Below are 60503 nucleotides of genomic sequence, written 5' to 3'. Positions count from 1 at the left end.
AGGCGGCTCTAATTCAGTGTTTCTGCAAATTAGGTTATAACTGCACAGTGTTATGTAATGTGAGGTGTGTCTCCGGTGGCTCTGTTCAAAAGCTTCTATGTTGATTGTCTCTCCTGTTTGTTTCTTTGTTAGCACGAAAATGGACAGTCGCCGAGCAAGGACCGCGATCCCAAGCCATCGTCCAACCCGCCTCGCAAGTTTGTCAGGTTAATGATCACAATATATGTCTCTTGCTCTTTTCATATATGAGTCATCGGGAAGGATCAAATACAGATCAAACATTTCTTTAAGATAAGATTAAGGATATCGATTCCACACAGGGAAATTAAAGTGCAGCAGAGAGAACAAGCAGTGAGTTGAGCAGTGAAATAGCAACCAAAAGCAAGTCATCTGATAAAAGTAATAAACCATATGAAGACAGCCATATGTGCTTACTGACCAAAGTCTTCAAGAGTCACATTTATTTAGATATTCAGTAAATATAACCAGATGGAAACTCACATAGACCGACTTCTGTCTAATCAAGATCATCTGGCAAGATAGCTAAGCAAGATTATTGTCTTAGAAGATCGTAGACAGCAAACATTTCAAAAGGAGACTTGAATAGGGTGTGGTAAAGGCTTAATACTCTGCAGCTTTACTGTGAGTTGGAGAACTGGTTGCTTTCTCATGCACATCTTCAACTGACCTTTCAGTTCACTCGTGTTTCTGGTGTTGCAGTTCCGTCTCCATCTCACTCGACAAAAGCCCCTCCACCAGCGGGTGCACAAGTCCCATAAGCCCTCACTCTCCGACGACCCCCTACTCACCTCGAGAACACTGGCCATCGCCTTGCCAGAGCCCCTCTCCTAGGGGAGCTCAAAGCCCTGCTCAGAATGGACTCACACAGGAGGTATTTTAACAAACACACACAGACACACACACAGACACACACACACACACACACAGTCAGATATAATTTACAACATAACTATCTACCGGTATGCTTCATGTTTTGCTTGTCTCATGGAGTTAATTGGCTGCAGTTCTGATGCCACTGCTCATCAATCCAATAAAGCAGCAGCAGCATCCTCTAGTGTTTAAAGAGTAAAAGTTACAGTCTTTGTGCCAATAAAACCAAACTATCATTGGCGCCTTTCTTAAGTAAACAGTCTTGAAGAATACAAGAGATGCTCACTGTAGCTCATCTTCATCTGAATGGGAAGAGTTCAATCTGATCCTATGTAGCAGTAAATGTTCTATTGCTTTACCTTTAGACCAGCGTGAATGGCTCTTCCTCCAACGACAACTTTGAACAGACGGCCAAACCAGCTTTCGTCAGACAGAGCTCCAGGACTATATCTTTCAGGGTAAATGCACGCACGCACGCACACACACACACACACACACACACACACACACACACACACACACACACACACACACACACCCACACACACACAGCTAAAATGCTAACATTAATCTTTGCCTATTTGACTGTAATAAAAGGTTTAATCTCGCATCAGCTGTTAGACTATCAGTTCAGGGGAATTTGGTTGTGCCACTCAGGCTTCGGGCTTATGCTAATAGCTGAAGCAATATTTACCAGCTTTTATTGCTGACTGGTTGCTTTGTTAACACCCTAACTCATCACAAGAGACAGGATATGTGTGCTGGTCATTAGCTGCTGATATTTGGACGACTGTAAAGTCTGCTAACGCGCATTCACATATGCTTGGTTTTCCACAGATGATGAGGAAGAAAGAAGAGGAGAGTGCGCCGCTGCAGAGGAGGTAAGGCAACATCCTTGTCTTTATTTTAAGTTCATGTCTTTGTATCTGTCTACCTCAGTTTGGTTGCTGACTGCTGTATTCTGTTGTAGTGCGAGTGTGAGGGTGGCCTCCAAGAAGTTTGAATCCAACACAGTAAGATTCTTAGCTATCTTATCCAATTTCTTAGTAAGATTTACAGTCATCATTCTGCACTTTGGACGGAAAGTATTCTTTCCATATTTGCTGAGTAAAAAGATTAGGAATGTTGACTTGGATCATGGATCATTGTGCATCAAAATATAATAAAATGTATGATATTTGTGTTAGAGTTGTACATAGATGATTTACAGTTAGTATAATGAGTGTGTGTAATGTTAATTATCCAGGACCAAAATGAAGATGAAGACAAAGCATCACCCCTCCAGAGAAAGTGAGTTTGTTCAACCAAATGATTTTCTTTTACTTTTTCTAAAAGTTTGAATTATAGTTATTTTAGTCAGGTAAGTCAGACAAGTGTACAAAGACCTTGCATATGTGCATTCTGTTTTGTCCAGCTCTAGGCACAGGATTTCATCCAGGTCCATCCAGGAGAAGATGGAGAAACTGGCTCAGGCTGCACAGGTCAGACTCTCTGCAACAAAACAGAATAACTCAACTTAAGTCACCGTACAAATAAAAAAAAATATCAACGCTGATGTTTTTTTTTCTACTCTGTTTCCTATATGTGCGTAGAAGTCCGAAATAATGCGATCTCCAGACGTGACCCAGAGGACCCTGTTTCTGCTGGACGAGGTGTCCAGGAAGAGAGGCCTCTTTGAGAAGGAGAAGCAGGGGGCGAGCCCCACCAGCCCGGGAGTTTCTAGACAGGTACATTCATTACTCACAATCACCTATCAGATCTGCATGGGCCATCAATGCATGGACTGATATTATTAGCATGTATGGGCTCTGATTATTTCACATCTATGTCGGAAATTCACAGGAATTTAGGAGCTTCACATCAGGAATGTCAGACCGGATCAACCGCTGGGTCAACAAGACCAACAATACTGGGTCTTCACTTCCTACTGTGAGGCTATTTGCATTGTTACATGTCTGCTAAAACTGCATCATGTAAGAAGTTAAACAAGTGTAGCATCTGGCAACTAGAGGGCAGTAGTACTCTTTCATCTATACTGTATGTGCCTCAAGAGCAGGATATATTTGTTTTCTTCCTGCTGCTTACCTTTGATTAGGATGCCCTTACCAAACCAATTCACATTATGTTCCTTGTTGTTTTTAAAAAATAGGGTTTGTCCTCTAGTTCTGCCAACTATGATTATTTATGATTTAAATGAATAAGAAACATCAGTATTTTTATTCTGAAAGCAACATTCATTCTGTTCTCCTTTAGTGGGGGATGTTTAACTTGTGGTGATTAGAGACTTTAGTTCAGAGTTCAACCTGATAACTGGTTGACTTAACTTCAGAAGTTTAGTCCAAGTTCAAAACCATTTCTATGACAAACCTGGGTTGCTTTTAGTTTTAACAGCAACGTATCCATGGCTACGGGGACACCATATTTATTTATTTATTTAGTTATATCGGAGCAAATAAAGATCTTTTCGGTTATCATATAGTGAAATGTATCTGACACGTACCAGTATTCATATAAAGTAAGTATATATATATATATATATATATATATATATATATATATATATATAGAGAGAGAGAGAGAGAGAGAGAGAGAGAGAGAGAGAGAGAGATATATCTCTTTCTCTTCTTTTGTCTGTTGTATTGGGGGTACAAAATGTCTCGTAAAAATAAGTGTGATAATTTGTCAATTCTATTTGCAGGACTTGAGACATGTGGACATCATTAGTAAGAGGAGCCTGTTTGAGACAAGAGAGGAGAACAGTGTCCCAAAACCCAGCCCTGGAAAACTCTGCAAGTGAAGGTTGTCTATTCATAATGGCTAACAAGTAAGATTACTGTCCCACACGACTTTAACATGACTTTAAATTTGAATAGGAAATAAAAATGTATTGAATTGAAAAACTTTATTAATCCCGATAGGGAAACTGGTTTGCCACCAAACATACAGCAATCGAACACAATACACAACTAACAGGCAAATAAATAAATAAATAATTCTGCATTAGGAGACTAATAGACCCTGATAAAGAGACACAATTTTAAGAAAAATTCAATTTATTACATTATTTATGTATTTCTTCAGCAATAATTTCTTGCCTTTCTGTGTCCTTATTTGTAGGATTTAGTAGACGGTGAGGAGGACGCCATGACTGACTGATTCTTTCTTCAAGCTTTTTATGCTTTTTTGACTTCCGTGCCAAAGCACACAGGAGGAATAGATATGCCAAATAGGGAAAAAAGTGATTTGAGGATACTGCTTTTAAAGTAAGGAGGCTTTAATCATACACTAATGCATTGCTTCAAGTACAATAAAAGTCTTATTTCAAACATTGACATTACATGAACATTAATGTGTTGAGGAAGGGTAAAAAGCAAAGTTGACATGAGAGGAGAAGAACTGTGATAGAAAACAGGGAGGAAAGTGATATATTTGTTTTAAAGCTTTTCAGCCATTTGCCTTAACTTTGTGTAATTTTTCAAGCACTTTAAACAGGTGTAGGTTTTAAGGCTAATAACATCTATTTTTTACAGAATTGCAGCAGTGGAAGATGTTTTTGTTTTTGTCCAATCAGCTAAAATATACCTTTTGTTCTGTGTCATTGTGGGCAAGATGCCACCTGTCTAAGGAATAAATGTTTTATTACCACATGTCTGTCATAAATGTCTTCTAATTGCTTGCTTACACAACATGGAAATATATGTTGTATACATACTCTGTAACATCACTTATCTCAGCAGAGGGAGGGAGGGGGGGGTGGTGGTAGATAAAAGCTGGATGCCTGTGTTCTGTCAGTGGCAGGTTGCCATACAAGGGTGAGAAAATGTGTATGTGGTGTGTGAGTCATTGTCTGTGAGGAACTCTGTGCTTTATCTTGATCTTTTTGGCACTGCAAACCACACTTGTGCAAATTGCGGCCTTTTTTGGGAATGGTGATAATGGAGGGTACATGCTATCTAAAAAGTTATTAATAAAACAACAAGGGGTCCTGAAGCCTCTCTCCCCCATACACAGTCTGTCCCTTTACCCTCTGAGACCCACCTCACGTTCCTATTAGTGAAAGCAGTGACCTCTCCTCTGCTGCCCATTGAGTCTCTCCATCAGCTGTCTTTCTTCATCACTCTTATTCAGGTAAGTTTCACTGATTATAACCCAGTATTTAGGCTATAAAATGTTGTTATGAAGATGTAATAAAAGTGAAGGGGGAAATTATTTCTAGGTGAATTTACAGATTCTGGTTAACGTTTAGATTCACTGCTGCACACCTGAACCTGACCTCCCTGTCATGTCTGACAACGAGGAAGTGGTGGAGGAATATGAGGAGTAGGTTGAAGCTTTTTTTTCATTTTTACGTATCATACTAAAGCTTATACAGCATTTCTGCTTGATTATAACATACTTGTGTAATTGTAAAAATACACCCTGTTACACAACTATACATTGTAGTTCCTTTACTACATATATTGTAATGTCAGCTTTAGGTTGCTGTAATATCAATGACATATTGCTGCATATTCACGTTTTTCTATCAGAATAATAATGTATGAATGTGTTTTGATTTTCACAGGGAGGTGGAAGGTAAGAACTCCCATTATGACTCACCACATACTGCACAGTGAAAGATGTGAACTACTGTTAAAACTAAAGCCATGTAGGTTTGACACGTTTTCTACATACAGTATTACATGGATTTCAAAAGGAATGTTATGACGTTCTTATAGTTTTCTCCTGTGAATGAAAATGTCAAATTGATTTATGAATCATATGTAAATGTTGAGCCTGTCTGTTCAGCACACAGCTTCCATAACTGTAGCTCTTGTTGTATGTACGAATAAGCAATGTACAGTGCTAAATAATCAACAGGCTTTTTTCCTAATGTTTGAGGCTTATCGTAATGCAGCACAAAGTGTGTTTGTACCGAAAGACTTCCTTGTTGTACCAGTAGGTAGATTTTTTTTGGAAAAATCCATAGGATTTAAAAGTTATTTCTTCAGGGTTCAAGTGTGTGTATATAACATGCAGTACTTTCTCATTGTGTGGTTACATTTGCACATCTCCTCTCTTGTGTATTGTCCTGGCTGCGTGATTCAGAAGAGGAGGCTGCTGAAGGTATGGGACATTGTGTGAACATTTATAAATGAAGCTCTGGGTCAATGAGGAATCATTTGTGGTCATGACTTACCAGAGCAACAGGTGGACTGTTGGATGTTGATGGGCAGGGTGCCTGTGGTTAAAATGACAAAGCTGTGACCAGTGGCGGAAATATTCATATTGTATACTTAAGTAAAAGTACTAACACCACACTGTAAAAAAAAAAAAAAACTCCATTACGTTACAATTAAAAGTCCTGCATTTAATATATGAAGTCAAAAATATGCAAATATAATCAGAAAAATGTACTTAGTAGTGTTAAAAGTACTCATACAGAAAAAATGGCCACTGTGACTGATATATTAATATTTAGATCACTAGATTATTTACATTATGGATTATTTGCTGTTTATGATCTTGATTGATTCTTTGCTTTGTAAAGAAAATCAGAAAATAGTGAGAAATGTCATCACAATTACCCAAAGTGACACCTTCACAATGCTTGTTTTGCGCAACCAATAGTCAAAATGATTAAAAATGTGTTAATAATTAAAATAAGGAAAAATAAGCTGAGAATTCACACATTTGGGGAGTTGGAACTGTTGATTTAAAAAAAAAAAAGACTTATCGATTAATCAAATAATGAGCTCTACTTGTACTGTTGGGTAGTTTATAACAAAGCATCACATTTTATAATCAAATGGTTTTTAAGCAGAAATGTAATTTGTAAAGTAAAAATAACAAATAATTGTAGTGGATCAAAAATAGAAAGTGGCATAAAAACTACTCAAGTTAAGTAAAAGTACTTGAGTTCTTGAGTGAATGCACTTTCCACCGTTGGCTGTGACTGACATTCATGAATGATTACATCAGAATCAGTCATGCTTGATTTGACAATGCTTTGAAAGACTTTCTTTCTTTCTCTCTGTTCGAATGTTGCTGGCTGCTTTGCTGGCTGACTGCCTCTAAATGGCTCTGTGCTTTTGCTCAGCAGGGGAGCAGGGGGTAGAGGAGGAGGAGCAGGAGCAGGTGGAGGAGCAGGAGGAGGCAGAGGAAGGTACTGCGTGTGCTTTGAGCTGAAAGCATCTTTTTTTAAGATACTCCATAGTCAGTAAATGCGAGGCTGTTTTTGTGGACATTGTGCGAGTATCAGGAGTTTTTTTTCTGTGATAACATGACTTCTTAATCAGAAAACATACTACATGTATGAAACATACTACATGTACTATGATGGAGCTCACTATGCACATGCACCGTATCTGGGCATTAACATTAGGATACAAAATTGAACATTAAATAAAATGTTGTATAGCCGAGTATTTTGGGTTCTAATATTACAGAGAAATAATAATACTTGAGCTGAAAATATCCATTTAACATTTGGCAAACAAGGAGACGGGTGCATAAAGGATGAAAAATAACTAAATAAATCCTGAAGCTAAATAAATAATACATTAATAAATAAAATATGTACTTGTTTTTATATTTTTACATTTCTTAACTTATTTCAATAAATACATTTATTCATATAACTATTTTTTTCTGTGTCTGCATTTAAATGAGGTAAATGGTACTAAAATTCATTCTGAAGCAGGATTGGTCAGACAGGCAAACAATCACACCCCTCTGACCTATCCTGTTTTAGAATGAGGTTAGCAACACCAACTCATTAACATACACAGACACAGAAAGACGTAGAAATACAAAAAATAAATACATTTAAATATAGAGAAATTACGAAATTTCTTAATTTCTCTATATTTACATGTATTTATGTTTGTTTATTTTAAAATAATATTTTTAATTATGTAATATTTAATACATAATTAAATAGATACATTACATAATTAATTAATGTCTGTAATAATGCTTATTTGAGTCACAATTAGTACAGACATTAATTCATTATTTAATTTATCTATTTAATTATGTATTTTTGTGTTTATTTCATAATTTCTTTATGGACTTATTCTTATTATTTATTTGTTTCATATTTACATATTCATTTATAAGATAAAATTAACATTTACTGATATCCATAGAGGAGAAATTGTGCAACAGTACAAGGACGGAAATAAATACAGATAAATGTATAAAGTAAAAGTAAAAATGAATGAAAGAGTAAGAGGTGTCTAAAACTAAAAAACAACAGCAGTAAAAATAGAAACTATACAAGAGCACCTAAAGACAAAATTACAAGGCAAATCATATCATAGTGGGGGGTCTGGGTGTCCTCCCCCAGGAGGTAACAGGGTTGTAACCATCAACAACTTAATTTCCTGTATTCGGATACACTTTTATGCACCAATTTACGGTGAAAATACTTTTATTTAGCCTATGTGAAGAAGAAAAACAAAGATGACAATTCAAAATATATATTAAAATTATATATTTGGGATTTGACTCAACTGCTCATGATCTTGCAGAGTATATTGTGTAATCACATCTATCGCACCCAACACACACACACACACACACACGCACACACACAATCTCTTTGCATTTAATTATAGATCTAGCAGCTAATATATCACACCCTGTTGAGATTTCTAACTGATATCACTAATTGATGCTGAACTTCCTTCTCTGCCAGAGGCCGTAAAGGAAGAGGACGAACCTGCTGCAGAGAAGGAGGAAATAGGTGAGGGTTACTGTGTCCGTGGTTTCCCAGCAAGACAACGTCTAAGTGACGTGTTGGGTATGTGTTAACAGCGGAGCAACGGTGATTAATTTATTCTGTCTATAAGCATCAGTCAGAGACATACAGGAAAATAATCTGCTATAAGTCACACTTTACTTTGGTATGTGACAGTCTGCAGGGAATCAATGACGTCTCTACTCTCTCTTGTCACGGATAGCTACCAGGTGAAAGTAATCCCTAGGCCTCCCAACCCTCCCATCCCTAAGGCTCTTTTATTAGTCAGAATTAGATATTATCTTAATCAGCAATTGTTTAGGTGTGTCTTGCTGTGACTGCCAATCATATGATGTGAGAGATGTTGAAAGACATCTTTCTGTCTCATCTATGCTTCCAAATCAGCAAACGCCCTGTGAGGCGCCTGTAATCTGTCACCAGATGTGTCGCAAACTGGGCAGAAGAAAGGGACATTTCAACTAGTTTGTGAATGCAGCATTACACCTTAGGGCTGGGCGGTTTGGCCAAAATCTTCTATTCATATCTCGATAACGATATAAATCACGAATTTGAAAATAAATAAATTTTAAATACTCAATATGAAATAACCATATGGTAAAGCCTAATTTTGTTTACTCGTGTGAATTAAATAATTGATGACTATAAAGTATATTACTCATTTTATGAATACATTTTTCTGAAAAGTTTGAGTAAATGTGCTTGTTATTAAAAACATATTTAAATGAATTAGGTATCACAACATTTTTTCACAATATAGATTCCATTAAAAGATCATACGTTATTATATTGAATTATTGGCCAGCCCTATTTCACCTGCAAGTTCAGTTTATCATCAGAAGAGTAAGATTAGCCATGCTAGATGGCATTGTTAGTCCACCACAGTAGTCCAGGTTGAAATATCAAGTAAATAAACAAGTATCAGATGGAGTGCCACATAGTTCTGTGCAGACATTCACAGTGCTCAGAGAATACCGGTAAATCCTACTGACTTTGGTGATTTCTTGACTTTTCCTCTAGCGCTATCAGTAGGTCAACCTTTTCACTCATCCAGTGAAATATCTCAACTTCAACTAGCAGGAAGAGCACATTTTTGAACAGATTCGTGGTTCCAAGACGATCATTTCTAGGGACTTTGGTGATCCTCTGACCTTTTATTTAACACTACAAAATTTAAATTTGTCTGATACTTTGATTTATGAACAAATACCTGCAAAACTATCCTTACAGCCTCCTACTTTTATGGTATGGCATCTATGTAATTCAGAGGTCACAGATGCCATACCTTCTTTGGTGAGTAAATGCTTATTATTGAGACAACCTCTCTGACCGAATGCTATTCATGATATGTAACACATGCAACACTTTACTTTTGACACACACACACACACACACACACACACACACACACACACACACACACACACACACACACACACACACACACACACACACACAAATGGTACCTGGCTTTCTCAGTGCTCTATTTTGGTCTTTCTTATCTTTATGTACTTCAACATTGTGTCTGTCAACACTCATAAAACACAACTATTTACTGTCCTCTAATGCAGTGGTTCCCAACCTGGGGTCCGGGCACCCCCAGGGGGGGCGGCAAAGATCACAGGGGGGGCGCGAGTCTTTATCTGGTTTAAGGTTGAGGTAAAAAAAATTGTTAAATAAATTATGATAATACACTAGAATATATAATGTATACAAAAGTCAGTATGAAAACTATATATTCTGTTGTATCCTCGTTTTTCCTGCCGCCACGGCATCACTATTTTATGAATAAAACATGGCGGAGAAAGTGTGCTGATAACTGCTCTGTATCAAAAAAGAAAGTAAGGCTCTATCTCGAGAGTTACCTCAACTTCGGTTTCGGGGCTCAGCTTTTCTTAGACATGAGTAGGGGGGCACCAAGGAAAAAAGGTTGGGAACCACTGCTCTAATGCACATACACACTCATTTGACACAGACACTCACAAACTCACACAAGCCTCTCAAGAATCTTATTTTGGTTTCAGATGGAGAAGAGGAGGAGGGAGAAGGTAACACTGTTTATCTAAATTGCATCAATATGAATGTTGGCACATCTTACTCATTGTTTTTCTTTTCTTGGATTAACCCTGACTCAGCCAAACTAAAGTTCACCGTTGTTACAAGCACATACACAGGCTCCATTGTAATTTGATGGCGTTTCCTGGTAGGATTACGAAATGTTTTGGTATGCTCTTGGTGAGAATGTGTGTGGTCTAGACTAGCTCATTGGTGTATATTTCAATTCGTTTTTTGTTTTTTTCTAAACAGAGGAGGAGGCCAAACCGAAATTCAAGTGAGTAACGTTAACACTCCCTGATGTACACACAGTGTAGCACACTGTTTTGCTATGGAAACCAAATACTTCTTGTTGGGCTAATTCTATCTCCTATACGCAAAGCCTTCAAATTAAAAATAATAGTTTGACATTTTGGTAAATACCCATATTTGCTTTCTTGCAGAGCCAGAGAGTTAGATGAGAAGATCAATACCACTCTCTGTACTGTCAGCAGTTGGTTTGGTTAGCTTAGCTTAGCACAAAGACTGGAAGCAGGGGGAAACTGCTAGCCTGGATCTGTGTGATGGTAGTCATTGCCAGACCTATTTCCACGGCAGGAGAATGGTAGCCTGGCTCCGCCCTCCTACGTACGTAGATGCAAGCGAAGCCATTTGGTCCGTTGTGGCAACGCTGCCGAATATACAAATATTAAAGCCCGAGCAAGAACAATCTTTGCTGAGTTTTGTTGGTGGCCATGATGTTGTGGCCCTCCTCCCCACGGGGTTCGGGAAAAGTTTCCAGCTTGCTCCGTTAGTGGTGAAGGAGTTGGCTAAGGCTAACACTAGCGATGCTAATGCTAAATATAAGCCGATAGTTGTCAGTCTCCTGTTGCACATGCGCATGACATAAGTCACGACCAAACCAAAGAATTTCTAATAAGGGAAGAAGTTTCACTCTCTCTCTTTACTTCCAGCTTCTGAACTGGTTGCAGTTCCACCAGAGTTCCATATAGGGGGCGCTCACAGGCCAACGCAGAATGAATGGGACTCTATGGAGCTATACCCCTCAAAATCCACTTTTCTCAGGATATAATTTTTTTGTCTAGTAATTTGAATGTTGCATTCGAAAGGGGAGGCTAAGAAAATATGTGTTTTTGCTTTTTTGTTCTAAAAAGCCTTTTAAAATGTCAATGACGTCATACACATATACGGCCAGAGATACTGATTTACGGCAAGCTCTGAGTCGCATCCTTTTTTCTCTCGAGGCATTGACAACACATCTGACAGGTTAGGCTCTCCCTGTCAATACACGTGCTAGAAAGAGGTTTGCTAATGTTTTAAAGACCACCCGGAAATATTCACTCTGACATTCTGGTTTTGCTTCGGATGCCGTCAAGCAGGATCTCCGATCGTAATCAGTCCTTCACTGACCAATCAGCATTCATTAGCAGAATGCTAGCGTGTTATGGGCAACAACGACTCACCCTGTAAGAAATCAAAAGGACATAAGTACTCGTTCATTCAACTTTCAATCTATAACCTATGTTGAACTTGCAAAAAATACAATCAAATCTGAGGTTTCTCAACGACAATCAGGCGAAAGAGACACATTTAGCCGTCTAGCTCCATAGAGTCCCATTCATTTTGCACTGGACCGCGATCACCACCAGTGGAACTCTGGTGGAACTGCAAACAAATTTGGTACAATGGGGCTGAAAGGGAGTGGAAAGGCTTTCCGTAGACCGGCTTTGATCAAACGTTAGCGATTGGTTATGGCAGATCCAGAGTGGCTCTAAACTTCAACAGAGTACCCGCCTTCAAGGGAGTTAACACTTGTCAATGGAAAGTGGCCAGACTCTCTGTACAAATGAAATGTACGAGAGTCTGGTAGGACCAGGCTAGGAGAATGGTGTAAACCAGGGATGTCAAACTCAATTTCACTAAGGGCCACACTGGAAATGACAATCACAATAAGGGCCGGAAATGTTGAGTTTATTGACATGCTTTTATTTAACAAAAAAGTAAATTAACTTTGTATTGTTGCATGTCTCATATAACTTTCTCCCATACAGTTTGGTCTACATAAAACCCTAAAAAAGTAAGCAAAAAGTTTTTTAGCCATTGTAGAATTTAGCAAGTCATGAAAAACAAACATTACATTTTTAAAAGCAGCTGCCACCTAGCCGACTCACCACAACCTGTTTCAGCCTGAATAAAATCTCTCTGCTTCTGTGGGGAATTCTGAGTCTCAAAGTCTGCAAATCTGTCAAATTCTGCACGGCAGTGTTGCATAATTACAGTATGAAAAACAGTTTCCTCATTTTTTTGGTGTGGTGCATAACTAGGGGCCAAAATTCGCTGTGAACCTAAATTGATATGCGGGCCAGATCAAAATTTGCAAGGGGCCGGTTTGACACGTGATGTAAACGTAACAAAATCCTTCTACAAGCACACCTAGCTTAAGCTCACTAATCAACACTTTATATATTGTTTGTTTAATCTGTACAAAGATACTGCCTCTGGACAAGAAATAATCTGGATCATAAATTCTTGTTTTTACACATTGGCTTTTGTTTAATGTAGCTAGCTATGTATCACAGACACAACTCGTGGCTTTTTGCCAACATGTAGAGAATAAATATAAATTATAATAATAATAAACATAGAAAGAGAAAATCAAAATATGTACTTCAAGTTAAAACATTTGAATATAAAATAGAAATTAGTGGAATATATCAGTTTAACCTGTTTTTAATTAGTTTAACCTCACCCTTGATTTAAACCCCAGCAGTAAAGACTTGAAATATGAATGTAATACTTCTGATTAGCAAATGTGTCTGTCTACATTATAATGGTTAGTTGAAGTTGATTATGTGTTGCATAAAAAAAGTTAAAAAAATAAAAATAAAAAATAAAAATAAAAAAAAATATATATATATATATATTCGGGAAAGAATACAATAAAATATTGACTTTTTTTTTTTTTATTACTTTATAACTCTCTGTGTTGTTCACTCACTGTCCTGTGTTTTTCATCTCCAAATCTCCAGGCCATTTATCATGCCCAACCTCATCCCTCCTAAGATCCCAGATGGAGAGAAGGTGGATTTTGATGTGAGTGACAGACTTACAGTACATACAGTGCATATGTTTCAGCCTAATGATGTAAAACCTAGACCCATGCCAGAAAGTACAAGAAGCACTGAACCCCTGTTTCTGTAGGATATACATCGTAAAAGGATGGAGAAGGACCTGATGGAGCTTCAGACTTTGATCGAGGTTCACTTTGAGAGCAGAAAGAAGGAAGAAGAAGAGCTCATTAATCTCACGGAGAGGATTGTGAGAGCTTTACACTAATGCCAATTAAAGATAAACATATTCACAAACACAAAGTTAAAGATCTGCTTTCAAATCTGTTAAGATGATGATCTGTTTTGCAGGAGAAGCGCCGTTCTGAGCGAGCAGAGCAGCACAGAATCTGCAGTGAGAGAGAGAAAGAGCGACAGAAGCGCCTTGAGGTATAGTCATGCTCATGCTGCTGTAATGTAATGTACTGTATACTTCCGGCATCTACTGTATTGAATGAACCAACTCCTAATATATCACTCTTCTTTGGACCCATGTTTCTTTAGGACGAGAGAGCTCGTAAGGAGGACGAGGAGGCCAAGAGGAGAGCAGAGGATGAAGCTAAGAAGAAGAAAACCCTCACTAGCCTCCACTTTGGAGGTTACATGCAGAAATTGGTGAGCAGGAGGGTTAATAGTGGGCGGTTAAAGTATTTAAAATGTGAAGGATGTAGAACAGAGCTTTTATTTTTACATATTTTACTTTACAGACAGAAAAACGGAGTGGTAAGAGGCAGACTGAGAGAGAGAAGAAGAAGAAGATCCTGAGCGAAAGACGCAAATCTCTGGACATCGAGAACATGAGCCAGGACAGAATCAAGTAGGTGGAGACATATTGTGTAATTTTACCTCAAGATAAAGTAGGGACATTATTTCTGATACACGAGACATTGAAAATAATCTCTCAACATAACATAGAACAGCTATATTGTCCCATGTTACTGTATCTGTATCTCACAGGGAGAAAGCTCAAGAGCTGTGGGAGTGGATGCACGAGCTGGAGGCAGAGAAGTTTGAACTGCAGTACCAGATCACCAGACAGAAATATGAAGTGTGTACAGTACGCCACATATGTTGTTGAAGTAAGGCACAGGACAATAGACCACATTGGAGTAACACGTGCATGTTTTTTTTGTTCCAGATTAATGTTTTGAGGAACCGCGTCAGTGACCATCAGAAAATGTAAGAATGAACTCATGAATCTAATTTTTTTCTCTCTCTGATGCCACACACACTTTTCACACAGATGCACCACGCTCATGGATGTCTGCTCACAGACTATGTTCCAGAACAAAACCTAAAGAACCTCTCTCACAGTGCCTGTCAAGGCCCAAAGACACAATGTTTGTTTACAATAACTTCCGGGTAGAAAACCCATGCGTCCTGTACATACAATTCTACAGCGCTGATCAAACAAGGAACAACTGCTCTCATCTCTTCCTTTTAAAATGCATGTTTGATGCTTTCATATCTCAACACTTCCATTAACATTAGATTGGAGACCTGAGCCCTGTTGGGCCACAGACTAAAGAAAATGACATCACCCAAAGCAGTCTGTTTGGCGGTTGCTGTTCGTAACACTATAAGACGCTAGCAAAGCAACACAGTGTAGAAAACAAGCACAGCACAACTGTCAAATAGGTCATGCCACAATCAGCTGCCATGTTTGGGTGGCAGTAGCAGTAGCTGGAGGGTCACTGGTTCAAGGCCCCATATTGATCAAATTATGGTGGTGGACTGGTAGCTGGAGAGGTGCCAGTTCACCTCCTGGGCAAGGTGCTCTTGAGCAAGGCACCAAACTCCAAACTGCTTTGGGGCTCCTTTCCATGGGCAGCTCCCTCACTCTGACATCTTTCCATTAGTGCATGTATAGGTACTGAGTGTGTGTGATTAATAAAGTATACATTATTATTATTATGTTAACCTGGGAGTGATTTTTGTGTCACAGTGATTCGGTCTATAGACCCCTTTCACCGCAGACATTTTGCCGCGTCAGGTGGAATTCATAACATTAATGATGGCTGCATTCCATTTAGGTGAGCCAGTTCTAGGGCTCTGGTAGTGTGCATGCTCAATAACAAAATAAATTTCCTCAAAAACAATGTATAGACTTCACTTCACATGTGACCCGCTAGAAGTGTGTGGTGGTGTCTCTATCTGCAGAGACCCTGCTCTCTGCCTGTATTTCCTCTTTTCTTTTTCATTCTGGAGAGTGCAAGACATTTGGGAGTGTCAACAAAGACATGTGTGTAACCTCAAGCCAATAACAGCATTATCATTTCCAACCGCTGCTTTACCCCTCGCTTCTCACACCAATGCACAAATCTAACTGACGAACGGACACAGAGAAACAGACAAGATGATGCCAAAGAGGTTAAGCTCTGCACTCACTTATAATCCGACAATGTGGCACATTCCTGCGGAGGTGCGTGTGTGTTTATTGGTGCTTTTGACAAAATTGCTGCAAGACAATGAGAAGATTGTTTTATCCAACTGATTCACTGCTTTGTGTGGCGCTTCCTCTCTTCATTCTCTCTCTCAATCCAATTCAAAGAGGCTTTATTATGCATCATCATAAACATATCATATATTAGCATGGCCATATTGAGACATAGTATTGCTAAAGCACATAGTACAGCAGGGAAAAGTACAGGATGCAAACAATAAAATGTTAACATCAGTGCTAAGCTATAATTTGACCCATAGATCATAGCATGCAACAGTGTTTTCACTTAAACAGCAGTGTTAAGAGAAGACCATCAGGTACTTTGAATACATGTTCATTTGTTGTTAGATGTAGTGGCCCTTTGAATGCTCCCCACTAACTTAAATGGCATTTTGACGCTAGAAGCACCCAACCCCGCCACAGCCCAGTTGTCATTTTGCTCATCTCCACTCACGAGTCCCTCAAGGCTCTGTTACTCACTCAAACTGGGAGAGGTGGCTGTGTGGCTGGGTGTGACAGGTCAGCTGTCAAACCTGTCACAGATGCACTGAAAGAGCACTTGTATGTCTCAGTGTGCTAATTGCCTTGCTATTTTGTCAAAATGGATGGTAGATGATTCTGCAACCTCACAATGTTAAATGCTTTTTGTGGACATGTTGTCTTTTGCATCATGTGACTAGTCCTTGTTTTCAACAGATCCAAGAGGACCAAGAGAGGCCTGAGGAAGTAATTGCTGAGTGAGGAGTGTAACTATCAGCCCTTTCCCAAAGCCACCGCCTCAAACCAATCCATGGCTTTCCTGCCACACCCCAGTCACACCTGTTTCCACGTAACCTACAGTACAAATTATATCCAGTTTAAAAGCGCCATCTTACTCTGTTGTTTTCCTCTTATTACCACCTTTTAAATAAGATCCCCTGTGTTTAGAGTGTAAATAAAAAAATGTCATTTCAATCAATGACTTCTTGCTCTTTCAGACTTTTGAGCATGGGTGCATGTGTTTATCAGCACCCAAAACTCCAGAGAGTAAAATGACATTCAAGACATGAATGCAGAAAGCCTAAAGCAAATAGTCTCTTCCAACTCAGAGACAGGCTACGACATGACTAAGACTGTAATGATGCTCCTTGGGCTAACGCCCAGACCTCCACCCAACACACACATTCACACAAATACACACACAAAGCTGGAAGAGAATCAATTACTTTCATTTTACAGTAATCCAGGTGGGAAAATCCTTCATTTGAAAAAATGTGTTCCTCCTTCAACTGCTTTCCAACTTCTCTTCAAAGTGTATCAAAAAGGTAATTTATATGACAACATACTTGGTTCATGACAAGACACAGAGCTGCAAAACTAAATACAAATGAAATCAGTGATGTGAATCTGATGTGGCACCAAGTATGCGGAAACCGTTACAACTTGTAATGAAACAAGCATACCATTTAGGGATGGTATGATTTATGAGTTTGTGGCCAGATTTGACTAAATGTATCTCAATTAATTAAAAACCTACTTGAAGTGGTCCACGGGTGGAGTTGCTGTCTTTATGATGTTCTCTATCATTTTCCAGAACTACACCACTCAGAAGAGGGCAAAGTTGTAAATCTAGTATATACTGTATCTAATATAATCTAAATCAAATTGCATTCAGAATATTTCAAACTGATATATATGCATGTAAAATAAAATGAGGCACTAAGGATTTCTTTGTTCTTGCAACATGGTTTATCATTCTGCAGCAGACTATGGAGACAGTGACTAATGAGCCAGCAAACGGCATCTGCTGTTTTTTTTTCACTCCTTTGTGTTACCCATCAGGACAGCACCGCGGGCGAAAGTTGAACAGAACAGACGTTAAGAGTTGACAGTAATTTCTTTATGTTTAGTACAGGTCAATTGAAAAGACGTGCCATTTTCACTAAGTAATTTGATAAAAAATTATGAAAAAAAAAAAAAAAAAAAAAAAAAACTTCCTATGATTTATTTTGTCACTGAAGAACAAACTTGCTACTTCAGTCAACAGTGAAAAAGGCTATAGGGAAATCTAAATCATGCAGAACATGAATCGTTTTTAATGTATTGTGAATAATAGAAATTAACAATCATGTATTTTTTTGTGTGAAAACCGTGCAATGTGCACACAACATTCTCACCAAACCTGCTTCAGTCAGACCCTCACACCCGGTTTAGAAAATGGAGCTAAGAGGCTTTTCATTTTGTTTTCATAGTTGTTGCCTTAGTCAGAGACTGGCGTGCTAACACACCACAAAACCCTGCTGGAATAAAAACTTGGAGCTTAATTAGTTCAAGAGATCTACAATAAATTGGAATTGCAGCTGCTGCAGAGAAATTTCCCTCATGATAAATGAATATCTCTAATCTATTTTATGGTGATGATGAAATTATGAGCAGGGAATCCAGTATCTTCCAATACTGCTTTTATTTTATTCATATATATATATATATATATATATATATATATATATATATATATAGCCACATAGTATTGATATTAATTAGCACATTCAATTACTTTAAAGTTGGTTGTTTGTTCAATAAAAGACCACCACTTACAATGTTGTCGTCATATTTGTTATTTATTCTATATACAGACTGAGTGACAGGAAAAGCTTCTAATAAAATGTCACACACAAATTTCTCCAATAATACATTCTAAGCAATACTGACATCAGTCTTCCTGGAGGCAAGTGAACCTTAGCAGGAATATATGTCTTAAGCGTAAAAAAACAAACAAAAAACCACACCAAAAGTCCACTCCACTGCAGTGTATTGTTAAGAGTCATGGGGAATCTCCACATATTTCCAAACATCTCCTCTCTTCGCTTCAGTGATTTGTAATGCTGGGTCTTCAAAAAGCATTGGAATTTGAGCAGGATTTAACCAGTTTTCAGTAGTTTGATTATGAGAGCAGATACTCTTTATTGAGCCCTTACAACTTTTAATACAAATACCTATAAAAGGTTTTAGATGAAGAACCATTTATTTTAAATAAAAACATGTATAATTAATAATATTAAACAAATGTTCAAATTAGACTAAAAAGGGTTTCCAGGGGAATCAATGACTATTTATATAATATAAATATTTATATATTAAACCAATTTTCTATACATTGTTAATACATGAATGGGGAGAGCTGATTTTGCATGTTGTGTACTATATTCCAATACTTCTCTGTCTCCAATTCTTCAGTTTATGCAAGAAAACAAACTATCAAAACAATATACTGTATAGCATACAATTTGTAACATTCAAAAAGCAGGTTTATGACAAAGCAAGAGAAAAAAACAAGGCTTTTAGTACTGCACTTATACTATAGAATATTTTGACTTATTCACTTTCTCGTTCGGTGGTAAGTAACAAATCGACACCGCTCTTGTTTCTGTCCGATTAATATGAAGCTACTGCCAGCAGCTGGTCAGCTTGTTTTAGCACAAAGACTGGAAACAAATAGTCTGGCTCTGTCCAAAGGTAACATATTTCTCCTTCTTAACACTTTATATCTTGTTTGTATAATCCACACAAAAACCAAAGTGTATAAATGACACATTGTTGTTTTGCTGGTCCCAAAACCCTGTAAAACCACTAAGTGTTGTTTTAACGCTAGGGATTAAACAAACGACATATGAAGTGTTAATTGTTGAGTTTTATAGGTGCTGGTAAGTGGATTTTGTTTCTTTTGGACAGAGCCAGGCTAGCCGTTTCCCTATTTCCAGTCTTTGTGCTAAGCTAGGCTAACTGGCTGCTGGTTGCAGCTTCATATTCAATGTGCAGACACGAGAGTGGTATCGATCTTCTTAATTAATTGTTTGCAATACAACATTCTGACTCACAGAATGAAACAGCAAACACAGCAAAGTAAAAAAAAAAAAATCCCAACTGGATGTATGAGATTTGATCTGGTAGTGACAGTATTACAAAATAAACAGTCTTTTCTTTTTCTTTTTTAGCTTTTCATATATTTTTCTTATTACTTAATTTTTTGTCTGCTCAATCCTCAAGGCCCCACAAGATATTTTATCATTTAGCCACTGCAGACAGACACATCTGACAACAATGCCATTCATGAATGTAAATAATCACTGCATGCCTTAAGTAACTTTCACTGCAGATTACATTGCCTGGTGTATTGCAGCTGTCAGGCCAGAAGAACTGGGATTCATGCATGCATACTTTACCACTTTCTATTCACAGACAAAACATATTCAAATTAAACACTGCAGGATGAAATTAAAAGCTCTCTTTGCACTAAAGTATATACAATGTATGACTGACTCTTAATTAATAGGCTCTTTCAACAAGGTTATTATGTAAAGAATGTAATTTTACTCTCCTCGTTGCAAGGGTGTGGCCACATCGGTGTCTAAACATGCTGGATCCCATCTGCAAGCACACACACGATTACATGCGTGAAAAGAGAAACAGAGAAAAAGGTTTAACCCTGATGACACAAATTCTGCCCATTTTTGGCCCTACTGAGCCTTTACATCTGAATATATGCAGATAGAAGCATTCAGAAGCACATCATACCTCTCAGGCTCTGTGGTGCCTTTCCACTCGTCCTTCACACTCACTCGACAACTTTCACCGACCTGTGCATAGCTGTGGTGTTGTCATTGACAAAAAGTGATTTGGCCATCCCCAGCTGTGGATCAAAACGTTTAAAAATCAGTACATCACACATACAGTACAGGCCAAAAGTTTGGACACACCTTCTCATTCAATGTGTTTCTTTATTTTCATGACTATTTACATTGTAGATTCTCACTGAAGGCATCAAAACTATGAATGAACACATATGGAATTATGTACTTAACAAAAAAGTGTGAAATAACTGAAAACATGTCTTATATTTTAGATTCTTCAAAGTAGCCACCCTTTACTTTTTTTGATAACTCTGCAAACCCTTGGTGTTCTCTCAATGAGCTCCATGAGGTAGTCACCTGAAATGGTTTTCACTTCACAGGTGTGCTTTGTCAGGGTTAATTAGTGGAATTTTTTCCCTTATTAATAAAAAAGCAAAGGGTGGCTACTTTGAAGAATCTAAAATATAAGACATGTTTTTTAAGACATGTCTTTAACTTTTTTGTTAAGTACATAATTCCATATGTGTTCATTCATAGTTTTGATGCCTTCAGTGAGAATCTACAATGTAAATAGTCATGAAAATAAAAAGGAAACGCATTGAATCAGAAGGTGTGTCCAAACTTTTGGACTGTACTGTACAACAAGCAAAAACATGCAACACACCCTTGCTCTAATTTCGAGGACATTTCGAGTACTGTTTCAGCAACTTATAGAAGCCTCAGGCGAATCATGGAAATGTGAAAACAGGAGTGTTTTCCCTCTCTTGCCAGCGGTCACTTTTATTTCTAGATTTATGGCATGACTCTTACTGCCTTGATCTCTTCTTCATCTCTCTTCCTTTTGTCCATGTGTTACTCCTCCCATAACAGACCGTGGGGAACAGAAACCAGTCTGCTAGGATTCCAGTTCAACTGTTTCTGTATTCACAGAACTTTTGGGTGTGGCAGGAGGGAAGGGAAAGTGATTGTGTGCCCCATCCCTCTGCAGTGTGAGCATGTGCTAAACTTTAACCTGATACACAGATACAATAGGTTCGTGTTGTGTCTGCCTTAGAGAATTAACACACAGTCAGTCACACACCATTTCAGTTCTTTCTGATTTACCTTTTTTGCTACTCCTTGCAAATTCTTATCGTTCCATAAGCTGTAGAGGAGCAAGGAAGCTGCTTTGCTGCCTTTGGAGAAAGACCTATAGCAGAAGGGCAGAGAGAGGGGCAGAGGTCAATAAAGAAGAGTAGAAAAAAAAATAAGACAAACCATACACAAGAATTGTATGAAGTAAGTTAGTCTGTACTTTGACAGCAGAAGACAAACACTGACTGAGTAGAAGTTTTTGTGTTAAATAAGCTTTTGACAATAAGCTGTAATATAGGGCTGGGTATCGTTTAAAATCTATCGATCCGGTGCCAATTTCGATACCTCCGTTTCGATGCCGGTTCCTAACGATACCTTTTTCGATACCATATGTTTTAAAATACATTTCAACATTAACAAAAATACTTAAAATAATTGTTAATCAAAACAGTTATCAAAATTAAAAAAATCTGGTAACACTGCTCACTCAGAGTAACATTATTAAATATCTATCTATCAGTCAGTTATCAGGGCAGAGAAACAACCGTTGTGCCTGCTTTTCTAAGAGGAAGTGTAATGTCAACAGCACCGCGACCGCTTTCGGCTCGCCATTAATATCATATCGCAGCAAACGCTGTCTGTGTGAAGTTTTGAAAAACTGTAACACTTGAAACCAACCGTGACGCTCTGTGACTTCAACAAAACTGCAGACAGTTTACTCCGTCCGCACCTCTCCGTGTGTGTGTGTGTGTGTGTGTGTGTGTGTGTGTGTCGGTCGGAGCTCCACTCTGTGTCAATATGCAGAGAGGACAGATAAGGGCTCAGACGCATTTGTTTTTTTTCGGTGCCATAAAAGTATCGACGTACGGCACCCAGCCCTACTGTAATATCATCAGTATGGTGGTAAATTATGGCGCTTTTCCATTACATGGTACCTACTCGCCTCGCCTCGACTCTACTTGCCTTTTTTGGTTTTCCATTACGAAAAAAAGTACCTGGTACCTGCTAACAGGTACTTTTTTTAGTACCTGCTCAGTCGAGGTTCCAAGCGAGCTGAGGCGAGCCGAGAAGGTGATGTGAAACCCTGCAGGCTGCTGATTGGTCGGAAAGAAGCGTCACTGATCACTACATTGCTAGCGAGAGACGGCATTTTTAAATAGTTTAGCCAGCGGTGTTTTTTGCTGCCGGAGGCTCCACGCAGAGCTTTCTCCGTAGCATACAAGTGGCCTGATGGTTATACTTGTGCGCTGGTGTGTGCATGTGTGATGTGTGTGTCGAGTCGCCGTATGTGTGTGTGTGGGGAGCTAGTGAGCGAGGGAGAAGTGAGAGAGTGACGGCGATTATCTCCACAGCGAGTAGCGACTCTAGAGTCATATATATGTGAGAGAAACAAAGCGAGTAGCGACTCTAGAGTCATATATATGTGAGAGAAACAAAGCGAGTAGCGACTCTAGAGTCATATATATGTGACCACGGTGGGAAATCTGGAGCAGTTAACATTAACTATCTCTTTGATATCATGTTGTTTACAGAGACGGAGAACCAGGAAATGCGTCGGGGATATGTCAATGGGAAAGCAAGCTACTAAGCCACGCCCACGGCAGTCGCTATGACGACCAGCCACGCTGAGGCGATACTAAAATCTGCAATGGAAAACGGACGCACAGCGAGTCGAGGCGAGTAGAGTCGAGTAGAGTAGAGTCGAGGCGAGTCGAGCAGGTACCATGTAATGGAAAAACGCCATTAGAAGGTTGCTTGATATATACTACCTGTAAAAGAGGAAGAATGCCAGCAAACAAATGAATTTCAGTTTGCCACAGCTATGAAAGCTGAATCTCCCACACAGAGATAAATAAATAAAAACTCACCTGTTCTCGCTGAGGTCAGCCACTGATGACACCAATTCACTTTTGACGAACTTCTTGCTGACCTCAGTGTCTGCCAACATCAGACTCCGCAATGTGCTGCATGCTGTTGCTATAGTTTCGTCAGAGCTTCCCATCTCTCGGGGGCCAGAGGAGACCAGGCTGGTGAGATCAGGCAGAATCTGCTTTGCTAGAGAGAAGACAAAGGGAACATACAGTAAATTAGGTGTATGTGGACTAACTCTACATTCATGCAACTGTTGCCTGCGAAAGAAATACCTTAACATTTCATGCTTTTTCTTACCCATGGAGGTCTGCAAACTGCTGGTCCGAGACATGTTACCCAGAAGGGACATGGCAGTCTTCTGCAGGCTCCGGTTAGGAGACTTTAAAAGATGGGGCATGTGCAGTAGAGCCCCCAGCTTTTGAACCAGAATCTGACACATGACACTGGACCCCTGTAAGAGGAGCAAACACAATACAGAAGGATGAAAACACATTACTGTATCTCCCACTTCACTGTAGCAGTCTATATTTGCATTGTGATTTTTTTTTATTAATTTGACATTTGCATGCATCTCACTATTGGTCCAACTTCTTTCTTTTGCTCTAATAACCTCTGGATCCCTGGAGACAAAACTCTACCCTTACTAACAAAACCATTCAGATCCTATTGTGAGTAGTGCTGTTGTGTCATTATTCCCACTACCTTTCCGTCACTGTTGCTTTTCTCCTTTCTTACGTCAACCTGAGATAATCCTGAGTGTCCATTACCACCATATACAAATAGTAAGCCTAATAATTATCTTCTTTGTACTCACCAGTCCCTTGCCGGCAGTGAGGTTCTGCAGGGCACCACAGCAGGCTTCCAGTGTGGCACTATTCTGGGACGAGCCCAGCAGAGACAGGTAGGTCTGCATGGCTATGGGATGGCACAACCACTTCACACCTGATGGCTTGCTGTCCTCTGGCATTCCCCGCACCGGGTCAAATAAAAACTGAGTACAAAGGAGGAGAAAGAGATATGAAGGTGGCTTGGATTAAAGGGTCTGTCATGATTTAGCCAACAAACATGAGATGGTGGATGCCCACCTCCTTTTGAGCCTTGCTGCTCTTTGGGCTGAAGCATCCAATCGTGGGGCTTTTACTTTTCCCACGTTGGCCCTCTCTCTCAGGTTGGAACTTGCTGAAGCACTCAGGAGACTCGTCCTCCAGTTGGTAGGTCAAATTATGGAGGATGCATGCACAGTTCTCCACAGACTAGAGGAGAGGAGAGGTTATAAACTACACATTTATTACACTTCATTGCATAGCAGTTCTACTTTCTGACTTACCTGCCATATCTATTCACATTTACCAGTGTGTTTGAAGAGAAATTGAAGCAAATACGATATGATATGATTCTTTGCAAGTTCCCCAATTGCAAAAATGAAACGACACACCATGCACTTGTCATTCACTGCTACTATATGATAAAGGAAGACCTAATTTGTGGTCAATTGTTCTACATCTGGATCTCAAGCTAACAACTCTCTGTGTTCACCCTCAGTCGCGTTAAATTATTTTTTTAAATTAAAAAAGATCTGAACTCTACAAATCTCCGTCCTAAATATGCTTTAGTACATTCACAAAAAGAACCTATGTTGCATTTTGGCGAGAGTTATGCTTTATGCAAGTGTCAGTTTGTATGTTCATTTAACTTCCAGATTAATTATTTTGAAACGCATCAGAAACATTAACATGCTGCCCAAATAATAGAATTTCAGTAAATTCAGTTGGGTTTAGTTAATGAGGCTTAATTAACAGTTAAATGATCATAATCAAAAGGTCAGTGAAACACAATAAAATTATGAAAACATAGAGATGAGGCTACATATATACAGTATACTATACATTACTAAAACCATCATAGCATCAACATGCATAAAGAGCAGCAACTGTACTTATCTATAGCCACAGTTACAGGCTCCTACTACAATATAACTTGACTGAGCTGACACAAAATATATTCTCCCTCTGTCTCTCACACAGACAGCACCAGCCATACTCCACTACTTACTTAGAAGAAGCCTGAGTAAACAGATAGCACTAGCACAAGAATTAAGCACACATCCACACCCAAAACTTGCACAAATGGGCAGGTACACATACAAGCACCCGCTAAATATATACACATGCTGACGCCGCCTGCAGTATTTACCTGCTTATTAATGTGAGTGTTTACGAATGTGTGTGTGAGTGTGTATGTGTACTTGTATTGTGTGTACTTGTGCTTAAGGATATATTCATAGTATCTGGTCTGAACACACTGTGAGAGACACATGAGGCATGTTCTACAAAGAACTATGTGTGAACTAGGATACGTTACCAGATATGAATTCAACCATAGATTTAATGAATGCCAATTGCTCCTGTAACCCTTGACAGTAGGGTCACAACCAACAATTATTTCCTTGAGTAATTGATTAATCATCTAGAAAATATCTAAAAATAGTGAAAAATGCCTGTCAAAATTTTCTTAAGCCCCAAAATGAGGTCCTTAAATGTCTTGTTTTGACTGACCAACAGTCCAAAACCCAAACATAGTCAGTTTACAAATATATTAAACAGACAAAATCAGTAAATCCTCACAATTGTGAAGGTGGAACTAATAAATGTTTCTTGCTAAAAAAAATGTATCGACTATCAAAATAGTTGCTGATTCAATTTCTGTCGATTAGCTAATCAATTAATCGTTTCATTGTTTCTAGTGTATCAGTACACTGAAACATCTAACTTTAAATGTTCTCTGCAGGGGACGATCAGAGGACAACAAAATGGGTGCCGGAATGAAAAATGAGTCTACTGACTAACTGATGCAGTCTGCGTCCAGAGCCTTTAACATTTTAATTCTGTGGTTACAAATACTAGTAGTGGTTGGTAGAAAGGTTCTGTTGATAGAGATTAGAAAGTGTACCTTCTCATCAGGGCTTTCTTCCGCCACACAGGACTCGAGATAACCCATGAGGGAGTCAATGAGGCCACGGCACTCTCTCATTGCCCGCCTCTCCTTCTGTTGGCCGCAGCTCAGGTTTCTACACACGTTACAATCATTCATTTAAATCCAAAAGGAAACACTTACATGTCTACTTTGTAGAATATAATAAGAGACACAGAACTGTGAGTGCCTGAACATGTAAGTTGCACCATCACACCCTGTTAAAAAACTTGATCGTGGAGATTAAGCACAAGGTGCACAGAAGTTTCCAAAGCACTGCCAGTATTACAATGATAACTACTGTTTCATACACATCAACATTACATAACATAAGCTGCTGGCAGATATAAGACAAAGCAGTCAATTCATTCTGTCAATCATTTTTTGATTAATCAATGAATTGTTTCATCCATGAAGTGTCTTGTTTTGTTTGCCAACAGTCCAAAACCCAAAGATATTTAGTTCACAATGAAATAAAATAAAGAAAAGCGGCAAATCCTCACACTGGAGAAGTTGGAAGCTGAAGATGTTTGGCAATGACTTAAACCATTTAACAAATCTATGGCTATCGACTAATTGATTATTTGATTAATCACGGATATCACAAAGTCTTGACAAAGATGTCTGTGACGTTAAAACATTGCTCTATTTAAAAGCTTGTAGTGGAAACTACCTGATCTCTGCCCTGAAATCAAATCAACCATAATTAAAGGTCCTCACCGCAGGCACCCTGTGGCGCTGTTGAAGACATCGGGGTGTATGTTGTTGTTGGCGCTGTTGTCTGACCAGCAGGTGAATGGCACCACCACATTCTCAGTCAGGGCAGGCAGCGCTGTAGCTATAAGTTCTGCCTTCAGCTCATCGGCAGAGGACAGGTTCCACAGAAGGCCTTCATATGGAAATATAAGTCACAAGCATTAAAAAAAAATCTACCTGTGTATTAAAGTATTTCATACATGCATTATGTTGCTGCCCTTTGAGGTTGAGATTGTTGTTGTACTAAGAAATGGATGGTCAAAGAACCCCAGTGTAAAGTGGAGTGGGTAGTGATTGCAAAAGAAATGCATAATATGGAGAAATTTACTTTAAATATAAATGTGTGGCATTGAACAAAATCGTTATCGCATGTGAATATGGATATGGTACAATAAGGAGGAATTATAGCAATTGTTTTTTGCTAGCCTTTATGTATGTGGTTTAACAAGCCTTATGCGAAAGTATCTTTATTAAGCCTGTATTATTATCATTACTTGATTTATGTCCTTCTTGTCTACTGTGCAAATGCAGGAATTGTATCAAAAAAGAAGAAAGGTCCAAGGCACTCTTCTTGCAATAAGTTAAAAAGCCTTTATTTATTTTTGGTGGGCCTTTATTTTTTAGTAAAGGCCCACCAGGCCACCCTTCTACCAGATATTATGAGGTCTTGTCCGAGTAAAAATGTCTTACCAGTGATTTGTTTCTGGGTCTCAGTAGAATTTGTCTCCTTAAGTAGCTGCAGGGCCTTGGCTATACCGCCACAGTGCTGAACCTCCAGCTTGTTGTCCTGGTCTTTGAACACCAGGTTCCTCAGAGCCCCAGCAGCAGCCTGGCTCACCCCAGGATTGGGGCTCCGCAGCAGGGTCACCAGAGCGGGGATACCTCCTAGGTGGAAAACCTGTGACACCGAAATGTGGAGGGAAAATGTGAGACTTAAAGGCGTGGCAATGGATTTCCAACACTGTAGGTTAGAACCAGCAGCCACGTGTGATGATAAATGCCTTCTCCTCCCGTTCCTTCAAGGCAGGTAACACAAAGGTCTTCACAGAGCGCTGGCACAAATCGTATCACCACTACAAGACAACTCTCACATAAATCATCTATGTGTGCATCTTTGGAGGGTGTGTCTGTACAGTATATTTGTGGCCGAGTGCTCGGACCTCCTGTTTGGCGCCGTCCTCTTTGAAGGTGATGTGGTGGATGAAGGTGGCTCCACATTGCTGGTAATTCTCTTCAGGGTGAGACATGAACTCTACAGCCTCCTTTATGGTCATGTCTGACATGTTTATCGCACTGTTCACCCTGCAGTTACAGGCACAGAAATAAAAGAAAGGGTTGGAAATTAGATACTAGGAAATAGTTTGATGCATTTAAAGATAATAGCTGATTGCTCTTTTGTCACATGACACAAATTCTTTAAAATACTCTTGACTGCTAGCAAAAAAAAAGCCATCAGACAGAAATGGCTGCAGCCAATCCCTCCAACAAAGGATGGCTGACTGCAATTATCAAGGAAGTAACCTGTATGGAGAAATTGACCTCCACCTTAGAATACCGGGGAAAACATATATGGGCCTATGAGATGTAACCAATTACATGTGTTACTGACAGACCATTATCCTGTACAAGTAAAATGTTGCCCATGTCAACCCCTTCTTATTGACTGAGAATGTCAATGAAAGCCAGGTGAACTCACGCTGATTGCTGCTCTATTCTGGATGTTTTGAAGGTGCCCATTTTGCCTTCAGTGCGATACAAGGCAGAGGGCAGCCGGACGAGGCGTGTCTGGCTGTTGGTCATCTGTGTGCCGTTGGTCACAGAATAGATGCTGTTTCTATTTATCCGACTCTGAAGGCTTTGCTGGCCCTGGGCCAACATCCCTTTGCCTCGCTTAAAAAAAAAAAGAAGAGTAATTTACAATGCTTATAAAGTATGGTCCTTTGGAGTAGGAGAATAGACCAATTATCGGGCGTTTTCTTGGCGGTCTGCAGATTATCTGTATCAGCGTTTTACTTGCCTGATAACCGATAATACTTTGGCTCTGCTACAGTCCTGAGTCAGTATCTCTGCTTCGGTTTCACTCACCACAGAGTGTGACTTAATGTCCCGCCCACAACACTATCTGACTATCTTTTACTGGGTATTATGTTGAAAGTTTCTAATTTATGAAAAAAGTGCTTAAAGCATTTAAACAAAGTTCTGTGTTGGAGTTTGTAACATTCCAAAATTTAAATTTTCACTTAAAGATTTTCATTTTCACTGTAAATGCATATCGGTTCCAAATATCGGTTATCAGTTTCATTAACTACTAATTATCGCTATTGGCCTTTAAAAACCAGTATCGGTCGATCCCTACTTTGGAGTACTTGCTGTGTTTGAACAATTGGTTCCCTAAAAACATGAACATGTTTGGGTACTTTAGTGAAACTACAATTTAACATAAAAAATAATTGATCACCATAGTGGTTGCAGAAAATGGAGGAGCCAAAGATGGGTCACTGCGAGCAGATCTCAGCCCATTGGTACCCTGGGGCCAGCTGGAAGTGTTGATTTGCTGTTCCCATGTGCCTGAGCTGACTTGTCTTCCTCTCATGGACCTAGCGGATAGGGTACGACTCTTCTGAGTATTTACCTAAAAAGAAGGACAACACATTTTATCTTAAATTCGCAGGCCTACACAGCATTGTATTCAGATTAGATTGAAAAATACACATGGCACATCATAATAAATCCACACTAGCCAGTCGTGGATCATCTTTGTCTCTAAGTGTGGCTTAGCTGGCAGTGACAAATAGGAATAGCATTATGTGCTAAAAAAACTGAAACACCTTAATGTTTTTCTGTAGTAATAATCCAGGTTACAAAAAATAAATAGGTAGCTCACTTTTAACTAGAACATTGTGTAACTGTAAAACCAGACAGAGGAATTTGGCCTAACACAAAGCCCGCATAGCCTTTCTCTTCCTCAGTTTATGCTGAAGGCAACAGAATGCACCAAACGTTCACACAAACCAAAGTAACATAATATCTGTCATTGGAGACCAACTCAAGCAGTTGTGTTGAAAGACTGCTTGCACAGTTGAGCAGTTTTTTTTTACAGAGGATCTTTGTGTGTGCAAGTCAGACACAACAACCTTTCTTCACAATCCTTACATTTTGACTTTGCTTCTCAGGCTTTGTCTGTGTGTGCTTGTGTTTTATTTGGGAACGTAAATTAAGTAAGAAATACCAAAATATTACTGTATTTATTGTTACCGCTGTTGTTATATTTTGAGTGGTGTGGCTCTGCTGCTCTATTGGTCAGATTAACGATCAGTCATATTCTGCCTGGAAAACTAAATTTATGGAGAAAAAAAAGTCTACCAAAATGGTGTTATTGAAAAATGAAGTGCCTCCAAAAAGAAGCTTTCACAGTTTACTTGTTGAAGTGGCTTCTGATGGAGTTCAGCATTATGACAGTTTATACCACAAGAGATGACTGCTGACAACAATTTGCCAACCTTTAAAATGTTAGATTCATTTTTAAGTATCTAATTAACAGACATTACCATTTAGTCATTTTATCTCATTTCCAGAGCAATTGGATTTCCACTAAATTTACCATGATACAGTAAAAGATAAACTGTAAACAGTATATCAATTTTGTTCCTTCACTGAGAAAACAAATATTTATATAATTAACACTTTCATGTAATACAGCAGTGTTAATACTGTATGGCAGGGGTAATTTAAGGTGCTATATACAAGAGAAGCAGGCAGGAGTATCGGCACAGAAGCAAAGCAATGTACTGCTGTGGGGCAGCAGCAAAAACTTATTTTAGCACCCTAAAAAAGGCCCACCTTAAGAATCGTGTACTCTATATTTACAATAATTTCACAGCTTTACCTTGCCGTCAGACAGCCCTTTCCGACGGGGAACTGAAGCCTATATATCCATCTGTGCTCACTTCAAAGCCAAAGTAAAGGGGTGAACATATTCTAAATATGGCATTTACTAACAGATATTGATTTTTTTAGGTGGCTAAAAGTTTTTCTGCTGCCCCCGTCCACAGCAGTACATTGCTTAGCTTCTCTCCTGCCTGCTTCTTCAAACTGGGGGTGTGACGACCGCCATCTACTGTAGGTAACACTGACTATGGTTAAGTATCTCATACAACCCCACTTCAAAAATTCCAAACTGTCCCTTTAAGTATTCATTTGGCTTAAAGTGAGGTTGACTCAACAATATGACAGGCAGAGAGTATTCATCAGCAACAACACATCACCACACTCCTGAGACATGCCTCAATGTCGTCAGATCAGTCCAACCCAGAGCAAATGAGAAAACACACACACACGCATGCACACACACACACACACACACACACACACACACACACACACACACACACACACACACACACACACACACACACACACACACACACACACACACACACACACACACACACACACACACACAGTATTGCAAATGAGTTGAATTCGCCCTTACTCTGAGTGACAAGACTGAAATTACAATATGACAAAATCACACATACCCTGGCTGCCCGATCCAGTGTTTTTCTTATTTTCTTAAAGGAATACTTCGATATTTTCTTTTGCAGAGAGTTAGATTAGAATATTGATACCACTCTCATGTCTATTCAATATGACTCTGGAGCAAGCAGAAAGTTAGGTTAGCTTAGAATATAGGCTTGAAATAGGGGGAATTGCTAGCCTGGCTCTGTCCGATAATTTAAAAAAATCTGCCTACCAACACCCCTGGGTTATGTGCCAGACTATTTCTTGGCTTCCTAGAGTCTCCACTGGTTGCCTGAATTCACTGCGCCTGGCCAAGAAAAAATCTTAAAATCACAACTTCTCATTTTTACACTTCGACTTTTGTATGGATTTAACAGACGAGGTGAACAAGTTCATTAGTGAGTTTTAAATTTTAGCAGATTTTGTTACATTTGGACACAGATAGGCCATCTGTTTCCCTGTTTCCAGTCTTTATTGTAAGCTAACAACAACTAAACCTTCCATTAAATTGTTCTTTACTTTTATGCAATTAATAGTATTCATTATTTTATTGTTGTCAAAGCTATATTATCTTTGAGTAGTAATGCTGTTCTTAGTATCATTTAAGAAGCCTAATCTGTATTACCACACATTAGCAGTAACCTTTCTTTTTAATGGACAAAAGTGAATGCAGGTATAACATAATCATGATATACTCACTGGGATGGATTACCACAAGCATGTTTCATTTTATACAAAAAAAATTATTTGACACAAATGACTAAATATAAGAAAACAGTCCTAAACCTAAAACACTAAAACTGATCAGCAGTAATGTACCGTAGTATTTGTGATTATATTAAAACCACTAATTTGGTCCTTTAATGTTGAGTCTGTGAAAGGGAAAGGAGTTTGTGCTCTGACTATCTGTACAACAAAACACAGGGTTGTTATATGAGAGAAATAATTACCGATTTGTTGTAGCCTGTGGAGCTGGTACGACTGAAGGTGCCATTTGCTTTGGATGGAGAAAACTTGAACGCTCCAAACTCATATGTTGTCAAAGTCTGGGGAGACAGGCCTGTTAAAAGAGGAGAAGTTTGAGAGCTAAAATAAAGAACAGGGACATACAGAGGAGAAGAATACAAAATAGGCAGTCTATTAACCTCAAGAAATCTGAAACACACCTAAACAGAATAAAGTTATTGTGATAAGACCTCCAATGAGCATCAAGCACACAGGTTAGACAGCAAGAGGAAGTTGCAAAATGTGATGTCTTATGTGGGTTTCAGTTTCCCAGTGTGTTTAACTTGCTGCTATTCATTACTATTAGTGGTGTTTTATCATTTATGTAAAATATTATTTCCACAGGTTTAATAGTGGACAAAGATAGCCTTCCAATTGTATAAAAGCAATCCATTTATTGATATTCAAAGGGACAATTAAAGGATGGATTTAAAGACTTACAAATTAATAAAGTATTGCACAAATACATAAATCAAATCTGAAAAGGATAGCAATATTAGATTCAGTTCAAATATTGAAATTAAAAGATTTGGAAATCAATTACACTATTTGATTAACCATTTAGTTCTCTATTTTCCATGTGCCAACTCTGTTATTTACCTTCAGCAAGGAGAAGGAGATTATGTTTTTGCAATTATGGTTTCACAATACATTTTGGAGTGTATCCGAATCACTGAGGTGATTACAAAAATAATTTTTTCACTTAACATTGAGAATAGATAGGGCATGGTCTTGACGGAGGTCTGTGCTCTCCGGGTGGCCTTCTAGTTAGGCAATTCTTTTGTAAATCTGCCCAAATGTTAGCTCTTAATCTAATATTGTACATGAGTGTCACTTCATTTAATACACAGTTTTATTATATCAATTTATTGATGGATTGATTTAATATTTTGTAAAGTATTTCATTTACTTTCTGGCCTAATAATGTAGGCTTTGCTGTTCATAACATTATTCTGGTGTAATTACAGGTGTAAAAATCAGGATGCATGACTGGCAATCCTTTAGTTAGACAGAAAGACAATCAGACATGACATACTGTAATGTAAGTCACAGTTCACACGCTTTGCATTGCACTTTGTCTCGAGGATATCCAGTTATAGACAACATGTTTTAGCAACATCGCCTGTCTGTCTTGTTGGATGATTATATTGTGCCAAATCTAAGGCTGTGACTTCACCATTATAGGATTATGGTTGTCAAAAACAATGGCATACTCATCACTGTTATGATAAGTCTATGCAGGAGAGGTAACATTCTCCTAAGGTCACTCAAGCACCATCTCATTGAATAAATCGGCCTTAAAAAGGGTCAGTGCACCGAAGGCAGTTAAAAACAAACATTCTCTCTCTTAACCTATCCTAGTACTATCTAGCCCAGCTGACTGTTTCAATTTTATATGCTGAGGTTTCACGATATCTGCCTCTAACTTCTGCTGCCACTCCACAACTGGAAAAACAGTTCCAGTTGTATTGCAACAAAAATCCAGTCACTTCCATTATGTTGGAGCCACAGCAGAAATATCAGTGCACATAAAACCAAAGCTAGCAGCATGGCTGGATGGCACTTGGGATCAGTAGTGGAATGTAACGAAGTACAAATACTTTGTTACTGTACTTAATTAAATTTTTCACGTATCTGTACTTTACTTAAGTAAAATCAATTGTGCATACTTTTGACTTTTACTTCGTTACATTTTGCAGCAATTATCTATACTTTCTACTCCACTACATTTCTACAACGTTCCGTTACATTTTCGTTACATTTTCTGATCAGTTTTCCCCCCTGCCAAAACGTCTTCCTGACCGTCACACGTTTGCAGTCCGCAGGGAACCCTTCTGCAGCGGCTCCTGCTGCTCGCGATATTACGAATCCCACTATGGCCACGCTAAGACCCGCCCTTCAATAGCATTTATTGGCCAGGCGCATACCGCTCCCGGTACTACCGCTGCTCCCGTTACTGCTGCTGCTCCTGATACTCTGCTCAGTCATATGTGAAGCATCCGTTGGCACAGGGTTAATATACAACCCGTATATTTATCTTAAAAACACTCCTGGTCCTCCTCAGCTGTGAAGCCACGTACTTGTTGTCCAAGCCTGTGTGTTCTCCCTAGATAAATGTGTGCAGCAGTCACTGTCCTGTGGGAAATAATGCAAAGTCGAGCTTCATGCAGATCACCATAGATAACCAGAATTGTATGTCAGAATGTAAACTGGGCCACAGATGGTAAGCACAATTACATTAACCTAAAACTAACTTAATTAAAATGCCACAGCCCATACTTTTTTAGTTTTTTTCAATTATTAGAATATAGACATTAAGAGAATAAATCATTATGCAAGTACTTTTACTTTTAATACTTTAAGTACATTTAAAATCAGGTTCTTTTTACTTTTACTTAAGTAGGTTTGTCATTGTTGTACTTCTACGTTTACTACAGTAAATATATCTCTGGTTATTTCTACTTTTACTTAAGTACTGAGATTCAGTAGGCTACTTCCTCCACCACTGCTTGGGATAAGTGAGAATATATGCCTTTTTGTAATTTGGTTGAACCTTCCAGGCTGCGCATTTAAACAAGACCGAACAGAATTGGTCTGTGCTGGTAACAGGAAAATCCCCAGTGGCGCTGGTCCAACAAATATCAAACATTATCATCTTTGTTGCTCCACCACTGAAAGTAAAACGGCCTATTTTGGACAAGCCAGATATTGTAATACTATGGTATGTGACTTATGAACACTGCTAAACTTATTCTATTAACATTTTGGCCCAGATATTAAAGTTAAAAGCAGCGTCAGGAAGGCATGTGTTTTTCTTAATACCTAGGGTTTGACTGCTGGCAGGCTATGTGTTTTGTAGACATTTGTATTCCTTGTCAGATTGTCAGCTTACATTTAGCTTAGCTTCTTTTTTAGACCACTGAGTTTCTCTTAAATAATGACTATAGGACAAAAGACAGAATGATAAATCATAACTAAAAGGGACAACAATAGAGAGCTTTTTTTTAAGCTCTTCATTATTTGGACCACAGATGATAGAGCATTTATTTTTCAGGCACAGCCTTTAAAGTTCACAGTAGGCTACAGTTTTTTTGTTTTGTTTTCTGGAGTCAATGTTACCTGGTTTATCTTTCCGATTCTCATATGGGCTACATTTTTCTATCTGTATTTGGAATTACATTCATTGAATAAAGGCCTTTTTTTAAAAGATTATTTTTTGGGCTTTTCTGCCTTTAATCGATAGGACAGCTAGGTGAGAAAGGGGGAAGACATGCAGGAAATCATCACAGGTCAGACTCGAACCCTGGACCTCTGCGTAGAGGCATAAACCTCTAAATACATGTGCGCCTGCTCTATCCACTGATCCAACCTGGCCACGAATGAAGGCCAATTTAAACAGGCCAGATGTGTCCTTATCATGCACGCCACCAACTTCACAATCACTTGAAGCGTTGAATGTGTCTGTAAAACAGTAAACTAGCATACAGATAGTATGACCTACTTTATATATAACATATTCTACATATAACAACCATGCACTTCATCTCAACTGGAAGACCCATTTCACAAGATACAATTATTTATTTTTTTCTCAATTTTTGGTGGATGTTTAGAATGCATCTTGCAGTAAAAGCCAAATACCAGAGTTGTTTTGAAAGACAAATGTGTAATTTTGTGTGTGGGGTGTGTGTAAGCCACATGGGCTGCATTCCTGACTAATAGAGAGAAACTGCTGTGGCCCGCTCAGGAGGAGTAGGATCTGACAGTTTCTCAGAGTTCACACTAACAAAACCCACTTTTCTGTTCATGGATCACATTTTTCACACCGGTGCTATGGCCTATGGCCCAAGTGTTTCTCTCACAGCAATTTAAACAAATCATATTGGAGTGGTCTCTTCACAGTAGTTGGCCAAAATCGCAACACAGGAAAGCAGCACGTTCAGTATCTTTGGAGGATGCAACTTTCGGGGAAGTAAAAAAAAAAAAAAAAAACTTTCGGGGAAGTTGTGTGACGCATATTTCCCAGAAAACACAAAAAAAGCAATACTATTATGTAGCCTACAAAAGCAAAATATTAGGGAGGGTGCCTGAAACGGCTACTGTCCAAATAAAGACATTAAACGTTAGCATATATTATTCTTAACATTATGATGTTGTATAGCCTACTTGTTGGTGAGGGGGATATTGAGCCGTTCTTCCCGTGTTTGGACTTGCTCCTCTCGATAGTGTGCACTTGATGCAGCACGCGCTGCTGTCCCGAGTGCAGCTTGTTGTCGGAGGGCAACGCGAGCGACGTATCCTCCCTTCCCTTACTAGTCATTGCTGAACGCAGCGGCTCTGGAGCCATCATCTTCCAGCACGGTGCCCTTCCCGTGAACGGTTCAGTTAAAACCAGTTTCCAAATAAAGTGCAGACCCGGAGGAGAAGTGCGGCTCGACTTAGAGCAGCGGACAGTACAAAGAGTGTAGGCTAAAGTTCCCAGAGTAGAGGCGGTGAACTCCACCCTCGGGACCGCGCCCCGTCGAGGTGGGGCCGAAGAGAGTTCGCATGTAGGTGCAAAGTGAAGGGAGGGGCAGACACATGCACCATAGACTGTCACAGTCCATTGTGCAAGAGAGGTGATTAGCCTACTTTTTTTTTATTTGAAGGAAGGGAATATATTTATATAAGTAAAAACTAGGCTACTTTCCCGGAGCCCTAAGAGCATTTGACGTGGTATAGTGTGTCTGTGCCCTACAATAGTCAATGTAGCCTACAATATAATGAAATTGCAAAAGCTGCAACAAATAATATATTTTCAAAGTTCATAAAGGATACAAATTTGAGGTAGACTGCGACCAAATGGTCGCATTTTGCGACCAAAATTTGAGAATGTGCAACCAGTAAATTTGCCCCCTTTTTTACATATTAAACGTGGTACCTGAGAGCACGTAAGCGCAAGCTTATCTGTCCTCTCTGCATATGACAGAGAGCGGAATACTTTGGAAAGCCAACTAGGTCAAATACATATGAATTCTAACGTGTTAACAACACGTTAACAACACGTTAACAACACGTTAACAACACGTTAACAACGCGTGAAAAAGTGACGCGTCGTTAACATGCTGTCTACATGTTGTTAACTTGTTGTTAACGTGTTAGAATTCACGTGTATTTGACCTCGTTGGCTTTCCATAGCTCTCCGGCACGCGCACACACACACACACACACACACACACACACACACACACACACACACACACACACACACACACACACACACACAGAGGTGCAGACGGAGCAAACTTTTTTGTTGAAGTCACAGTTAATCACAGAAATGCCGACAAAGTGGTTGCAAGTATGGTTACAGTTGTTCAAAACTTTACGCAGACAGCGTTTGCTGCGATATGATAATAATGGCGAGGCGAAAGCGGTCTGCTGTTTATGTACACTTCCTGACAAGCAGGCACAACTGTGGTTTATCGGCCCTGGGGACTGACTGACAGGCTGAGGCTGTACGGCAAGGCAGCTTGATTTCTACAGCACCTTTTAGCAACAAAGCAATTCAAAGTGCTTTACATGAAAACAGTAAAGAGCAGTTAAAAACGGTCATGCTGAAAATAAAAAAGAATAATATACAAATACAAGAATAAAAGAATAAAGCCCTTATTAATAACATAATATAATATATTAGTAATATACAGTCTCTGCTCCCGTCTCAGCCGGGAGGCTGGTGCCGTGCTCGAGCTTCGACTTTTCAAAATAAAAGCTCGCGTTTGGTCGGCTCGTCTTCCTTTGGTGTTTTGGATGTTTTTGAACTAAACAGTACGGCAATCATGCTGATGAATACAATAACTTTTTCAGGGATGTATTACTTACAACACAATGGAGCAAGCAAAGCAGTTTTGTCTTTATGTGCAGGCCGGATTTAGGCTATTCAGTCATTATCAGTATCAGTGGGTCCTGATGGACTGCAGCCTCCTGCCAGAGGGTAGGGGTTCAAACCGTTTGTGTCCGAGTGAGAAAAGAGCCTTATTCCAGCTGATTTATAGAGTGACTCTCAACGGACAGAAGGGGGAATGATGGATGGATTCTAAATCACAAAAGATGGGGCATTTTGGGTGTTTCTAATGTAATCTGAGGTCAGTAATTATAGATCCAAGGAGAGCCATGCCCTGCTTCTAACATATAAAACTATAATTATGCCTATTATACCATCTCAGATTTCACAGTGGAAGTTAGCACAAATATAAGATGGATAAACCATCATAAAATTTAATATACTGATGTAATGTAATGGATTCTGATGTTGTTGTTGACGATGGTCATTGTTGATTATATTGTGTAAATTTTGTAGGCTGATTTGCACTTTTTCCTACCCATGTAGTTTACCTGCTATCCACGCACCTTGTACTGGTATTTATTTGTCCTCGTTGGACCTACTGTTACGGTTGTGTTCCAGTTGGACTGTGTGTAGAACTTGTATGTATTTGTGTCTTCTATGTGTTTATACTTGCTGCACACCTAATCGCCCTTCGGTGACACAAATAAAGTTGAAGTGCATGCGTGTTTATATTATGAAAGTCAATGTGGGTGCATATAAACTCTATATTCCAACTAGAGTTGTTATCTGAGAGGAAGGAACATGAGTTTGATCCCCTGATGATGAGGAGTGATTTAAGATGAAATACAGCCATGAGCAACCGATGAACTGCAATGTGTTGCATTGTTGGCAGGCTTCTGCGGTAAGTACCACACCCAGACTGCTTCACCACTTGCAGTTTTGGCAGCATGGCATTATTAAGTCGAGCCTTCCCAGACAGATAATATTGACTAATGTCTGCCAACAGAAGAGCCACAAGAGTGTGAGGAATAATGGAAGTGAACAGTTGCACAGGTTGTTTATGACCTTGACATACCTGTCAATTGAACATTCCTTTATTTTTCATATCAGTATCTTTTCCCTTACTGCAGCATACAGTATAGCTTTTCCATTGGGAAAACACCAAGCAACCAATATGGATATTTTATAGCAAATATAAATCGGTATACCTTTTTTCCCTTCAACATTTAGGAATCTTAATTATAATTTATAGCATTGTTTGGTTTCATGAGAATGCACCAAGGTCTGTGCAAACACATGGTTGTTGTCTATTAAACGTAATACCGATAAGATTACGTAACTGTAAAGGGAAGACACCGTCACTCACACACACATAACCATGAACACTGATTATGTATGAAGAACGTAAAGCCTCCACATAAGAGTGCTACAGATACATCATTCCAAACCATAGATGTATCATAAAAGCCACTGGACAAAATCAGTGGAAATGCTGAGTGCTGTTTGTCAGTGCCTGCTCCAGACACTTCACCCCTCTGAACACTCATTGGGCTGACAGCTCCATCTATTGGGCACAATGAGAATTGCAACCTACGTGATGTGAAACTTTTGAGTGTTCGATAGAGTGAGAGTAAATAATCTGGAGATGACATAAGTGATTCAAACTGTTGGTTATAACCACTGTTGGTGGCTATAACATTAGAATATATGACCACGGGAGTCTCATTTATTAATACCGAAAGGGAGTCATTTATATACAGTAGTAGCTATAGTCTATGGTCGTAGTCCTAGTACAAAAATAACAGGCCAGGACCACTGAATGGACGCCAGTCATCATTCATTTCCTCATTTACACCTGCGCATTTTCTACTAAGACATGTCAAAATGTCTTCTGTGGAAAAGGTCCTTCAGGACTAGGACTGGATACCGTTTAAACTTTTGATAGTGGTGCCTAAACAATATTCAAGTTTCTGTATAGCGGGGGAAACACTTTTTCCAATAGCTTATTTTGAAGAAAATCCTACATAATCCCTTTAACAAATAAAGAAATTGAATTAGATGTTATTACTTGTACAAACACTGAACCGGTTACAAAAGCTTTGCCTAAATAAAAGTTATATTAACATGTCTTATTATAGAATATTGCCAAACATTCCATGCCAACTTTTATTACTTGACAGTATTAAACATGTAAAAATATATGTAGATGTTATTAAGGATGATTTGTTACTATGAAGACTACAAAAGCTACATGATTCTGCAAACACCATGTGATTTTATTGGTACAGCATAAAGGCACAGATATAATTCACTGAGCAGACTTGATCAAAGGAGTGATGAGGCACAGCCAACCAGACACTGATGGGAAAAATAAAAGAATAAGAATTGTGGCTGACCACACAGTGAATATGGTTATTTAAAATTGAACCAGTTGCCTTTTACTTTCACAATCAAGACAAATCATTGTCACCTTCCACATGGTTAAAGATAATCCTGCCATGAAAGGGCATAATAGAGTCAAATAACATTTACTATAAAAAAATGCTGGTAGCAACGTGTACCAGAAACCAAAAACATTACATAGAACAAAAGAAATAAAAGCAAGTGTAAACTGGATAATTTGTTAGTGTTATCAGACACAAATCTACCCAGTGCACTGTAGGTGACCTTAGTGTGGTCTGTACCATACATCATTTTGCATACATCGAAAAAGATACAACCAAAACACCCATCATTTGCTGATGTTTAGAGTAACACTTCTAGCTGTGCTGGTAAAATAAAAAAAAAAAAAAAGATAGTTCATCTTTACAAAAACCTATTAGCTTGTTTTGGCTTATAAACAGTACCATTACAAATGTAGTGTACATGTCCTATACATCAGTGCTCTTCAGGTTAAGGCTTTATGAACCAAAGCACATTCTTTTCCCAACTCACGTGGAGGTAGAAATACTGCAGCGAGCCCACGCAGTCAGAGTAAAAACAGTATTGTGTAAATTAACAGTAAAAGATAATTATTTCATTCAAAATGCTGCTGACACCAAAGTGTAAACTGAATCTAAAACTGGTTGTTAACTATTATGTTTTCAAAGACAAGTGAGCCAAACTTCCTCCTTGACATTTGATCAAAAGATCTTCCCCGTCCACACGCTGCTTCACTGGAAACCTTCAAAACGGCAAACACACCTACTGTAAAAAGATGAGCCATCTTTTTACAGTAGGTGTGTTTGCCGTTTTGAAGGTCTTTACACTTTGACAATGAGTTTAAAATATAAATACGACTTTTACGCCTTTACATGTAGTGCATTGTATTCTGGGAAGAGGCACGCTCATACTTCCTGTCATATGATCCTAAAATGTTTGATTAAACGTGGAGGTTGTGGTTCCACACTAAGCAGTGATAGAGGATACACCATTATAGGCTCATTCAGTTCCTACCTTACAGAGATACTACAAACTGTAGAAGTTATCGCATTGTGTCAACTCTGATATTTTGACGTTTATGTGACTGAATAATAACGTTGGATAACATCACAGCACTTCCTGATAATTACGCCACGTTTTGGTCGAAATCTACAAAGAATTAACATTACTTTAGTGTTTAAGTTATGGGATGTTGTTAAGAAATGTGGGCATAGTTTGCAGCAATGAAAATGCATACACATTAAAAAACAAAACAAGTGTGACTATAGTGTGACTGTTGGTCTGTTAAAACAAGTGTGTGTTTAGAGTAGAAAAGTGGGGATTCTGTGTGTTTGAGCTGAAAATAGTGTTTATGCTGTATGTATCAAAAAGTCTGTGAAGAGTCTCTGCATGCACGCAACGTGCTGCTAGTCGTTAACTAGTCGATAAACATGGTACTGTGCTCCATGTTCACTAGTGGACACTTCAAACACAAAGGCAATGCACAGCAGAGTCTCCTGAGTTTCTCTGTTGGACACCACCTAGCAAGAGAAAGAGGAAAACATTGTGGAGGTCAGGATTTAATAATAAAACAAACAAAACAAACACTAGTTCACTATCACCCACCCCCACACCCACCTGTAGGATAGTGAAGTTCTCCAGTACACTGTTCATCATGTATTTCTCTGGCAGGTGTTTGAGCTTGTGGATGAAGTTGATCATATATTCACACATGGGCGAACGATTGATGCGGAACACATACTTTCCCCCTTCCATGTGTGCATATTCTGTCTAAATGGGAGGAATCCGCACATACACATCACAATTAAACCACCTTAATATGGTTGGTAATATGAAATCCTTTATACGCACACAAACACACACAAAAAAAAAAAAAAAAAAAAAAAAAGGATTCATCTTCTCACCTCAACCTTCTCGACCACCTGTTTGCCAAAGGAGCAGACCTTAGTTGAGACACTGATTGTGATGTTTTCTGTTCCACTGTACTGGCTGCTCACACCGTAGAACACACCAGAGCCCTCCTCAATGTCACTGCTCAGGTCCGCCTGAAACCAGCACAAAAAGATAGACTCAGCGCGAGTGTCAAAAGAGAGAAAATAAGAAGGAAGCCAAACCCAAAGACAGATACACCCATCTCTTATGTGTGTATTCTTGCACGTATCTGGGTCAGGAGAGAAATATATTCAACATTTGTTTTGGTGAGTTACACTGAATGTAAACATAAGTTTTGTTTGTTGACAAGCAAACTCCACAGGGCACCTTTAAGTTAAATACTGTTTAAGAAAGCAAGGGCCAATGAAGAAGTAATTTCCTGTGTAAAACCCTGCTCCAGCATCACATTGACATTGCTTCCCTCTTGTGGTATAGCTGGTTATAACCTCAGATTTAAAACAGTAGTAAAATGTATAGCAAATGTTAGTGTCAAACTTTTATGAAATTCACCAACTTACTTTCTGCAGCATGTCATTAAAAAAAATCAAATCAAAGAGAACATAGTTTTTTAGTACTGACCCAGAACTTGACGAGGAAGAATGCGTTGTGTGGCCCTTTTTCATACAGCTCCTTCAGGCCTCCTTTCTTCTCAGAGAACTTGTCGTAAATCTGCCTCACATCTATGGACTCCAATACGGGATCATTGTAGCCCGGGTTTGATGGGCCAATGAGTACGAAAAGATGCTTATACTGTAGGGAATGAAGAAGCGGTGATGAGAAAAAGACTTGGTTTTGGCAAATAAATGATATTGTTGTATTGCTGGACTTATTGTCTGTACCGTTTCCCTGTCCCTTTGGATCTCCATAAAAGCAGAGTACTCCAGTAGCCGTAGTTTTGCTGAGGCAATGGTTCTGTCTTGCCATACAGGAGCTGCTATAGCTGCGGAGCGAGGTGGAGGCAGGGGCTCATAGCCTGTCAAACATTTAAATCAGGAAAACAAAATGAACATACCAATAAATCATTTCTAATTACCCTAATCCATGAGTTTGTGATCCCACTTACTGATAGGTGCAGGGACAGGGGCTGGTAGTGTAGTGTATGGTGGCTGTGCAAAGGGCTTGATGCTGCAAAAAGGAAGAGTTGGAACCTAAAACTGAGCAACTGTAGCAGCTTAAGCATAAGACTTTCTCCAATTTTAAACAAACAAAACAAAATAATCTGCCAATGATACTTACTCCTGAGAATGTCCAGGCTGTCCAGGCATAGGACTGGGCCAAAACTAAACAAAGGGAAAGAAGGGAAACAGATAGTATTACTCAGACTTTTACCCAGAAGGAAGGAAAAAACAGATGTGTGTATGTATGTGTGCGTGTGTGTGTCTCACTCTGACTGGTGGAGGGAACTGAGTCTGGGGTTTCATTACACTAGCAGACACAATCTGAGCTGATGAGAGGTTGGCTACTGTCTGCAGTGCCTTGTCTTTGGATACCTGGTCCTGAATGAGAAAGAAAAAGGAATACATAATGATAACGCTCCATCTTGTAAAATCCAGTAAAATGTAGGTTCCAATGTCAGCCAACCTTCAAGGCTAGTTTAGACAGCAAGCCAGCCAACATATTATACAGTAATTCGGCATGATGCAGTTACTATGAGGGAAGACAGGACAGAGTGCAAAGCAGACATTGGGGGATGCCAAAGCAGGAGGCGCACCAAGCTAGCCGGCTATGAGAGCTGACTGAAGCCATCACCAGCATTTAACTAAAGCCACTAAAAACACAGATTAATGAGCAGGATTTTTGAGTCTGGCAAAAGAACCGCATTGTGGACTAGCAGTTATGTGATGCCAACCACAAAGCACAAAGCCTGAAGCAAAAGATTGTAGTTGTATAATCAAAACTTACCAAGTTCATGGCCTATAGCAAAGAAGACATGTTATTAATTAATTATTAACTTCAGTACATTCAAAACAACAGCAGGTCACAGATTCACTATTAGACAATATGGAAAACACCTTCCTCAGTACATATAACTCTTTGAAATGACTACACCCCTAACCTACCTTGGAAAACACACTCACACTTAGCTCAAAAGAAGTTATCTTACATTGACAGGACAAGCTACCGTACATCCTATTAATCTGTGCGATCTTAAAGCCGAGTGCTGGCGTTTATAACAGGAAATATAATGGCCTGGAAATCAAGTTCTCCAAATGTGTATTGGAGTGCAGAAAGTTGAATGCCTTTGGTGCAAAATTATGTCACAAATAACCCTTTATTACAGTGCATGGTAAAACCACATGAAAACAAGAAAAATATAAAGGACTGAGGGGAGTGCCTTAGAGTGAGAATGTTGAGATCAGAAATGATTTAAAAGAGAAAACTGAAATTCGTCATATGTGCACACTGATGAGGGGCACATAAAAAAAACTTCTTGCATGTTTGTGTGTATGCAAGAAAGCATTTATGTACATTACTACAGCCATGCACATGCTTAGGTCAACTGAGCCAGCTATTGAATCTAATGAAATTATCTGTCCACAGCCACAAACCTCTTGAACTAAATAAACAGATCAACATTACTGCCATGTATCACAAATACCTCTGTCCCACATATTATGATACACTGATGCATTAAAAAAAAAAAGCTGGCTTTTGTAGAGCAACACAAGACAACATTAAATGCAGACAGTAAGCAATGTTTGCAAAACTCATATTTTCAAAGCCTGAGCCTTCCACGCCACATTCCCACAGCCAACAACTAACACTACCTCAGTGCCCCAATGACAGTATTATAAATCATGCAACTATTTGTAAACTGGATTTATACTTTCAGTGGTCCCGCCTTAGTACGAATCCTGGCATCACCACAACACTAAATGGATATGTCATGCTTTATCATTTAGATTCTGCCTCCGCTCGTACGTACAGTAAGAGAAGCATACATCTGCCATAAGCTCTGACAAACACGTCTATGGTGATTTTATGTTAGGCTGGATTTGGGCCACATGCAGAGCGAAGCAGCTAGCATGTTAGAGTCAGTGAGTGTGTGTACCTTGAGCTTAGACTGAATCTCACGAGACTTTCTCTTGGCCAAGACTTGCAGGTGACTAGAGACCTGACGAAAGACAGGACGAAGGACAGAGGAAGGGAGGAAAAAGGAAAGGAAAAGAAGAGGGGATGTGACTACAGAGGGAAGGGAGAGTTGATTCAGTGGGCACCCACCTTGATGCTGGTCTGGTATTCTCGTACCCTCTTACGTGCCAGAACCTGAATGTGACTAGACACCTAAGAAGCCAGGGTTACCCCCATGAAGGAAAAAAAATTCACAGGATGATTTGCCATTTTAAATAACCATGGTTAATTAATAATCAATTTTACAAGGTCAATGGGTAAATAACTATATATATATATTTTTGTAGTCTTCAATAACATCTGTGCATACCTGTTTGCGTGTGCGCGTCTTTCCCGTTCGTAGCTTGATATAGCGAGCTATCAGTTCATTTCGACCTAAAATTGAGAAAGTAACAGAAAATCAGAAAGGTGTATGTAAATTTTAATTTCCCTTCCAGGATTAATAAAGTGTAAATTTTTATTATACACACACACAGAAACATGTGATATACAAGATATGCTGTACTTCGGGTGACTTGATAGCGGTTTAACGTTTTCCTAAAGATCACCGTAGAAAAAACATGGGTGCTACTCAAATTTGAGCAGAAAGTCAAGGCAATGTTGACCGGAGTGAGTGCTCCAACACTGCACTTGATCTGAAGTCTACTGCAGCACAGTAAACCATGTCTTTGTTTGAGTTTGTATCTTACGACATTAATCTTCTTAAGTATAACCTGAACACACCTGGTAAGACCATGAGTCCTTCATGTTTTTCAGTCTTTGGGTCACAGTGACATTAATGATTTGAACTGGTCAAATGTAAGTTGAGGTTGTACTGAACTCAAATCTTTGGTATGAAGCAAAAGAAGATGAAGACAACATGGACACTTTTTCCATACCGTTTGAAAAGAAGCCTGCATAATATGAAAGTTTAATGTGACAGCAGTTAGTGTGAGATAATGAGGCTACTGCACACACACAATTACATGGTCTGTCAAGCTATTCTCATTAAGGACAGCGTGTGTTCATTTAGAGTCAGATCTGCGTGCTTGATGACAGAGCTTCAAAGCAGATGGACAAGTGGTGGGAATGGAGGGAGGAGAGGTCATCATGTAGTTAACAGACTGCATGGTCAGCTCTTTCTTTCTCTGCCTCCCCCAGCTCCAACCCACACCTGATGATCTGCTGGCCTCCGATCGTAACTTGTGCGCATTATTCACCCTGCTGCAGATGTCAGAATTAGAGAGAGGTTAAAGATAAAGGTGACCAAATAAAGCCGTACAGACTGATTCCAGAGCTTTAATCATTTAATCACACATGCACTAACATCGTCAACATTACCATCCTTCTTTCTGGGAAAGGGTGCAATGCTGTAGGGACTTAGGTCACATCAGGCTGAGTCACATCAGCTTTGTGGATTTACCAGAACACAGAATTCCCCAAATTCAACAGATGGGGCTGAGTCAGACCCAGCAGCCTGCTCCTAATGTCTGTAACTTACACCTTCACACAAGAACAGAAGGCACATTGGAAGATCATTTGGGAAACATGGTAATACATTGCAAGATAAAGTTCATTTGCAAGTAACTATGCTTGTTCAAAATTCATTCAACTTCATAGAGATTTAGCTCTCCATTTCTCCCCTCATCTGCCACATAAATCAAGATTCTTTCAAATCAAAAAAGAAAGAGAGAAACAGAACTAAAAAAACCACATATTTAACTAATTTGGTCATTATTTCAATGGGGTTACACAATTAAAAATAGCAGGAAATGAATGACAAAATTGCAAAAGATGCAACGCGTCTTGAAAATATCAAGCACATTTTACTTTGGACTTGTGGAATCTGACCCTCTCACAGCAGGATGTGAAGAGGCACTGCCAAATATGTATTTGTCAATCTGAATGAGTCTTTGACCCGACTTGAGTTAGTCCCATCTGTTAATGGGCACCTGCACCAAAGAAATTCAACCACATCTTAAAACCGATTTCATTTAGTAAGCCTTGGGCTTTATTCACCAGGGCCTGTATTTATCAAACTGCTAGAAGTCAAATTTGGACTTGAGTGAACCTTTACTCCTTTTACAAACTTAAAAATAAAAAAAGAAGCTATTTATCATCGATCATGATTGATATTAAAATTATAAATATAAACAATATGAATAATTCAGAATGGCTTTTTGTTTTCATTACAACCAAAGTCCAGTCATTATCCCCATTTGTATATTTAAATATTATAAAAAATAAATTAAGACTGTCGTCCATTTCACTCTTTTGACTGCTGGTGAAGACATTAAAGGATTTCACTTAAATATTTTTGGGAAGAAAAACATATTACTCAGTAAAATGTAAGGATAGTAGTCTTCACATTTAGGGTAGAACCTTTTTACTCCCAAATTGGCTCTCTTAACAGTCTGATAAATAATCTCCAATATATATTATGCTATTTAAAAAAAGGTGGACCCAACATGAAGAACACCACCAACATGATACTAAAATATCCTCATTACCCTTTGAGTGCAAGAGCAAGTGATCTGTCTCCTGGGAATACATGCGTGACACCATAATCCAGGGTGACATCACGGTAGTTACAGAGGAGGTACATAGTCGCATGCATTGAGGTAAAAATGATATTTAATTTTGAAATCAGACTAAGTAGTCTGGGGCTTTGCATATTATAACATTAATTACATTTGTTTAAATGTAATCTTTTCCTGGTTTTAACAGCTGCACTAAATGATCCAATCTTCTGAATTTGACTGTTCCAGTTAACTGAAACTAGCACCAAATGGTTCTGACTGCTTTAGTGTAATATCCATATGTATCCACTTGAGATACTTTCAGACATGAACTGTAATTAGGGTTGCAAAATTCAGGAAATTCTCAAAGTTGGAAACTTTCCATGGGAATTAACAGGAATAAACGGGAATAAACTGGATATTTTTAATATTGCTTGTTATAATACGATTAGTCTATAACAGGGAACTTAAATGTAGTTGAAAAAAAACACATCTTAGAGCATAATCTTGGTTAAAACAACCTGATTTAATGCAACTTCAGTTGAATGTCCTCCCTATATTCGTCAATGACATGCACACAGTAATCCGCATAGGCTACGACATACTTGCCTACATTTAGTTTTTATTATATATAAATACAGGAGGTTTTTTCTCTTTTTTTGGGGAGGTGGGGGTGGGTGGTTAATACATAACCCATTGCTATTAACCTATGTGTGTTAATTGTATAGCCCACTTGTTCTTGATAGGCTGGAAACAATAAACCGCGCTGATGGTTAGCTTAGCACGCATATAACCATAGTAAAACAAAGGCAGCATGCTAACTACCTTCATATGTTAAGCTAAAGGTCAATGGTTTGGGCTACTACTTAGCCTACTGCAAAGCTATTATTTTATTCAACATTCATGTTTTTTTGGTTGTTCAATGAAAGAATATCAAAGTTCTACTAACGAATAACTCAAAAGTATTCACTTGCATGCCTATCTGCTTATTGTTGTTCAATGAAAGAATCTGTTAAAGTTTTACTGATGAATAACATTTGTATTCACTGTATATGCCAGTCTGCTTATTATCAAACTACATGTTTATATTTGTATAAGATGGAGTTTGTATGAATTTTTTTATTAATTACCCAACATTTCCAGTTAATTCTCGTAATTTCCCATTAATTACCATGAAAGTTTCCAAATTGGAATGTTTCCAAAATTCCCCATCTTAACTTTCCATGGAAATTTTCCAGAAATTTACCACCCCTTTGCAACCCTAACTGTAATTCATAAATACTTTACCAGTTGACTTTGTGTTTCAAAGAACTTCACTTCATCATTCTGTAAAACACACTTGTAATCTGCCCATTTTAGGAGAGAGTAACATAAAATGGATACGATAGACTTTATTAATCCTGCACTGGAGAAATTCTTGACAAAATTACAAAAAAGCAGTCACACTACTAGTGTACCACTACATAAATTAATAAGTACATTTATAGCATGCAGTAATTAAAAAATAACTATGCTTGTACTCCCCCTTGACTGCTTTTATGATGTAGGATGGGACTAATTTAAGGAAATAGGATCATAGTGTATGATATGGGTGGTGAAGCACAGAGTAAAATTCTTATAAAATATTAAACCATAATGGAAGTGAAGTAGTTTCCTTTCTTCATCCCATTTATTTTTATTTTTTTTTAAATAAACTGATATTTCTTGTATTTAGTTGTAGCATTTCACAAATGACAACCAATTATGCAAACATTTTAAAACAAAGGGGGATTTTCAAAGTTTCTCACAGGATTGTATTAAAAAGGCAGTGAGAGAGACAAGTGGGTGAATGGGAGCGGGGGGATTATGTTCAGTGTCAGTGTAGCTTTCCAATGTGTGAATGTGTGTACTAGTGGGACTATCCTTGTTTATTCAAAAGGAAGTGGGGGTGGTCAACACAGCGAGCCCACACTTCCACAAAAGGACAAAATGCTGCAACGGTGGAACAACCCTTTCTGTCGCATGGTATCACATATCTTGTTTCCCCTCACAACACACACACGTACATAAATGCATGACACAGGCTGCTGCAGGCGGGAATGCTAACCCTCAGCCAAAAAAACCGAAGACAAAAATGCTAGGAATGTTGGGTGCTCGCCAAGGCCTTCAATAAGGTAGGAAAGGAAAAAACGGTCAAAATACATCTGAGCTCTACTCGCAGACGGCGGCCTAAATAGATACTAATAAAAACAAACACCCATAGTACAATAGACCAATACAAAACAGCCTTAAAGCAACTTCTACTGTACACATGTTAACTCTAACCTGACCGGAAATTTCAACCTGCTCTAACCTTTGACCCTGTCAGTGCTGGATGCCCTTTGACCTCAAAGCTTAATGAAGCTCAGCACAAATTCTTTCAGGAAGACTTCTAAACTTCATCCACCTCTCTCTCTCTCTTCCTAAAACTGATCAACTGTTTCGAGGAGTTCACTTTTCAGTTAAACCAACCAGAATTGGCCATGAATTTCACGAGCCAATCACACACACCCTTGTGCGGTCTTCCCGTCAACCTTGAAGAAGAAAAAAAAAAAAAAAAAAGGACCGCTCCCGGCCTCCTTCGATCCGGTCTTCGGGCTCCTTCACAACCACCACCATCACCTCCAGTGTGTACACTCCATTGGGGGGGATATGCCTTGGCTTCTCTACCCCTTTAAATTATTTTTATAATGATGGAGTCTAATCTCCAAAGACTCTGTACATTTCATACAGTATTATGCATATGTACAAATAAACCTTTGCATATTTGCAACGAAGTCTCTCCTGATTGAAATAGCCCTCTCGTAAAATACCTGCAAGCAGATCACCTAGGCCCAAACTAAGAGGTATTTACAAGAATGCTCAATAACTCTCTGGGTTCCAAAGCGTTCGCAGTCGATCACTACTGGCCTTTGCAGCGCTTCCTTGGAAAGCCAAACCATATCAGGAATAAAGTTTCAGTTTTATATTATTCTGTAAAAGTTAAGGCTGATTAAGTGTGTGTGCGGGTAATTTTGGCCGTTAAACTTAAGGGTTATGTTTACTAAGCAGCGTCTCTGTACAGCTTGGACAGGGACTAAAAGTTTAAACAAGTAAAAGCCAGTTATCCAAACCAATTATTTAGAATTAAAAAGGAAAGGTGAAATGTTTTAAATCAATAACAAAAAAAATCTCAATTTCAATCATCCATTACATGGCAGTTCAACTTCCAAATTTAAAATATGCTGTACTCACGTGTAAACAATATTTTGTTTACAATGCTAAGTGGCTTCACATGCTGTAGATTAGTTTCATTCCCTAATGACACTGCTGCAATGGTTGATATACAGTATATTATGATTTAAAAGTCAGCCAGACATCACTATAAACAAAGGTGGATCAGATGGCAATTAGGATGGAAATTTCCTGATCCTCACCATACATCTTGCCCTCGTCTGAAAGTATGATCTTCCTCCTGCCGCAGGGAGGGTAGATGGCCAGAGCTTCATGAAAGCTCTGCTCAATGTCTGGACTCCACACTCCCTCAGGGTCGCCGTCCAATCCACGGTCCGGACCGTCTCCCGCTCCTTCCCCATCGCCACCCTCCTCCTGCGCCCCGTCAGGGCTGCTACGGCAACTCCACTCCGAAGCAATGATGACGGCTCCTGGCCACAACACACCTAGAACACACAGGACAAGGCATTTCGATGATTTCACATCCTCTTAGAGACTGTTGCTACGCCTGTCAAGCTTTTGGTTCTTCTAGACAAAAGCAGCCTTCTCATTTAGCCTGTGACCGTTGATTTTGACAGCTGAAATGACAACGTGGTCTGGCTGGCAGATTTTAGATGTAGTTTGCCTAATTAAGCTAAAGTTAGCTCTATGAATAAGTTAAAAGCTTGATGTATGACAAAAAGGCTAGTCCTAGGACTATAAGTAGAGTCAGACTGTTATTTTGTTCTAATATAACCCTGTCCGGCTGCTTAGTTTGTTAAATGTAACACTATCTTTAGTAGGCTATTTATTTGCTTGCCCTGAATCCAGTTTTCAAGACGGGTTTTTTCCACATTAAAAAAGCATTAGACCAAAATGTCTTGCACAATGTGAGAGCAGTATTTGTTTTGATAGCTGATGAATTTAGACAAATAGGCATGCAATCAGCAAGGTTTAAAGAAATCAATGCAGCCGTCTCCAGGATGTTTTGAAAACACAGTGCAGTTTTAAATCATCTATTATACACAATTCCTAAAGTGTATAGTCTGTGTACAAGTAATAATAAACCAAATACATTTTTGTGGATACAGAAATTTAATTTTCTGTATCTTTAGCCCAAAGAGCTGGAATAACTCATTAGCATATACTGCAGCCCAAACAATAGTAGATTGAATATCGGTTTTGTTTCTTAAAAAAAGGTTTTTGTTATCCACATGAAAATATCTTGATCTTAAATTAAATGGCTGTTTCAAGCATTTTGTAAGTAGCATACGTCAAAATCCAGTTAGTCTCTTCTCACATCTTTTAAAATATGTTGTTTTGGTTTTGTTTTATGGATTAAACAATGAATTGAGAAAATAACTGGCATACTAATAGATAATGAAAATTAAATACAAAAATGTAACTTTTTTATTTCTTGGGCATTATGTTGAAAAGGGACTATTATCACTTTTAGTGGGGCTGACCAAACTTTTCATGAACAAAAGAATAACTGAATCCTACTGAATTTCCTAATTTGTACATGCTCACAAAAATCTAAATTAAACCTGTGAGTTTCATGAATGGGGCCCAATGACAGGCAGGTCAAGAAAAAAAAAAGTGCGGTCCCACACTTGGCTGGACAGGACCAGGATTAACTTGTGGCCGCCAAGAATGGCGACAGATTTCTTGGACTTCATATGTCTCCACACTTCACCAGGAGTGAGATCAGATCATCTGAAGTTGTTTACACCCTCCATTGGCACAGGGTGTATTAATAGCTCTGGCATTCAGGGTTAAAAACCTGACAAGTAAAATGGCTAAACATTTAGAGCTTGTAAATTTACAAAAGACACTGGCCAAGGTCAATGAAGACACTACCAGTTGGTCGAGCTATTATGGTTACACCAGTTAGTGATGCCAAGACCAGATAGTAATTTTCCTTTATCTAACTGCCATGGAGAAACTACTTTAAAAAGGCAGTACTTGAGCCATATCAACTTCCCTGAAGCCTGCAACTTTAGGCCACATGAGGAAATTACACATTCTTGTGTTATTGTTGAGGATGCTCCAAACACAGGCACACATATGCAATATAAATGCTGCCTGGTGTGTAATGTTTTCCAGAGTGTGGCTAACATGGTCCCTGCCACGAATAACCACAGAGGATCAGTGTGGTAGCAAGAGCTTCCCCTGCTGTGGTGGGCTTATTTGACACACTCTGCACTGCCAGGGCCTTCCCAGTTTCAATCACTGGGACTGTGCTGTAGCCGTAACGATCAGACGGGCCCTGGTGAGATGGTTAAGAAAGAGCCTGCAAGTTTTTGTGTATGAGAAGTCCGATCTGATTAAACCTTATTTTTCTGTTTGAGGTGCTGGAGCCTTTTGAACAGCTCAAAAAACATACTAATTATTGTATTACCAACTGGACACTTCATTACTTTTCTGAATTATATTAGAATTGCTTATAAGGGGTATTATAAAAGTTTGAGTTAGACCTTTCAGGGGTACAACTGACCCTATACATAAGTAACATCAACAGAGGTTCCCAACCTGGGGGTAAATCTGACTTTTGTTAAATCTTTGCTCTTTTTTCTTGTGAAATCCTGGTATACTTTAACATATTCAATACTATAAAATGCCTTCAAATGAAACAATGAGATGGAAACATCCCACTTAACTACTCGAAGCCCACGTCCACACTAAAGACCTGTAATGAGGTATACATTACAAAAGTTCACTTCTAGGGGTTCACAAGCTAAAAACTTTGGGAATCACCGCTATATAGGAATACAATAATGAATTGAATACCGGAATAAATGTGTTAGTGCAACAATAGATACAACCTTATTTGTTGTAAAAAACCATGCTGAACATTATCATATTCACAAATGTAGAATGTGTGGCATATTCTTTGTATTGATTTTAGGTGTATCTAATAACGTGTGTGTGTTTAGCTATATATCAAGACTTGGCTAAGATTTGGGAAATCATACAACTGAAGCATCACAGCCAGAGCTTGTCATTTACCAGCGTAGCGGTGATGCAAAGTTAGGACATAGAGTGAATACATATGCGGCCCTGCCAGTTTCAATATAGCTCCCAGTGGCCAAAAAGGTCAGATGTTTAGTGCAGTGGGGATCCAGTAGACCATTGAGCTAAATAAAGCTATGAGCTCAGCAAACACCGACAAAACACATGAACATTATGGGCTGCCTTCTGCTCCAATTGGAACAGTGGCATAGAGCGGTTTGTTTACATGTGTGTATGTGTGTATTATGTGTATACACCTTTTTTGCTAAATTTATATCTGCAAATTGTAGTCAAATGTTTAGTTTACCTTGTTCAGCTTTGTTGTCCTTGTTTTTAGCCGTGTGTCTATTTCTGTGTAACGTTAGGTAACGTTACTTTGAGAGCAACAAAAAGCTGAAGTCAAATTCCTTGTATCTGTTCACACTTACTTAGCCATTAAAGCAGATTCTGATTCACCAAGCTAGCAAGATCTCTCATCACAGTACTTTCAGATTTAGCTACATGGCCACCTCAGCTGACTAGGATACTACTTAGCTACCTAACGTTACTAGCTACAACAGGGCTTTAGGTTTTAGACAGCAAATCTATTAGACTTTAATCACTTATGGAGCTCAATTCAGTCAGGATAATTCTGCTGGAGACTTACAAAGGTGGTTTTCCTCCTCTGACTACTGTTGAACCTGAAAGACCAGTCTCACATGTTGGTGACACTTTCACAATAGCAAGAAATGAATCCAATCAGCTAACGTTAGCATGTAGCGTTAGGGAAAAACGAAATCACACTCAACGGTTGGAAGCCGTTTAGCCAACTGTGAGTTGGCAAAATCTGCCTTTGATCCAAAGTGTTAAAAAACGTACATGTAACTGGGCCTAGTAGTTGTTTAAACAACGTGCAAACACTTTAAAGTGTAAGAGGAAGTGTTGTTTTCTACATTTCGGTGGATATTTCACACACAATCCACTGATGACACACTCGAGCTGGCATGCTAGTTTGTTAGCTTGCGGGCTAATAATACCTAAACAAACTCCAAAGTAAGTCCGACTGACGCCTACAAAGTCACTGCAATTATAGCAACGGGAGGCTGGGAAAATAAAAGTGGAACTCCTTTCTAAACACAAGAGGCTCTGATTCAGCAACGCGGCAGCGGGAAATGCGAAATATGTCAAATATCCCAAAACTTCAAGCACACACGAAGCGGAGCAGCTGCCGCAGCATGAAAGTTGCAGCACACAACAAAGAACTATCTGAGAGCGCACTCACCTTACAATGGCTTCCCTGCTCTGCTGTTACAGGCACACACTCCTCCCCGTATACTTTTGTGTTTAAGCACTTTTCTTTATGTATCGCAAGTATATCCTCGGTAAAAACAATCGTGTTTGACAGAAAAAGGCGGAATGCCAAGTATGAGTTTGAAATAAAATCGGAGGAAAACGCACAGAGGCGTGGCGTCGAAACACGCGCACACGCAAAAGTTTTGTGGGTCCCAAAGCAGACTCCTCCCATAACACCAGAGTGGACCAGCTAGAGAAAGGGCCAAATGGAAAGGTGGTAGTGCGGATTTTATTGTTCTCTTTCACAAAATATAGGCTAGATGTGTCTTTACAGACTTTACGATGAGTTCTGCTCCTGGCACATGCCACTGATAGTCTCTCAGAAATTAAGTGGAGGAAGAAGTAGGCTATTCAGATCATTTAGGCTACTCTAAAAATACTTTATTAGAAGTTAAAGTTATGCATTGAAAATGTTACTTAGCCTAGGCAGTAGTAGGCCTACATAAGTAGCCTATTCAGAAAATATAGGCCTAGGCCAACTTAAGGTAGGCTATCAAAAGTAAAAACACTCATGCAGAAACACTAATTTCAGAGTGTTAACTAATTATATTGGATGTTATTATTAGGCTACTTAATGTTGTGATGTGTAGCCAATTTTATGTAGGGCATGCTTTATTTTAAAGGGTCATAAGACAAAAAGATTAAGAACCATGGGACAAGTGATTTAAACCCCTACAATCAAATATTAAAATAAAATGTTGAGGAAACCAGCTGCCTAACCAATTGTGCCAGAGAGCTCCAGTCTTACACTGTGTCAACTACTCTGTGCTGTTAACTTAAATTTGCTTGGAAATAATTGGCTCAAATAGGCTGGGGTCAGCCCTGGTTAATAATTTGCATCACCTACAGTATTACTCTCCAATACTGACAAGGTGAGGGTAATTAGAGGAAAAATCCCTGCTTATGCAGCTGACACGCAACAGTGATTCTATTGTAAAAGGAGATGCAATGGCCTCTGAGCGAAATGTCACGAGACTGACAAAGAGACTTAAACCCTCTTGTTCTCAACATTAAACCCTCTTGTTCTCAACATGCCCCCGCTGACAATAAGCTCCCGTTTAAAGATTAAAGGCTGACATCTGAGCAGGATTCCTGCAGGAGTTACACCTATTTTCAACAGTTGGAGTCGCATCAGTGCTGGTCAGGGTGCTTTGATGCAGAACTTTTTAAGGCTTGTTTGCCCTATCTGCACCTACCTAAAATGCCCTTGTCATCGACTTTACATCCTATTGGACTGATGTTCTTCCTATAATGCCACTGGAGGGCAGTATTACCATACTCATGGCTAATTCATAGGCCATAGTTGACATGGTACTGATTGATAAAAAAGTGTATGACATTTACAGTCATTAAGTAAGTTCTTTTGTAAGTGTTTTGATTCTACTGTTCCTTCGAGTTTATGAAAGATGCTCAGCACAAAGGGCCATTTTATCTTTTAGTTGGACTAAGATGAATGACCTAGTCAAAACTTTAATATAAAAAACTATAAATATATTGGAACAAACAAAACAGATCAAGATATTTACACTGATAATGTTGACTCTGACTTACTCATAAGTATGGACTGGTTATGATAGATAGAGTGCCTCAGAGTGACATATACAGTAGATGACAGATTGCCTAACATCATTTGGATTTCCCTGATTTCCTTTTGACATGTGCAAACATGTCTATATCTCAACCTGCCTATACAAAGTTTTCTCCCGTGAGGTCTGCAGCATGCAGTGGAGATCAGGTATTTAAAGGTAGCTCATTTTCTTTCCAGGCTTCTAAAAAGTGTAAAGGAGAGAGAAAAAAAGAACTTTAAAATTCAAAACCTGTCAGAAATAATGGCTAAAATGCATATTGGCATTGACATGAATTTTAAAGAGGTCAACTCCCTCTTTTTTATTATTGTGCTGTTGAAATTTAGAAAGTACATGGAAAGTAAGCCTCAATCTATCTTATCCACCTTCAATACTTTCCACCTCTGTCTCACTCAGGAGCCGGCTGGAGGGCAGACTCCTTTAGGATTATTAATTTCAGTCTCTAGAGAGTGGTTACTCTTCTCTTCATACTGGAAAGTAAGAACAAGAAATGTAATGGTTACTCCAGTTCTCCCTCCATTCTTCATTCTTGTTCTTTCCCACTTCACTTCTGTGTTGTTGTCATCACCTTTGCCTGGCTTTATATTGATATTTGACACTTTGACAACATTGATCTAATGCAATTGAATCATGATTGTCCATAACACTACACACACACGCATGCGCCCACGTGGTTTGTGGGGCAGGAGAAAATCTAACTATGTACTTCCTGATAACTTACTAAGATGTATGGTTTTTTTTTTCTTTTACTTTTCCACCTAATCTTCTTTTATCTTCTCTACTTAATTGATCATGTTTAAAGCAACACTAGGTAACTTTTCCCGCTTCGGTCCCCCTACAGGTTGGAAGCATACATTAGATTGTCCAGTTCATTCGAACTACAGATCCACTACTATCTGGCAAACTTGCATAATATAATGTAATGGACAATTCCGCTTCCAACCTGTAGGCGGACCAAGTGTTGCTTTAAAATACAATAAATTAAATACAATGGAACTACCATACAGTCATTATATAATGTCTATGTACAGTCTATGGGAACTACCCATTTTCTTTTTTCTCTCTTATTTATGTTGAGAGAATGGCAAATACTGCTATACATGCATTGACACAGGTTTGTCACTAGATGGGGCGCCTCATCTTTTTAGAGTGAAATCTGCTCAAGATAGTTTAACCAGTGGAACCACAGTGGAATAATCTAGAACGGATCTTTTTTTTTTTCATGAGCAGATGTTCTGTTACATTGTTAAACTGTTTACTTAAGCCTTTAATCTGATTATTACTGACCTGTTAGTCAGCAAGGTGTTGCAGTTATGTACCAATCCAAACAAAGAAAACAAATTCAAAGCACCTATCACAGCAGACAAATGTATTTTGCTCAGTTTAATATATGCCAAGCCTTTAAATGCAACAATAAACAACATTTTCAGGGAGGCCCAGTCACTCAAGTGCCACGTTTGGTTTCACACCTAATTACCATTGACTACTGTTTCTAATTCATGAAGCTATCAGAACAAAGCAAAAACTGCATCAATCCACCTTTTGAACAGCTACAGTGTACATGTACGCTATATATTACGCACGTAGATATTACCCCATATATAGAGCCTTGTTTTGTCCCTCCAGCTAGAAAAGCGTCTCAGCTAGGTGAGCAGCAGTTTAGCTCTAATGTAGGAATTGTCAAAAGTTTATTTTGCTTGGTTTGTTTATGTAAAGTTTTGCATGATCAAAAGTCCAAACTTTATACCCAAATATGGTAAATATCTGGTTAAATTCTTCAAAACGTGCAAGCTAGTAGCTTTCAGCAAACAACTTGAAGCTTTTAGCTAGTAGCTACTAAGAGAATGTGTCCACATCAAGATATTTTGTGTGTTAGGACCTGTTTTATATGGTCTATATATATAGGAGTATAAAATCATTCAATGAACAAGCCATATCCCTTTAATTAAATCAAGTCAAATTTAATTCATATCACAATTCACAAATTTGCCTCAAGGGGCATTGCATTCGTCAGCCTTTGGGTCATTTGAGCATTTATTAGCAAAAATGATCAGGATATTCTTGTCCTGAGTCACAGTAGAAAACAAATAATATTGGGCCTCTCACATGGTGACTTCACATTTTATGATATACTGTAATAATGGAATAGAGCACATTTTTAATTAAAATATCTTCTTATTTCTTCTTTGTTAAATGCTTCACACATACCTAAACAAACCTTCATTGCAGGCAAGACAACAGCATTTGTGCCAATCTTTATTTCCCCCAGAAATAATTACTTCAGAAAATTGTTGCTTTTTTATTCAGTTAATCAATAACTTAATGCATATGTACTTACCGGTATATGGCTGTATTTTAATTATTGGATATTATAAATATGCATACATTTACAGTATTTTATACTGTAGTATTAGCTACTAGGATAACATCTGGGCATATTAGCTGATTGCCTATGACAATTATGGCAGAATATCGTTTGGAAAAGTTTGGAAGTGCTGTGGAAACAGGATG

General features: G+C 38.8%; 3 protein-coding genes and 1 long non-coding RNA gene across 5 annotated transcripts; 2 read left to right on the top strand and 2 right to left on the bottom strand.

Moving 5' to 3' along the window:
• The first annotated feature begins 2579 nt into the window (after positions 1–2579).
• Positions 2580–4327, top strand: LOC114558372 (uncharacterized). The gene is made up of 4 exons (XR_003692952.1): positions 2580–2618; positions 2734–2820; positions 3590–3715; positions 4009–4327. It is a non-coding gene; the product is annotated as an uncharacterized LOC114558372 (long non-coding RNA).
• Positions 4328–10672: 6345 nt separating this feature from the next.
• On the top strand, positions 10673–17099 carry tnnt2a (troponin T type 2a (cardiac)). The gene is made up of 10 exons (XM_028582312.1): positions 10673–10680; positions 10940–10964; positions 13717–13780; positions 13889–14005; positions 14107–14184; positions 14299–14409; positions 14502–14611; positions 14752–14842; positions 14933–14973; positions 16934–17099. Exons 3-10 carry the CDS (start codon positions 13727–13729, stop codon positions 16965–16967), a joined length of 636 nt encoding a protein of 211 aa, XP_028438113.1. The 5' UTR covers positions 10673–10680; positions 10940–10964; positions 13717–13726; the 3' UTR covers positions 16968–17099.
• A 1719-nt stretch (positions 17100–18818) lies between these two features.
• Positions 18819–37639, bottom strand: pkp1a (plakophilin 1a). 2 transcript variants are annotated; one of them, XM_028582279.1, is made up of 15 exons: positions 37213–37639; positions 32991–33100; positions 29978–30151; positions 29216–29409; positions 28680–28821; positions 28210–28417; positions 27484–27652; positions 26743–26860; positions 24879–25046; positions 24608–24784; positions 24091–24244; positions 23790–23976; positions 21952–22036; positions 20792–20906; positions 18819–20644 (listed from the first exon to the last, which is right to left on the bottom strand). In XM_028582279.1, the coding sequence occupies exons 1-14, from the start codon at positions 37394–37396 to the stop codon at positions 20832–20834; spliced, it is 2145 nt and encodes a 714-aa protein (XP_028438080.1). In that variant the 5' UTR covers positions 37397–37639; the 3' UTR covers positions 18819–20644; positions 20792–20831. The 2 variants fall into 2 exon arrangements, with proteins under 2 accessions (XP_028438080.1, XP_028438081.1); XM_028582280.1 differs by lacking the exon at positions 18819–20644 and having other exon boundaries at positions 20797–20908; positions 21953–22036.
• Positions 37640–41124: 3485 nt separating this feature from the next.
• tead3a (TEA domain family member 3 a) lies at positions 41125–54568 on the bottom strand. The gene is made up of 14 exons (XM_028582588.1): positions 54560–54568; positions 54202–54331; positions 52287–52529; positions 46665–46729; positions 46275–46337; positions 45125–45136; positions 44608–44718; positions 44459–44502; positions 44286–44347; positions 44062–44195; positions 43802–43972; positions 43195–43335; positions 42908–43060; positions 41125–42810 (listed from the first exon to the last, which is right to left on the bottom strand). The coding sequence occupies exons 1-14, from the start codon at positions 54566–54568 to the stop codon at positions 42697–42699; spliced, it is 1452 nt and encodes a 483-aa protein (XP_028438389.1). The 3' UTR covers positions 41125–42696.
• Positions 54569–60503: the final 5935 nt, after the last annotated feature.

Source organism: Perca flavescens, chromosome 7, assembly GCF_004354835.1.
Source record: "Perca flavescens isolate YP-PL-M2 chromosome 7, PFLA_1.0, whole genome shotgun sequence".
NCBI classification, from domain to species: Eukaryota; Metazoa; Chordata; class Actinopteri; order Perciformes; family Percidae; genus Perca; species Perca flavescens.
The sequence above is the reverse complement of the archived record's forward strand: the minus strand, read 5'-3'. Positions and strand labels throughout refer to the sequence as shown.

Coding starts and splice junctions, on each gene's coding strand:
- tnnt2a (XM_028582312.1), top strand. CDS start 13,727: ATGCCCAACCTCATCCCTCCTAAGATCCCAGATGGAGAGAAGGTGGAT. Junction 14,006..14,106: donor TTAATCTCACGGAGAGGATT/GTGAGAGCTTTA, acceptor TCTGTTTTGCAG/GAGAAGCGCCGTTCTGAGCG. Junction 14,410..14,501: donor GAGGTTACATGCAGAAATTG/GTGAGCAGGAGG, acceptor TTTACTTTACAG/ACAGAAAAACGGAGTGGTAA.
- pkp1a (XM_028582279.1), bottom strand. CDS start 37,396: ATGATGGCTCCAGAGCCGCTGCGTTCAGCAATGACTAGTAAGGGAAGG. Junction 24,785..24,878: donor GCAGCAAGGCTCAAAAGGAG/GTGGGCATCCAC, acceptor CTTTGTACTCAG/TTTTTATTTGACCCGGTGCG. Junction 23,977..24,090: donor CAGTTTGCAGACCTCCATGG/GTAAGAAAAAGC, acceptor TCTTCTCTCTAG/CAAAGCAGATTCTGCCTGAT.
- tead3a (XM_028582588.1), bottom strand. Junction 44,503..44,607: donor AGTTCCCTCCACCAGTCAGA/GTGAGACACACA, acceptor CCCTTTGTTTAG/TTTTGGCCCAGTCCTATGCC. Junction 42,811..42,907: donor AGAACTTCACTATCCTACAG/GTGGGTGTGGGG, acceptor TTCTCTTGCTAG/GTGGTGTCCAACAGAGAAAC.